This window comes from Sinohyriopsis cumingii, chromosome 8 (assembly GCF_028554795.1).
Source record: "Sinohyriopsis cumingii isolate HCF-2022 chromosome 8, ASM2855479v2, whole genome shotgun sequence".
NCBI lineage: Eukaryota > Metazoa > Mollusca > Bivalvia > Unionida > Unionidae > Sinohyriopsis > Sinohyriopsis cumingii.
The window spans coordinates 86,221,758-86,293,846 of NC_142968.1; the positions used below are offsets into that span (position 1 = coordinate 86,221,758).

General features: G+C 36.9%; 1 protein-coding gene across 2 annotated transcripts; it reads left to right on the forward strand.

Moving 5' to 3' along the window:
• The first annotated feature begins 6,905 nt into the window (after positions 1 to 6,905).
• On the forward strand, positions 6,906 to 28,287 carry LOC149794064 (uncharacterized). 2 transcript variants are annotated; one of them, XR_016422945.1, is made up of 5 exons: positions 6,906 to 7,006; positions 14,187 to 14,269; positions 21,619 to 21,775; positions 23,698 to 26,277; positions 26,355 to 28,287. XR_016422945.1 is itself a non-coding variant. In XM_089968006.1 (4 exons), exons 2-4 carry the CDS (start codon positions 14,204 to 14,206, stop codon positions 25,119 to 25,121), a joined length of 1,647 nt encoding a protein of 548 aa, XP_089824132.1. In that variant the 5' UTR covers positions 6,906 to 7,006; positions 14,187 to 14,203; the 3' UTR covers positions 25,122 to 28,287. The 2 variants fall into 2 exon arrangements, 1 of the variants encoding a protein (XP_089824132.1); XM_089968006.1 differs by having other exon boundaries at positions 23,698 to 28,287.
• The last annotated feature ends 43,802 nt before the right edge of the window (positions 28,288 to 72,089 follow it).

Below are 72,089 nucleotides of genomic sequence, written 5' to 3' on the forward strand. Positions count from 1 at the left end.
GGATCACAGACACAAATAATGAACGGCAGTGTTTGTACGTTTGGATGCATACCAAAATTAAACTTGCTTGCAAGAAATAGACACAGTATGATGAAAAATCATCCTCAGAAAAGCTCGTCGCTTAAATGGTCGCAAACTAAAGTGCACGTGTGTGTATGTGTTGGTTATTTAAATTACACATTCGCCGATTTCCTCTGTATGTTTAACTGATTTATTTCACACTTTTAAAATAAATAATTTCCAGTGTTACAGAAAGTACAAACTCCATAATTACATATATGACAGACAATCCTGAACTAAATAACCAAAATGAGTATAGTCTTATGGGGAAAAAACAAACATGATAAGATAGTAAGACTTCATGTGTTTACTAGAACTCTTTTATGCATGTATTCTCACACGTACGCAAATCTAGGTTTTACGTCGTCTCTTCATTGACTGGTTCTTTGGACTTTGCTTTATTTCTTGAATTATTGCCTTTCCGACAATGATGTTATTGAATCTTTTAACTATATTCAGTTGATTTCTGCTTATCTCTAATTCAACGTTGAGATTTTCCCAAAAGAATTTTGGAAACATTACATTTTTTGGAGAGAAAAAAAAACATATTAATGGATGTAATAAAATACTTTTCAACTGCACGAAATACATGAATAATTGTACCTTAAAGGAGACCAGAAACCAATGGAAATATAGAATAATAATAAAAGTACTATAGCAGAAAACCTTATTCTGAAGTATCATCTGCGACCGTAATGCCAATATTAAAATATTGGCCTATCTTCTAGAAGCTGAATTTCCGTGACCTCGTATGCAAAATTTCCGTGCCTATTCGGTTACTTTCGGGATGTGACGTCATAGTAGCGACTCCAGCAGCCCAAGTGGGAGTTGCCAGAGTAAAAGACAATACCGTTTTGCGTTGCTTACGGGTGTAATAGAACATTAAGAAAAGCCTGTGGACAACATTTTTTTTCTTTTCCGAAAGATAAAGGCATAATGAAAGAATGGATACATTATTACAAACGAGTCGATTTCAAAGCAACACCATACAGCACTCTGTGCTCGTTACATTTCTCAAAGGACTGTTATGAGAGGGATTCTGAAAAAATGGCAGCTCAAAGATACGCAAATGCTAGGCCTAGACTAAAAGTTGGCGCTGTTCCAGACATATCGTTGAATAATAAAAGTGTTAAACTTGCGAGTTACGAAAATAGGCAGAAGGCCGAGTAAGTGACCACAAAATGCAACAATCAATTCACAGATCTTTTATCTACGCCAGCAGTGCTAAAAATAAATCTGATAGCCCGACACCCTGGGCCCCTCTGGTTTTAGTTTCGGCCCATCCTGTATTCAAAGTGAGGTGCCCGTCAGGCTTGTCGAAACAAAAATTGTTTGCCTGAGGAAACTTTGATCGCGCTGGTGAAATTAGTAAATGTATTTTCAAGATGTTGACATACATGCCTTAACACGGCACAATCTAAATCAAATCACTACTGTCCAAGGTGAAATTTAGATTTGATTTTAATCAAATGGAGGCTTTGCCAAAAATAATATTCTAAACCTGTCGTGTTTCGAGAAAACACAATTTTCAGTAATCTTATAAAAATTACAAATTTAAAAAAAAGTAATTGTATACATGTAGTATGTATAAACGGTAATCTGAAATGATTGGAACTGATATAAAACTATTCCTTGGGCAGTTTAAATAGCAGCGATTAAAAGAAAAGAGGTCAAAGTTTCACATTAAATGGCTGACAATAGAAACTGGGGGGGGGGGGGGACTATTGACCCAACGCTCAACCCCTTGCCCCAATGTGCGAGCGCCCATGGGACGTACCTTTTCTCCATGTGATACGCCTCATTATTCCCCCAGGACAAGCCCATTTTGCATATTCTGGTCAGCTCTGGCTAAACTGCAAAATAGCTAAAGTTTTGATTTAAGTACGCAAACAATAAAGCCGGTGTGACTAATGAATATAACTCCTTATCCTTGCATTGATCTTGTGAAAAGGACTGCCCTTCGGACATACTTCAAAGAAACCATGTTCGACAGTGTGTGTATGTTTAAGCACCAGCAATTGATTGCCAAAATAAACGATGCCTATTTTGTTGTTACTTACGATGCCATGGACTTCAGGTTTAAGGCTTAATGCATGTAACACTGTTTGCTGAACAATATACTGCATGGTATATTTTGTTTTATTTCTTGTAATTTAATCATGGTAATTAAACTTTACATATACGGTAGAGGAATGTCAGGTGTTAACTGGCCGAGTTTCTTTGGCGGAAATGGAGATGCGATTTTGTTTGCAGAGAAAATTTCACAGTGATCATTCATTTAAGCTAATTGGTGACAATTTTGTTCTTTTAATTTTTTTATACTATAGTACTGTTGTAGTTGTTTAAAAACATCTGAAATTTACTTGAATAATGTTTAATTTTCACGTTCTATTTACTAAAGAAGAAAAAAAGAAAAATACTGTTGTGTGATATTAATTATTTTGTCCAGTACCGGATTTAGAGGTGTGTGCGTGTGATTTGAATTTTTAACGTAGCTTTAACAATTTTTCAGGCATATCACTACGATGTCTGCAGTGTGGCAGTTTAGATTGTGGATTGCATACGTTATATCTATTTATAAATGGTTTGGGGTTGGGGTTTTTTTCTTCTGACAAATGAAAATTGACAGACATAATGTAATAATCGGGACTTCGCTGCGAAAAATTTAGAGATATTACGAGATCGGGATGTAGATGAGGAAATACCCCCAAATCGGGAGGTTTTTCTCCCGGCTTGAGAGTTGACAGGTATGAACTGGCCGGGCTTGTGGAATTTCAGTCAGGGCTTGAGTTTATTTAAGTCACCAGCCCGGGGCCTGTGCCTACAAAATTTCTTTTAGTACTGACAAGTACAGTACATAAACTATTATATCAGACTGCAGATTCAAGTTTTGAATGTGCAACCCAAATGTGGTCTCCTTCCGTCTGCCTCGCTCGCCAATGTTTATGTTTGTATTCGAGGACTGGCTAGTATTGCGTCACGGTACCACGTGATCTGTCGTCTCATTAAAACTCGGAAAAACTCGGCAATTTACGGAATCGTGGTATCTTCCATGCAATAAAATCACTACCCGCTTACGATATTTAATTTATAAACATGACAGTCGAATTAAAATCTGTAGAGAATTACATACGTAGAAGGAAAATTTTGATTTCTAGTCTCCTTTAAACAACATGGCATTAGCAATACTTGTAATGTGTTGAATTTTGAGTATGCATTGTACATTAAAACTGTATTACAGTCAAGAAAGCTATGTTTTATGTGAAGTGCTACTTCGGCCTTTTCCCATGTCAGTTGTTAACTTTCGTGGGAGAAAGAGGGGCTAGCATATGTGGCTGATTTGGAATTGACCCGGGCATCGCAATGCCGTCCTGGGAAAGTCAACATTAAGATGCCGACCATATCCGCTTAATGGGAATGTCATATCGAACTGTCATTTAACAAAAGGAAGTTGGTATGTGTCGTATTTCTCAGATTCACTAAACTGTCAAAATCTGACGCAATTAATAATTGTCTTGGGGAACAATTAGGAACGGTTGATTACGACTGGTCAGTTTAACTTAAGGCGTACAGCCTGGAAGAAAGATTGAATTTAAAATAACGACTTTGGGTAAATTGCCTCAGTCCAATATTTTCTTTCAAGAGGAGCAAGACTCGTCTAACTCCGGGGAAAACTAAGAGTAGTTCTTTTCTAGTTAAGACAAGTAAGGGGAACCAGGTAGCTGTCATTGAAGCAAAGACGGGAGTTAGAGGTAGGACGCACATTTTCGTGCAAAGAACAGCATTAAGTTACGCAATTTTCATTTTTCATGCAATTTATTATTTTGTTTGTTTTGCTTTATGCTAATGTATTGATATGCTAGAGTTGTTTAAGCAATTTTTATTTCTTTAGTTTTATAGTTACTAGTTCATTGATAGAATTAACTGACTGCATGCGATCCAAATATTCATAAGTGTACGATCTCATAGGGTTATATGAATTGGTTTCCTTTGCTAGGACGATACTGATTATCGTGAGTTAACGATAATTGTATATTTATATCTGATTTTTTTTAATGCTTATAGAATCTTGTAGATCAGGGATTGTCGTGAGATAGAAGTTAGTGAATCTTATGTAATAGTAATCGATAGCATGTATCTTACCGAGTGTAATTTACTAGGTTGATGTCTAAGGAGTCTTGTGGTAACGTATGAAGAGAGATACTGAAATATTTGTTATATGCACCGCTCACGTGTTAATTTAAGGTCACTTGCTGTGAAACGAGGGTGATGACCTATCAAATTAGATCAGACTTAGATGTACATTACAGGGGTCGTTGTAGCTAGAGATAACGATTGTACCTTACTCAAAATGCAGTCTACATTTGTAAGGACCATTTACCGTTAAGGTCACGTCATGTCAGAATTTATGCAGTGGTTATATGGCTATTTTATGCTTTCTGAGTAACGAAAGTGAGATAATTTTATGAACAAAGGTGATACAAATAGAGACTGAGTGGTACTCTTGTCATTCAGAAAAACATCTCTCTGGAACTAGTCCGAAACAGTCCGAAAGACGGAAGTCTGGATGGGATAGAAGGATCAAGTTAAGATGAAACGTATACACGTGAAGGTGGGAAGATGGTGGATACACGGAGACAAAGACAGGAAGAGATGCTAGGTGATGCAGTCAGGCATGGACATTATGCTGGTTTCACCACTCTCGTTATCATGATGAAATGAATCAATAATAGATCACAGTTACTGAAATTATGTAACATAAATTTGTTTGAATTCAATCTGACACTATTAGCTTATGTCATTTATTAAATTGTTATTCTCTTGTCTAAAGGGGGCTCGTATTGTCTTATTTCTTCTCAATAGTTAAGCTCATTTCTCTGTTGATATTCTCTCTATCCACTCACACCGGGCAATAAAATCGAGGAAGGTCATCCTCTAGATAACGATAGCCGCCGAATCTAAATAACCACCACACTTTACCAAGAAGAAACGTCTTACAATACTAACTGATACTTTTCGTAATGCCATTCTTTTCTTTACATGTGTCCGACCTCCAACGATAAATGAAATGTTAACTTTGGAATGTGCTATGCTGTCTCCATGTTGATACACGTATGCCACCTATGGGAATGGTAATGTTAACTTGTGAAAGGTGGAATTTTTATACCCCCATTTTGGTTTTGATCCTCTATGGGAAATGCAATGTTGCAATATCGAGTGTGACCATATAGGTTCCTACGTGTATTCTTTACGAAAATCAAAAGTGTAGGGTTTTCTAAATCCCTCCCCCAACGGCTATGATAATCTTAAATTTTTGTGGTACTATTCTGCTAAACAAAGCTACTATTCAGCACCTATTTTTATATAACATCCAAACACACGCCTACTATCCCCAATCCAAAAGCCACTTTTAAATTAGTATCCAGAACGCTGTGCTTAGTGACCAACAGGCATACCCAGTTATCCGGTGGCCTAATGGTTAGAGCGTCCGTCTCAGATGCGAGAGGTCGTGGGTTCGATCCCCTGCAGAGTTATACCAAAGACGTACAAACATGGTATTAACCGTTACCTCGCATGGCGCTCAGCATTAAGAGGTTAGTGTTAGGACTGGTTGGCCTGGTGTCAGGATAATGTGACTGTGTGGGGCATCATGCTACATGTCTGCGGCATGACGCCCCAATGCTAGACATAACTCTAAATTGCCACAATGCAGACATTGTAGCGATATGACTGAAAAATTGTTAAAAGCTACGTTAAAAATCCAAGTCATACACACACAGTCATCTACAATCCAGCAACTCAAACTATACCATCTAACCATTAAACCCACTTTGACAATCCACAGTAAATAATGCTTATGGTTTTCTTTGCCTCTTGCATTTAATTACAATAAAACTAGAATATATGCATCATCATTTTGTTTATGATCAGTGCATGTTTAAAACATTTTGAGTACAATCTCAAACTGGTGCTCAAAACCAAAAGACATAATTTTAATATACGGGGGATACCAACATGGCTGAAAATATCTTTTTAATAGATGAAGAAGAAAAAAAGTTAGGAATATCCGTAATGTTCTATTATTCCAACGTTATTGCAGCCAAACTTGCAGAATGATAAAAGCTTGGGATTTGAAGATTGGGCTTGAGTTTTGTGCCCCACAAGTTTTAAGAATATAGAGTCAGAGATGTTGTAGGAATATATGGCTTGCTACGCTTGGGCCTACATGTACATCTACTGTGAAGTCTAACAGTTCTTAAAATCTTAAAACGAGCAAACGAAGAAACAATTTATCAGAACAGCGAATCGATAACAAAATAATCAGTGTAGATGAGCACAGCCAACAAACACCTATGACATGAGAAACGGCCAACAAAATCTAGAGTATTTGTTTCAAGCCTGCGTTAGCAGCCATTTTGAACTAAAATTAAAAGTATTTAAAATATTCACAAATCCTCTTTTTGGGTAGTCATGTAAATGACTTGGCATATATATTAGTAGCTAAAATTTCAGAAACTTCGTCAAACTTAATTTTAGATAAATTAGTGATAACACTATAGTTCTTAAAAACAACTTTTCTCGTCTGGTATGATAGAAAAGAAACAGATTCTCTCGAATGGAGTTTGTATGCAAATATATCCATTTTATACTTAAAGCACATGGATTTGAAATAGTTACATGTGTGCGACTGGTCGCCTGTGTCTAAGACTGGGGAGCACATTTCTCAATAAATGTAAGGATGTATTTTTGAACTTTAAAAGATACTAATTACTTTATAAACAACAATTGCAGGGCAAGGGGAGTAACTCGAAATCTAATAGAAGCTCTTTACAAAAGAGGTACCAGTTAATGTTAGCGATCGAAGGCTTGTACATGGCAGCAAGGAATATAAATATAACAAGGAATATACGAAAGTGTTGAAACATCAATTTGAGCAGCTTGCAAAGTTAGTTATTGACAGATTCAAAAGTTTTTGTATAGATGAGCCATACGTATATTGGCCTTTACTAAAATGGATATAACAGTATAATGTTTGCAAATCTATTGTGCTTCAAGTTCAGGTGACATTGGGAACGTTTTATGATCATTTAAAAAAAAAAAAATTGAAAAGAAATATGAACACTGTAGCCTGTGGTTAATGAAGTTAGTACTGTAAATGTGCCTAGTAGTGGGTGGACAGATACGTCTGTTATTACGGAAACAAATCGGGAAGGTTGAGAATTGATTACTATGTAGACAAACCCAATCATCTTCAGTAACAATTCCTAATCGTCAACGTGTCCCAGTTAGACTCAGAATCCCTGATTCGTTTAAATGGGTTTCTTTCCAGTTCTGAATTTTAATCCAGGATGAAGTATTTTAAACATTTAAAACGATAATGTAAAGTATAAAAGCCAGGACACTTTTCCAAAAATTGGGAATAACAGGTCCACTCTTGCATCTATTTTCAGTAATCACTTGGAAACCAGTAGTTGTGATATCCGAGGAGGGATTTCTCTTGCACTCCGCTTTCAGTGATAGAGCATTTAAGTTAGGAGTTCGCCCAGCTAATTGCTGATAAATACTGGATTTATTTAATAATGACTTTCTCGTGTAGCATAAAATCAAGTACAAGTCTAGAATGCTGTGATATTTGTGAACATAATTTCACATGTAGACTTAACACATGCCTACTTTTGACATTTACCAAAGAACTGCATGTGTATTCATTTATTTCAAATGTTAATTGTATTAAAAATCAATTTTTATATTTATGTTTTGTAAAATATACAAATGTATTTAGAACAAATATTACTGGCTACAGCCATTTGCAGTTTATGAATCTAAAATTAGATACCTTGCAGTAGCAAAATAAGTTTTTTGACTCCTAAGCTTTTGACCTTTTCACAAGGCCTTCATTTAGAGGAATGACGTCCGGACAGGAGTCACATGATCAATTAAATGTTGATCATGTGACAAAATCCTTCTGTACAACAGCAGGAGTTCCAATCTGGAACTGTGGTTCATCACTGGTTTACCTCCATGATTTCAATATCTACCCTAATTTTTCTCCTTATAATCTTATTCTCTCTAGTGAGTAGTCTGAAATTATCCAAAACAAGGTATACCCTGATTCATTGCAATGTTCAACAACTGCTGTCATAAATTCTCTGTTGGTGTAAAAGTGTTCATTTACTCTTGTTTCATGGCTTCTAGCTCTCTCCCAAATATTGTCCTTTCCACAATTATCACACTGGAGCTTCTAGATGATTGTACACTTCTCATTCAAAGGAGTGTGGTCTTTGGGAGGTACCAAGATTGAACGGACGGTGTTATAGAGTTTGTGGAAAATATTAGCTCCATGCTTTTGGAAGATTTTCTGTTTAGAATTTTAGAGAGTCCACCACTATTTGGCAAAGGCACAGTTTCACATCTTTTTCCCTTTATTCTTCAGCTTATTTCCCTTTTCTGTTTATGTTTTATGAAAGACAAACATCCAGTTTTTTTAACCAATGACCCTTGAAACTTTCTTAATATGATTGACCTCCATATGGTCTTCATCATTACTAAGAATGCTGTTCACCCAATGCAACATAGCTCTAGCCATTGACCTCTTATGTTCAAGATGATGGTTGGAGTTGAAGTTCAGATACTGGTCTGTGTAAGTAGGTACGGTAAATCATAACTTTTCTTCCTTCATCATCTATAATGTAAACACAAGTATCGAAAAATGGATTTTAGTCCAGATGTAATCAAAAAACTTACTTTGCTACAGAAAGGTATCTATTTTTAGTTTCATAGATATCTATGTTCGTGCCTGTATACTTAGTATTTCCCCCATCTTATAATAAATACTTGTTAGAATTTCTGTCAAAACCTTGTTATAGAATTGCACTAACAGTTTTCCTTACATTGATTTGACACCAATGGCTGTTGACTCTTTAATGTATATTATAGCAAGGACTTATTTATTATGATTACACACACACGCACATACACACACACTTGTGCTGATGGTGTTATCAGAGATTTCCATCAACCTGATTGGCTTCAAATCCCTTATATATCAGTCCTCTTCCTTTACATAAGTGTTTCAACCCCCTAGGGTCTCCCATATGCACAATATTTTGATTGGTTTCTTTATCCTTTTTTGTATGCATGTAATAAAAATATGGTTGTTGTTGTTGTTGTGGGGTTTAACGCCATTTTTTAGCACACGATAGGCTATAAATGGCGGCCAGTATCAGTGGTGGAGGAAGAACCAGGGAAAACCCCGGAAAGAACCACTGACCCACAAGAAGCTACTGGCAAGCTTTCACACATACCCACATTGGCTGAATCCAAGGCTATGGTACATAAGAGGCTTTTGCCCAAACACTTACACCTTTGTTTAATTCTTTGTACACTCTGGTTTAGTGAGTCATACATTTGCCTTTTATTTAATAATGTCCAATGAGTTTTCTTTTAATAGTACAAATTAAACTTACCATTAGGCCTAAGTGAATCGATTGCTATTAATGAACCAGTCTTCAGTTAAACTTTTTTAATCAGTGGTATTCTATACCCAATTAGTTAGATGTGGATTACTTTCAGTTATCTTTGAGCACCCAAAGTGCTCCTGAGTTGACTTACTTGACAAAGCTTTTGTAAAACATCCAGCAACTAGCTTACTTAGATGCATGAGAAATCCTGGTTGTTACTTCAGAATGAGGCTGATAAGGTAAGATCAGAGTTCAAAGTTCCAAGAAAAGACAGTGGCGGTCAGATTGGTAGAGAAATTTCCATGGCTAAGAAAGAGCGAAAATTATGTCAGATGTTGTAAATGGTATTTGTTCTTGGAGTGTGTTAAGATGAACTCTTTCGTTAATAGAAGTACTAATTTGAAGTTTTCACCTGATATGAGATGAAAGCTGACAGGGAGATTGTCCTGGGAGGAAAATGCAATGTTAATGATTGTGATTGAAACAAAATTGGATTAGGATGCAGACAAAGACCAAGCAGCACATCACAAACAAGGAAAATATATCTCTCTGTGCAATACCAAAATAAAGCCTATATTGTTTGTTATCTTACTCAAACCTAAAAGTAATTATTTCTATTTGTTGGATTGCATGAATTATATATTGGAACTTACATGTATTTTAATTATTACACAGGGGCTGGGACTGCATTATTTGTTTGGTCATTCCCAGGATCTGCCTAGTGGGCCTGCCATTTTTTGTAGACAGGAGATCTTGACTCGATTTTGAAAATCAAATGAAATTTGTATTATGCACAGTAGCCACATTTTCTAAACACACACACAGACACACACATAAACATAAAAAAGTAAAGTCATTCTTTTAACTCTTAAAATATGAAAACTTTTTTTATTCCAATTTGAGAATTTTATAGTGATGATGTCAGATTTTAAACAATTAGTGATAAAGAAAAGAAACAATTTAACTGCTTGTTTGTTTGCAAAACTGCAAGCTTCATGTGACAATAGCTGATGATATGAGCAGCATAGTAAAACCAAACATGCATGGTGTAATAGGAAAATGTATCATTATGATTACCATGATTACAGTTATGTTTATTATTAATATTATTATTATTAATATTATTAATAAAAAGGGAAAATTCTAAGTAAAGCTGGAGATTCTTGTGTTATTAACATTGTAAACAGTAAAACTGATTTGATTAAAGTTAAAGTGTGCGAAAGGTAAAGAGTAAGTATGACCTCACTCAAAATAAAGTTATGTAGTAGACTTATGCATCAGTATGAATGATCCCAAATAAAATCAGCATTGATGTCTGGATTGCTAGATGATCAAATTATTGTGATAAATTTCATACTGTTCAGCAAGATAATTGATCTAGTAAAGTAAAGTTGCCAATTTTCACCTGTGCAGTGGATTCGAGTGCATGTAGGCATGTGAGAGCTTTGTAAATACACATATTCACCATAAAACTAATACATGGCAGTGTAAAATCCAGATGGAAACCTTTTAAATAATTTCTGAAAACTTTTAGAATGTACAACCATGAATACAAAATTGAGAATTCTAGAACAATGCAAAACTTGTAATTTCTATTCTGAATGGTAACAAAATCACTTAGGATGTAAGTTTCTTTCATTATACTGTCAAGACCAAACTTGTTTTGCACAATATATTTGTATGTAATGGAGCCAATGTCAGTGGGAGGAAATTTGTTTTGACACCGCTCAGCAAATTATTAACTTACTCTGTAATTACTGAGATGCTATTTTGTAATGTTCTTTATTACCCCCAAGCTGACAGTTAACATACTTTTATAGTTTGCCTATTGCATCATAATTAGAAATAAAGGTTCACTGGTGCAATTAATGGGTACATGCATTGGAAGTAGAGGGAGAGAAATGGGAAAGAAGAATACAAAATTAATGTAAATAGAATCAGTCATTGGAATAATGTAAATTGTTGTTGTTGTGGGGTTTAACGCCATTTTTCAGCACACAATATGCTATACATGGCGGCCAGTATTAATGGTGGAGGAAGAACCCGGAAAATACCACCAACCCACGAGAAGCTGTTGGCAAGCTTTCTCACATACCCACATTGGCCGAATCCAATACTCGAAACCCAATGCAGACAGAGGTGAGATGGCAATGATCAGCAACAGATAGCGCTTTAGACCGCTCGGCCACTCTGGGGCCCCCATGTAAATTGTGAGCTTCCAATAATAGATTCCTTGACTTCCATTTTGATCCCTTCTGTGGTTACTCGTTTGTCGGAGCATTAGCCTTGTAATCCAATGGTCAGGTCAGCAACCTCAACTTTAGTTCCTTGGCTTCATATAGCCAATAATGTATTCATTTAACACTGAACTTAACCGACCTGAAGATCAGGTTTTGAAAGTGATCAGGTCCCTTATGAACAGGAAAAATGTGGTAGTGATCAGCATCCATCATGAAAGTCTTGTCAAAACTACTACTGATTTGATGGTCATATCATTATAGGATTTTCACTAAAAGACTTATGGCGTACAGCTGGTCCTAAGTAAAAGAGGTGCCAATCAAATGTTAAATATTTGTTGTTTAAAGACATGACAAATGAAATTTTAAATTTTACTTATATTGATCAAAAACTTCAACTTGAAACTGATTTTAGTATATGTCTTATCTTTTACATCCTTACCAAAAGGTGTGGTATAATATGTAATTATGTCCATCCATCTGCCTATCTGTTATCAATTTCTTTTCTGCACAATATATGGAGTTAGCACAGTCTATTGCTATAAAGCTGGGGCCCCGAGTGGCCGAGTGGTCTAAAGCGTTCTTCGTTACGGATCACTGCCATCTCACCGCTGTCTGCGTGGGTTCGAGTCTCGGATTCGGCTAATGTGGGTATGTGAGAAAGCTTGCCAGTAGCTTCTCGTGGGTCGGTGGTTCTTTCCCGGGTTTTCCCGGGTTCTTCCTCCACCATTAATACTGGCCGCCATGTATAGCCAATCGCGTGCTGAAAAATGGCGTTAAACCCAACAACAACAACAACAAAGCTATAAAACTTTATGGATGGCTTGCACTTATGAAGATACCTGTTGATTTCAAGGTCAAAGGTTACATCACTGACCAAAAGAAGACAATTTTATTTGCACATTTACTTCAATTGTCCACCATCAGTTGGTTGTTTCATTTGTTTTTAAAACATGAATCACTGGGTTTACAGTTTAAAGAGTGAATAAAGAATTAAAATTAATTTTAATGTTTTAGTAATTAAAACCATACTGACAACTGATTCTGAATGCTTAAATATTTGAATTATCATAATTCATTAAGTGTATATAGACCAATTATCTGTTCATGGATCAAATGGACTGCATGTATAAAAGGATTAAAAGTCTGTGGATGCCTGTAAACAGTATCATTTCAATTTGAAACTGAATGTAATTTGCATCTAATTAAATCCAGTGATTCATGTTTTAAAAATAAATGAAACAACCAACTGATGGTGGATAATTCAAGTAAATGTCTTTGAATATAAAACCTCATGTTATGGGATCTTGATAACTGAATGCATGATGAGCCAGATACAGGTAGATCTAAACAGTTTACATGACCCAGGAGCTCAATCCCAGGGAATATATGATGGACTTCAGGGTCAATATCTTTTTTATAAATAAATTTGTCTTTTCCATGCCAAATAAGTGAGTGTGTGTGTGTGTGTGTGTGTGTGTGGATCACATTTAGTTCCAATTTTTGTGACACAGGGGCTATTATGTCCCCATAACCTAGGAAATTAAGTTCTTACCTCTAGGGAAAGCTGTTTGGGCATTAACTAAGCAAGTACCAATTTGACATGTGTCAACTCTTGGTCTTCGATCACATATAATAATTCAAGGATATTGGGACATACGTCTCAGGAGTTATTTGAACTTTATGTCACAATCCCACAACAGCAATCAAAATTCTTAAACTGTTGGCACAACCTTCACTCATTAAGCTACCATGGACTTAAACATCATATGTGTTGATGTAACCATACAGTAGGAGCTTACAGACATTACACATATATATATACAGACTCTATCAGCTTATACCAGTCTGATTAAAATCAGATCTCCGCTGCCCTACATGAAGACGTGACAATGACTGCTTAAGGATTTTGTCCTGGTGACCATTGAATTGGTCAATGGAAATGCAGCTTCAAAACTCTGAAAATGAATCAAATCATTTGGTATAAATTCATGCTTTCCATCCACACTGATTGGGTGATAAAATCAGTGATTATGGTAATAACATAGCTTACCAGAACATGGCCCTTGGTGGTTGCTGTCAGATCTTCATGTATAACACTGGGGAGTTGATTTTAACCAGATTGCAGCTTATCCTAGCATTTCCTAACAAGATTGGATATAATTAATTATAGTATTCTTCCAGTTAATTACTCCTTTAATTCGATCAAGTAAATACAGTATATCATTGAAAATTGCAGGGAGCACAGTGAAAAGAATTGGGTTTCACCAGCTTGCCTGTGGTGTTACAATAAACACTCTTGTTTGACATCCTAGTTAGTAGAACTAAGAATTTGGCAGCCAATGAAAGACCAACAACAGAAAAATGATCTTTCAATTTAATGCATGGCTTTGAATTTGTAATGTTCTGTGTTTGTTTTCCCTTGCAGGTGAAGCGCACATAAAAATGGAGAATAGCCCAGAGATGATACAGGCATTAAAAATAGTGCTCAAATGTGAAATTCAGTCTCTTGTAAGTTTCTTTTGTCCTATTTTTTCTAAATGTATAATTATGGAATCATACTGAAGTAACTTAAATATTGAAATATTTAAAAAGTTTCATTTGATAGGCCTTGTTTTGTATGCACTGCAAACCACGTTTCAGTCTTGTCCATTTATCAGTGCGTGTGTGTGTGTGTGTGTGTGTGTGTGTGTGTGCCTTCATCCATCAGTTGGTCCTTCTTGAGTTTTACTGACACTAATTGAGAGAGGCTGTTCATGTTTGGTAGTTGGTATCAAGAGGTTGATTAGGCAACAATAAATATATGGATAATGGATATAGCTTTGGAGGATCAGGGATGCATACAATAAAGTTATGGGTCATGGTTGCAGCCTGGGGAGGATCAGGGTTGCAGACAATAAAGATATGAGTAATGGATGCATCCTGGGGGGGATCAGGGATGCAGATAATAAAGATAAGGGTCATGGTTGCAGCCTGGGGAGAATCGGGGATGCAGACAATATAGATGTGAGTAATGGATGCATCCTGGGGAGGATCAGGGATGCAGACATTAAATCTATTTGTAATGGATATAGCCTGGGAAGGACCAGGGTTTCAGACAATAAAGATATGGGAAATGGATACAGCCTGGGGAGTGTCAGGGATGTAGATATTAAATATATGGGTAATGGATATAGCCTGGGGAGGATCAGGGTTTTAGACAATGAAGATATGCAAAATGGATACAGCCAGGGGAGGATCAGGGATGCAGACAAATAAATATGTGGGTAAAGAATACAGTCTGGGGAGGGTCAGGGATGCAGACAAATAAATCTGGGTAAAGGTTACAGCCTGGGGAGAATCAAGGTTGCAGAGTTCTATCTACAGATGGCTTTATGTGAGTCATTTGACTCATCAAGGCAAAAAACAGTGTCAGAATCCAAACCTATGAGTCTTATTCAAGCCAATGATCAGTTTTTAGCAGTTTTTAAAAATAATTATATTATTTAAATGCACAACAAAAATATTGGTTATGTAATGTAACTAAAGCCAAAAAGGTGTTTCTCTTGCCAGAAGCATCTGAACATTCTGTTTATTAAAAATTTTGTTGATGGTTTCATGTCATCAGAATTAATCTGCACATATATGAAAAGGTGTTTATTTTTGGCTATGTCAGTGCTTTCATCTGCCACTGCTATCACAAGTGGCGAATTTTGCAGGTCACATATAAGACTATCCTCAACAACGTTTGATAGACTCTCCAGTCACTCTGAACGGGTAGTAGCCAAGTTATACTGATTGGCAGAATTCTTCAAAATGACAATGGCATCAATTTCTTTGGCTGTTAAGTGGTGTATTAAATTAAGAAGACATTTGTATTTTATAAAAGGGATGTCTTCTACACTCAGCCAATGTATACACTTAAGTAGACGTTTCACTGCTATGTCTTGTTTGGAAAAATGTTCTTGTAAAACTGCATTCAAATCTTCCTGGTGTTATGGACCTTCAACCATCAGTTTGTGTTCTGGCAACCCAGCATGCTTTGCCAGTGTGCTGTTCTGAAAGGTGGTTTTTTTTTGCACATTTGGTCATCTTATGTTACTTGTTTAGGCTTAATAAACAGCAACACAAAAAGAGTGAAAACAACAAGCTTTGAAAAATTATAATAAATAATTGATTTCCCTGGAAAAATAATGTAAAATGAAAATAAATAATGTACAGTTTCAAGAATCAAATCCAAAAATAATCCAAGAATAAAATTTTAGAAGTCCTAATAATAAAATGTTCTAATGAATTCAAGTTTGGGTCCCGACGAAGAATCCAGGATGGAAGGCAATGTTGCTGTGTAGAAACACAATAATTAATCCTCCGGTCTTGGAAATCCAAATAAATATTTTAAGAAATGTCTTTGTTTAATAATTCTGTATGAGCACAAAATAATTCCAGAGAAATCAATTAATCTTTTAGAATCCAAAAAATTAAAATAAAACTCAAATTCAAAACTAGTCACAACAGAAGAAAACTTGACATCAAGTGTTTCAAAGCCCCAAAAAGTCTCAGATCTCTTTCTAAACATCACTGTTAATAATAAGTATTTTACAATTTTGGAAATGCCTAATTCAGAAAAAGAGGATCACGTGATCATGTTACATCTAAAAATCACGTAGCCCCTGAACCAATCATTTTTCTCCGAGAATAAACATTGTTTACTTGACCCTCAATCAAGGACAAGAACTAAGTCAAAAATAGAAACTACATGTATTTCTATTATTACGTATTTATGGAAAGATTCAGGTAAAACTGAATTTTCTGGAAATATCAAATTCCTAGTAAACAAAATTACATTAAATTGACATGTAAAGAAAGTAAAAAAGATTCTAAAACCCACAAACAATCAGATCAAATCAAACCCAAATTAAATTGAATATAAATTAAATCAAATATATGTAACAGTCATAGAGGTATTTTTTAGCCTCTGTACATATATGGCAAAATATAAAGGCATATTCACTAAACATAGCCACCGTGTTTTCAACTGTTACTGCACAAATTTTTGATGATGAAGTCTCCACTGGTTCAATTACAATACTATTATCATCAGTCAGTCATAAACGCTGTCCCAAAAATAATTCTGTTTCGGATCAATTTTAAATTTTTGTCTTGGGCACCATTTTCAGTTGAATGCTGATGGTATCTTGGAACAATGCAAGGCATACAATTGAGTGAATGAAAATTATTACATCATTGCATGACAAAGATGAGCATTAAATAACAGTTTCTCGTGAGAATCACTTTAAAATCACATGTTTATTTTCCCCGTTTTTTGGGTTGGGTGATTATACAGTTGTAACATCCTGTTGACATGTCACATAAGGTTAGATCCAGGCTCCACACTCAATTGTAACCCTATGTATTATGATAACATTAGCATAAGAAATAGATGTGTGCTTGTTTTCCCTGTTTGGGAGAGTTGTAATCTATCCATTAAAGTAGTTAGACCAAATTTTTGTTGATCAGCAATACGTAACATTGGGGTGCATCAATTTACATACCGGCAACAATTTTTGTGCATCAGATTGGAAAAGTCTGTGTATTGAATGCATGGGTAGATAAAACACTGAAGATATGGAAATTGAATACAGCCTGGGGAGTATCATTGATGCAGACAGTAAAGATATGGGTAATGGATACAGCCTGGGGAGTATCAGTGATGCAGACAATAAAAAATATGGGTAATGGATACAGCCTTGGGAGGGTCAGGATGCAGACAATAAATCTGGGGGGAATGGATGCAGCAGAGTAGTCAGATATTCCTCATACTCTTGCTACCTCATTTCAGATATTTGAACAGTTACTTTACTGTAATACAGTGTTTGTTATGGTTATTGTTTTTGTGCGTTTAGTATTTTGGTGTTACATGTTTGGTACAGTGATGCCCAATGTCCATATAAATGTTGTTTTGCTGTATGTGTGGTGAGTGAGTAGTATGTGAGCTGCTTGCACTGCATGTGCCTAACATGCAACCACCAATTTCTATTAACAAGTTCCCTGTTCCATTGTTCACTTCTCCAAAGACTTTCCAGGATTCAACTTCAACATTTCTGGGTGCAATATGTAACTCAATACTTTGTAAATGGTATCAAAGAAAGTAACTATTGTACATCAGAATACTACATGGCGTTGGTTAGTTTTTAGGAGTTACATTGTGATAGCTTTATAATGATTCCACGCCTTGTCATTTATTGATTTGTCTATGTGTGATAGATTTGTTTACTTTTAATTATTTATATATTTCATATGTACATGTTTTAGGACTTCTGTTGATCACAATGTGTGATTAAATCCCAAGAACCCACGGAGGCATAACTTTGTTATTTCTCCCATATACTTTCCACAGGTATTACATTAGTATCTAGATATCTAAAACGGGGTAAGAAAGGTCAGAGAAACTCTGACTAGAGGAAGGAGATATTGGGGATGGTACTGTATATGTGTAGATATTGACAGTGGCTTTCATCTCTGGTATATGTTTTATAATATTATCTTTTGTAAAGTTAATTTTGATAATCTCATACATTTTGCATCTAGTTAAATATAAAAGCTCATAAACTTTGTTAGATTTGTGTCGCAGAACTGTAACTGAGTGGGTTTCTGGATGAAATGAACAAGCCAAACACAATGTAAGAAAGATGGAAATTTATGAATGAGTTAATAATGATAAATATATGATGTAAAAAAAAATACAATTGAAAATAAACAAAACAAATATTGAATAAAATGAAGTGCAGATCCAAGAACCCTCATGGGCTGCACTTACCCCTTAAACAGTATGCTGTTCAACAAGAACAAAATTATAAAGATTCAAAATAGTCTTTGAAACAACTTAAGAGTCAAAACAATCTGACACACCTAAAGATTCAAAATAATCTTTGAAACAACTAAAGATTCAAAATAATCTTTGACACACCTAAAGATTCAAAACAATCTTTGAAACAACTAAAGATTCACAATAATCTTTGACACAACTAAAGATTCAAAACAATCTTATCATGACTAAGATTCACAATAATCTTATCACGACTAAGATTCACAATAATCTTATCACGACTAAGATTCACAATAATGTTATCACAACAGACAGCGTTGTTCTGGAAGCTCCAGATGACTCCAAGAAACTTCAGACGGCTTCGTACAGCTTCGGACCGCTCTAGTTATATTCACTATAACATTTCATATACATTCACAGCTACAGACAGTCAGCTACCATAATAGTCAGCTACTATAACAGTCAGCTACGAACACAGTCAGAATCATCTTCCAATACAGAAACAGCTTCCAACACAGACGCAGCTGCCAACACAGACACAGCTGCCCACACAGACGCACAGACACAGCTACAGATTCACATACGCAGACGCACAGACGCAGCTATAATAAAACCAAATGGGACATAATAGTTTATGCACAATTTCTATATATATGATATTACTTTAAATATCTGCGGCGTAATAAACATTATTACGCTATAACACAGTACAAACCGAATAAGCTTCGCCTATCAAATAAATAGAATGCAAATTTAACACTTACCCCTATGGCTGGAGAATAAAGGAGAGTGTATACTCCTTGACGTGATCCAAAAAATGACCAGTGTGGTTTTTCGGGATTCATCTTACTTAAATCCATAGGAGAGTGAGTACAAGTCGGGGTAGAATACCCATGCACCTCATGTTAATCATGATACCCGACACAAGTAATCTGTGGCTAGGTACATGATATACAGTCACTTACCTGGAAAAACATATTCATCCTATATAACGTTGTACACATGTACAACAAGAAATAGTCTAATTGTTTTAAGACAAAACAAAGTTATTTCTTTGCCTTATTCTGTGACAATTTGATTCATAGATTTTACTCCCTTCATTTTTTTCCACGAGTAATTTTTTTATGCACCAAAGTTTTCAGATGGTTGTTGTTGGGAATTTCAATTTTAATAGCAGTATCAAATTACTTGCTATTATTACATTGCTTTTGTTTTTTAATTATTCCTGTCACTAGTTTCCAGTCCAAGGCAAATATCTTCATCATCTTAATAGACTTTGCGTGCATCAACTATTAATCATATCCTTTGTTTTTTTATTGATATTTTCTCCCCAACTCTTGTATTTGTTTTGGTTATCTGTGTCTATTTTCATTAAATTTGATGGTTTTAAGTACTTTGTGAAGTGAAGTGATGTGATGCTTCTCCACTTTTTCCCTCACTTATTAACTGGTGGAAGTTATTAGTAACTTGTGGAAGGGTAAATATTACCTATATTATACTTGTTCTGGTAAATTACTTATTCTTTGTATTTCCTTTAACTTTTCAATATATCCCAAGGTGTTTGTAAATGCAATAATGAAAAGGTCACTTAGAGTTTTCACCCAACCTGCCTGGCATGCACTTTTTGTGTATGCATGGATGGATGGCCTGTTCGTTGCATTTGATCTGATGATGCATGCAACTAGTGGAAAGTTGCTGCACTAATATAGACAGGAAATGACCCACTTCTTCCTCATTATCACAGGAAGACTCCCTCCATTTCCAGGAGGGGTCTAACCCCAGTTCCACAAGGGTGGGATGATTGACACTTGGAAGTTGTCAACTTGTATTAGTGAGGGATCTTTGGCCCTTGCTGTTAGAGGAAAACTGCTATCAAGCAATAGCATGTCCCACATTCTTTATGCTAGGAAAGTGCTCTCCATGCTCAAGGGGTCTTGATCTTAAGACTCATGTTTGCTGGAGTACTTTCCTGTTGAGTGTGTTGATTTCCATCCTGTGAGATGGAAGTATTTTGAGTGAACTGTTTAAGAAACTGTACCAGTTAAGATTGTAAGTACTGATCTCCTGGCATCTATCACCAGTCATGAAATACCAGGCATCTGTCACTAAGGTTCATAGGGGTGTCCTATTGAAAACCTACAGATGCATTGATGGTGCACTTTTTCCTTGATCTTTGAATATTTATTGTTTTAACTTTTGAGAACATCAGTGCTCTATTGCACTAAATCTCTGACAAGATGGTGACAGTATTTTGAGAAAAATTCACAACTACACTAAAGTGAAAGTGAAACAAATTTGTACATATGTTGACACTTAATGAGTGTATTGCATTTCAGGAGGAATTGTTTTATATTTTTATGTTGACTAAAATGATCATTAAGTTTATTATAAATAGTTTGCTGGTTTGCATGCAAATAATACTTGCTACATGGATGTAGGAGGTTGCAGTTTCGAATCCAGTACGAGTCATACCAAAGGCTTATAAAAATGGTATTTGAACTGCCTCAGCATTAAGAGGTTAGTGTTAGGACTGGTTGGCCTGGTGTCAGGATAGTGTTACTGGGTGGGACATGATGTTACATGTCTGGAGCAAGATGTCCCAGTGCTTGATATCACTATAAACTGTCACACCGCAGACATCATAGTGATAAGACTAAAACTGTTGAAGCTATGTTAAAAATCCAAATAACACAAACACACACACAAAATCCAAATCGCATACACACACACACACACACACCAAAATGATAACGTCAAATGTGTCTTTACTTTTGTATCAGAAGAAAGGCAAGTTCTTTGGGTTTATTTTTCTTTTGTAGTTAACTCTGGCTGATTTGTCCATTAACAATCATCAGTTACCAATTGAGTGAAATTATTGATAATAAAGCAATTTGCCTGGAGTAAGTAAATCCCTTCTGACAATGCTTTGTTGTTTTTAAGGATGATAATCCAATTCAGGCACTTATAGAAAGACAAAAAAAAACCCAAGAAAATGGAACTATAAAATAGTGATGAAACGTTTAGATGCACATAACTATCTGTTGTTTGTTTTTAGCTTCAGAGGCTTGCTGACACTGGAGAAGAGTCAGTCGTGGTGACAGCCAGTGCAATAGATGCCAGCACAAGTCATCTATGCTCTACAAAGGGAGAAGGTTTCATTGAATTGTCCAATATAAATGAGATTAAGAAGCAATTCTTGTTTTTCTGTTCTGGTATGTTTTAGTTACAGCATTTACATTTTACACATACTGTGATAGAACAGTTTTAAATCCCGCTGTTCCTTACACCCTATAGAATATGTAACTCTTAAAGTTTAATCTTCCAAAATGGTGGCTTAACTGAGCTTTTTGTACAGATGGGAATAAGAGGATTCTGGTATGTATTGACGGGGATGTTGTGATATGATATGCATCACAATATTGGGGTCTCAATACCATACATAGAGGAATGGAAATGTTAATGAAAAGGAAGTTAATTTTGAAAAGATCAGTGTTAAATCTTGACTTTTTGTATCTTCTAATATAAGATGTTTAAAAAATGGTCCTTATTAGCTTTATATTTTTGAGATTTCTAACTTCATTCTGAAAATTAATGGTTTTTATAAATAAATTTTGAACTTTCCTTTTATGCAATTTTACTCTAATGTCTTTGGAGCTTTGGCATGTACCTTGAGACTTTCCATGTCTGCCTTGTCTCTATACAGCTCTGTCAATAAGGATCAACAGTTTGATTTCATTGTTGTTTTCTATTATTGACCTAACCTCAGTAGGTGGGGTACAAAACTTTATTAAATTTACTTGCTTACCCACTTGTTAAGCTCCACGAGTTGAAAAATGTAATTTAGGTCAACTTTACTGTTCAAGCTTCCATTTTTCTGTAAATTACTTTAAAGAATTTAAACAATTTTAAGTTCTTTTAATAATGGCCTGCTTTAGAAACTCTTCAGTCTCCATGGCAATTATACCATCCATCAAAAAATTTGTTTCCCAAATTATACAGATAATTGGATTTTAACCAAATGTGTTATGCAGCTATTGCAGTGATAACACCGTCACTTGATTTCCAGTATTTGTTGATGTCATTTATAGGAATTATGGTCCCTGATTGTTTATTATACAAATTTTGGTTTCTGCAGTATAACTTTACCAAGAATTGCTGGATTTCAACAAGATTAGAACTTAGTTTTTATTAATTAAACTCTGAACTTCTTTGGTTTCTAGCATTCCATGTCAATCATGTAGACAATTGATGTTCCCTTGATGCCCTACTCTGATTTGCACAGCATAATTTTAGAAGGGATTGTTGGACATCAGCCTACTTTATTGTATATCTTGAATGAGTTGGGATTTCCAGTGTTCCATGTCATTTGGAGGAGTTATGACCCCTGGCACTCTGTTCTCTACAACATAACTATACAAAGGATTGTTGCTTTCAACTAAATGTGATACTGATATGCAGCTCTTTGCTGAGATGTCAAATTAGTCTTGACTTTCAACATTCAACTTCATTTAGAGTTATTAAATTTTGTTTTTTTGCAACATAAATTTACCAAATGATTGTTGGATTTCAACCAAATTAGATGTATTTTATTTCCATAGTTCTACATTTTTAGTTGGAGGAGTTATGGACCCTGAATGCTCCTCCTTCAGGACTGGTAGCCATGGCATTACTTTAAAACAAGTTGTTGAATTTCAGACACATTCAATTCACAGCTCTGTATTAATGGAAATACCAAGGATTCTGATTTCTGGGTCTTTATATTGTTATTTACAGTGGTTACGGAATCTGATTACCAAGGCTTTTTAACTTTGTTTTTTGCAAAATAGATTGAATTGTTGAATATCAGTTGAATTTGGAGTGTGGCTTTATATATGTGTTGATGAAATGTTAGCTGAATTGTTATTTTCAGATAACTTTTTATATTTAGCTGCAGCAAGGAGTTTATGGATCCTGATCACTCACTTTTCTAATAAATAAATTTAAAAAATATATGATGCAACTTCCACAACAACAATTACATCTACACCCAACACCATCAATATACCACTTATGCTGCTGCTATTACTACAGTTTCTTCTACTGTAATTATCGCCAATACTACTACTTACACTGCTTCTACTTTTGGTCATTTCAGGATTCCATGAAGGATCACAGTTGACTCAGGCTAGTAGACGGACAGAATTCCAGCAGTCAAGTTTTCCACAACACAGAAAAAAGAAGTTTTTTCCACATTCAGCTTCCCTCCAGGGCTTATCAGGTTCATTGTCTACCTGGCAAAGTTGCACCAGTGTGCCAGATGTTTCAATGAAAAACACTGTCAAGGTCCCAAAGCAAAGACAAATGTCACATGATATGGATTTGTTTCAGAGAGACAAAGGTAAAGATATAGACTCGGCACCACATATGAGTCATATGAGCATGTACATGTCCCCTGATGGAACTGTTGAATATAGTACAGAAGATTCTCCAGTGGAGATACAAGAGGATTTTCCAGTTGAGAGGCAGGCAGATATTATCAGGAATATGAAGCATTTGGAACAAGCGGGGAACAGGCAGGATAGAGAGAGAAAGGGGTCACTAAAAACATCAGTTATTGATTTATCTGAGGATGATTGCATGTCTGATATGGAGGTTTTAAAACAAAAAACAGTTATTGAGGCACAAAAGACTAGTAAACCATCTAAATCTTACAGTGAAGAGACTCATGTATTTAATAAACCTGTTGGGAACTATGGATATGATGAATCTCTCAATGCTTACAAAATCAGTGAACAATTTTCCAAGTATCACAAACAGGAAGAGCTGCAGTGCAAGGTTAAGGACATGGTAAGCACAGACAATCAAGATCAAAATCAGATGGAATGTAACCAGTCCAGGGATTTAAGTCCTGACCTAAAGAACAAATTTGAAATCAAGGAGGAGCCAGTGGATGGGCCACTTAGTGAGTTTGATGTCAAATTTGACAGGCCAAGCTATCCAGAAAAGGAGTCTATGCACTCATCTAAGAAAGACAGAAGTAAATATATGCGACCTGATGTGGGTGAGCAAAGTGGAGATGGTAGTTTCTCTGCTAGTGATGAAGGGGTATCTCAGATTGCAGCAACAATGCCGACTCAGGATGCAGAGTCTACTGAAGCCAGTGACGCTTCTTTTGAAGAGAAAGGACATCAGGATTTCTCTTCTGGTTTCTCTGATTTGGCTAATAGTGACTGGGGCCAAAATCAAACTGTTGGATCTCATACCTTTGAAACAGCTTTTGTGGAAATTGGCCACATGGCTAAATGTCTGATTTGTGAAAAGGTACTTTACAATAAAAACAATCGCAAGTTTCACTGGAGGTCCCATGTAGGTGATAAACGCTATAAGTGTGACATTTGTGGAAAAGCTTTCACACACCCATCAAATATGCGATCTCACCGAAGAACACACACTGGAGAAAAACCATTCGGATGTGAATTTTGTGAAAAACGATATGGGCGCCGAGATCATCTTGTGGCACACAAGTTAAAGTATCACATAGAGCATGCCAATGTGGAGCTGGCTGATGTTAATACTTGACATTGCGTTGTTGTTAGTTTTGACAACAAAACAAAAAAAATGCACACAAGTATCACAATGTAATCAAATACAAATGTCAATACTTGATGTCACTTTTACTTGGCCATACTGTCATTAATGTAAATAGCCAGCCAATTTACTGGACACCATATTTTTTAAAAATTTTGTAATAATTCTCAGTAGTACATAAAGTTTATAGCCACTGAGTACATTAACACTTATATAAAAAGAAAAAATCATGTTTGAACATTAACTAATGAATGTCTTTCTGATCCTCAAAATCTTTATATACAGTAGATGACCATCAAACCTTGAAACTGCTTTGACTAGCCTAATTTTAGCCCAACTTCCTTTGGCCGCTTCCTTGCTCTTTTATCATTCTACTATCTGCGAGGAACAGACATGGCAGGTAACTAATTCTAAAGATTTTTCCTTTTTTTGCAGTGATCATAATTTTCTTGGTTTTTAAAAACAATTGCTTATTGTGAAGTATTCTTTTCATTTTCAAATACTGGGTACTGTAGTATTTTTATAATTACCTTTCTGTCTTTAATCAGTACAATCACTGATTGTGTTTTGTATATGAAACAATTAGAGTATAATATAAAATTACGGACCAAGGCTGTCATAGTACATTAAAAAATTGCTGAGGCAAAATATTAAAGGTACCCCAAAACATATGGCAAAATGGTAGTTTGCAGAGAGGGTGAAAATTATTTAATACATTGTGCATTAGGAATCTAACTAAAAGGCATTTATGTACATGAACAAAGAGAAGAATGAATCATTGAGCTGCAGGCTGGTTTTCTTTATTTGTAAAAGAAAACACCAAAACAATCTTTTGTACATATTCTTTATCTGCAAGCAATGATGTAATGCAGCATAGTTTGCCTAGATCACTTCCAACTGGCATTTTCATTTTAACACTTGGATAAATGATGGTACTTAAGGTTTTTTTTTTAAGTGGATTGTATATTTATTTCTACTTTATTTATATACAACAAAGAAAAATTAGGTTCATTTTATAAGTACAGAAATTCCTGATCACTTTCTTTTCTGAAATACATTGAGCTATGCAATTACCCTGATGCAGAGGTGGCTGAAGTGACAGACTTGAAGTAACACACAAAGAGAGATTTGTCTGTTTATCTGTTGGGCAAGTAACATTAGAGACAGATATGACTTTATATGTTGGGCAAGTGACACATAGAGACAGATTTGACTGTTTGTTAGGCAAGTAACACAGAGACAGATTTGACTGTTTATCTGTTGGGCAAGTAACATAGAGACAGATTTGACTGTTTATCTGTTAGGCCAATAATACCTAGAGACAGTTTTGACTGTTTTATCTGTTGGGCAAGTAAGACATAGAGACTGATTTGACTGTTCATCTGTTGGGCTTGTAACACAGACAGATTTGACTGTTTATCTGTTAGGCAAGTAACACAGAGACAGATTTGACTGTTTATATGTTGAGCAAGTAGAACACAGAGATTGAACTGTTTATCTGTCAGGCATGTAACACATAAAGACAGATTTGACTGTTTATCTGTTAGGCAAGTACGACTTGTATGACCATAGATTTATTGCTTTTCATTTCTATAACTACTCAAGTAAGGCATGTGGGTAACATATCTGGGTATGTTCTGATGTAAATACATGTATATATTCAAAAAGAAAAATTTATGAACTCTTTTAAAACGTTTAAGCCGCTGTTTGAACCACATTCTAAAGTCTTTCTGACAGAATGCACTTCAGTGAGTAAAGCTTCCTTGTAGCCAAACGTGGTAAAAATCAATGTCACGTAAATTTTGTCTTAAATGAAGATCATAAGGCACCACTTCAGGTTCTGTGATCTTTAATTTCAACTGGCATTGCCATGGAGAAATGTATCCATATCCCATTGGCATTCTTGTGTTTCTTTATTAGTCAGTTCACACAGATAAATATAACACAAATGAAATAATACTACTTTAATGAAATTTGCATTCTTATTATCTGATTTTGTTCTTTGTTACGTGTTTATAGAATGAACTATAGAATTTGACTTGATGCTTGCTTGTACAAAGAAATATAGACCTGTCTTCAAGTTCCAATATTATTATTTTTGTCAGCATTGTTGTTGTGATAATAAACACTGGTTGATGACGAGTTTGATTTCCAGGCATATTATAGATGTGAGTTGTATTTACTTCTCATAATTGTTCACAAAGCTCATTCCTCCGGTAGACATTGCTAAATACTGGTACATGAACTGATGTAGGTGGACACAGTTTCCAAGATTTTCTCCAATGAATATAATAACTGCTCGCCCTAATGTTATGAAATGAAATGTGCTACCTCTCTTATCTGGTCCTCCTGGAAAGATCCAGAAATTTACTTCTTCCCCCTTTTATATATATCATATAGACAATGGGAAGAAACTTTTCTATATTATCTTCCCTTGCCACAACTATTTGTGCATCCTGTATAGTGGATGTTGTTCACCTGAAGCATTTTTTGCTGATGATATCAATATTACATTGCATTGCCTCATGTTATCCATGAAAATTTTTAAATAACTCCTCACATCCACCTGGAGTGTCAGTATAATATTGATAATTAAGGCCATGTCATGGCATTGGTAGCTTTATTTTTATATATTTCTTGATAACATGTTTCTCAAAGTTTGTTGTAAATGTCTGACCTTGTAGTCACACAGTGTATCACTGATACTCATTGTTTTAAATATTTTTCTTGCAGACATTGCTTTGACTTAAACTTTGTTTTAGTTACACATTGTAAATATTTGTATACTTTTTAGAACTTTACATAAAGAACAAAGTAAAGATATAGGACAATAGTTTGACACAGCTGTTTCCGGAGCTTCTTTTGTACACAGGCATGATATTTGCTAAATTCCAATAATTTGCAAACACTGAAGTTTGTATAGAGATATTAGATATACTTGTTAATTGATTCTGCACTTTTTGGATGTAATTTCATATGCATTAAGTCATTGCATATTTTTGAGGGGTCCTGACCTATTTAAACATAATCTGTGGTTATAATAATAATATCGAGAGGATAAAATCAGGCTGGTAGTACTGGTTCTGTAATTTGAGGTAATTAATTGGTTTTTGTGGCTGATAATTCACAAATGAAATCAATAAAAGCTTTTACTTTTTCTGTGTCCTTAGTTATTACTATGTACTTTAGAATCCTTGATACACAAGATTTCTTTTTTTGCTATCCATTGCATTTCTCAAGTTTTTACCATTCTTCTTGATTACCACTGAAGATCTGATTTGTTCCAACAGTATGTTATAATGATTACATTAAGACTTCTTAATTTCAATAATAACAAAGTTTTTCATTCACCTGAAAAGAAACCTATGTCTGAGAACGCTCATATGATTATTAATTGCACTTTATCGTTATCATATCCAAGATGGATCCTTATTGCAGATAGTAACATTTTTGTGTGGTATGTGTTTCGTCACTGCCTCTTGATTTATTTTTATTAAATTCTCAGCACTGACATTGAGATTGTTTGCATTAATTACCTTGTTCCAAGATATGGACAGACGTATTTGTTTTCTTCAGGAGCCACTATCTTTGCATTTTTAATGATAAGTCGTATACTTACCTGTATCCCATCTTTGCTAGCCAAAGTTCCAATATGTTAAACCAGTCTACACCTTGGTGGATCAAGCAGATATTTGAGTGCTTTGTCCTAGCGACATCAATCGGATTTCATGAGTTGCCTCCCTTAGTATATAAAGCCAACTAGCCAATAGCTAGTTACAATGATGCATTGCATTTCGGCCAAAAATGATGAAGGCATTTATCTTTAAAAGAATACTTTGTAAGTTTAAAATTGAAAGTGTGACTACATGCCAGAGAGAAGCCATTACAGGTGTATTTGAGTAAAAGGGATTTGTATATACATGAACTGGTAGTGGAAAATCACTTATTGATGAGTCCATTCAAGTTGTGTGCTCCCCTTGTCTCAATCATGTAGGGACAGTGTTCAAATTTGAACAAATTAATTTGATTGCATGTGGTGGCTTGCTGCTGTATCCAGTGAAATCGGGTCACCTGTGTCGCAGAATTGTAACAGAGTGGGTTTTTGGACTAAATGAACAAGCCAAACACAATGTGGGAAAGATGGAAATTTATGAATGAATTAATAATGATAAATATATGATTTAAAAATACAATTGAAAATAAACAAAACAAATATTAAATAAAATGAAGTACAGATCCAAGAACCCTCATGGACTGCACATACCCCTTAAACAGTATTTTGCTCAACAAGATATTCACAAAATCTCGACCAAATTATAAAGATTCAAAAATAATCTTACACAAGATTCAAAATACTCTTGACACCACTATGGTTCAAAATAATCTTGATACAACTTAAGATTCAAAATAATCTTTGATACACCTAAAGATTCAAAATAATCTTTGATACAACATAAGATTCAAAATAATCTTTGACACAACTTAAGATTCACAATAATCTTATCATGACTAAGATTCACAATAATCTTATCATGACTAAGATTCACAATAATCTTATCACAACATACAGCGTTGTTCTGGAAGCTCCAGATGACTCCAAGAAACTTTAGACGGCTTCGTACAGCTTCGGACCGCTCTAGTTATATTCACAATAACATTTCATATACATTCACGGCTACAAACACGGTCAGCTACCATAACAGTCAGCTACTATAACAGTCAGCTACGAACACAGTCAGAATCATCTTCAAACACAGTCAGACACAGCTTCCAACACAGACACAGCTGCCAACACAGACACAGACAGCTATAATAAAACCAAATGGGACATAATAGTTTCTGTATAATTTCTAGATATATGATAATACTTTAAAAATCTGCGTTGTAATAAACACATTATTACGTGATAACACATTACAAACCGAATAAGCTTCGCCTATCAAAAAAAAAGAATGTAAATTTAACACTTACCCCTATGGCTGGAGAATAAAGGAGAGTGTATACTCCTTGACGTGATCCAAAAACGACCAGTGTGGTTTTTCGTGATTCGTCTTATTTAAATCCATAGGAGAGTGAGTACAAGTCGGGGTAGAATACCCGTGCATATCATGTTAGTCATGATACCTGACACAAGTAATCTGTGGCTAGGTACATGTTAATACAGTTGATTACCTGGAAAAACACATTCACCCTATATAACGTTGTACGCATGTACAACGAGAAATAGTCCAATTGTTTTTAAGACAAAACCAAGTTATTTCTTTGCCTAATTCTGTGACAACCCGAAGCACAAATGTTTGCTTGATCCACCAAGGTGTAGATACGATTAACATATCGGAACCCTGGCTAGCGAAGATGCCTTTTCCTGCAACAGGATCTTACTCATCGTTTGATCTGACAATCTGCAGTCACTCTCATTCACTTCTCTTGGAAACCTGGTGACAATCTCAGTGGTAGTGACTGCTTTCAAATATACATATATTTAAGAAGAAATGTTCCAAATTTGAGGACTGGGGCAGAGATGGAACTTAAACAAGGCTGACTGGACAATTTTTCAGTCCCTCAAATCCAGCAGTTGATCATTTCAGCAGTATAGTGGATCTTATACTCTTATTTATAAAGATAGTCCAGGATGTTTCTGGAGGATACTATAATAACATACGTTGGTGACTTCTACACGTCAACAAACCATGATTTTATAATGTTTGCAATAGCACAGAAAAATACCCTTTTTGGATCACTACTATTAATTTTTTTTACAAATTCCAGAAACTCTAAGTAATTTTAGTCCTGTTAATAACAATCTTCTGTTTCATAAATACTGCCAATAATTAAAGTCAAACTTTCAGATTGAAGCGTCTACTTCATTTTTTAGTTCTATAAGTAGCACAAAGGAATATGGTATACATATTCAAACAACTACAGCTGCTACCATTAAAGTTGATGATTCAATGTAACAATGAGTTGTTGTTGTTGTTGTAGGGTTTAACACCATTTTTCAGCACAAGATAGGCTATACATGGCAGCCAGTATAAATGGTGGAGGAAGAACCTGGAAAACTCCAGAAAGAACCACTGACCCACGAGAAGCTAATGGCAAGCTTTCTCACATAACCACATTAGCTGAATCCGAAACTCATACTCACACAGACAGAGGTAAGATGGCAGTGATCCATAACGGTTAGTGCTTTAGACCACTCGGCCACTCTGGGCCCCCTGTAACAATGAGAGTGATGAGGACCCACATTCCAAAAGAAGAAATGTTTTGTGGAAAAACTGTCTGTATAGATGGTATTGGTTTCATTAAGGAGATGGAAAACAAAGAAATAGTACAAGGTAAAACAGGCACAATTTAGCTACACATTTCCAACTTATGGAAAATGGCTTTAAGCAAGTTGATACAAGAGAGAGATGGATGTCTCAAGATAATTAACTACATTATTAATGATCTCATTCATTCTCACATATACTCGTAGCTGTAATTTTCAGCTCTGTTATTTGAGAAAATACATCATGACAAAAACTATTATGAACTCGGGAACTGTTGTAAATGAATTCACATTTATTTCAATTTATATTTTGCATTGAGAGAGAGTGTGTCTAATCAAAGATGTAGTAATGATTTACATGTTAACAAATCAACTTTTAGATAATGCTTTTTCAAGATATTAAAGGGTATATAAGAAACACAGATTTGTATATTGGTAACACTCAGATTGTAAGAGAAATATGATATCAGGATGCCCACTAGCTTGATACATAGAGAGGGCAGCAGTGGTTATCAAGGAAGTTTTTGAATTTGTAAGTGGTCTAGTGATGGGTATGCATTAAATATGTAGCCCAAAACTTGTTTGTTTGCTCTACCTGCTAATATACCCAATGTAGCTGCCACCATGACAACAGCTACAACAAAACCGTGAAATTATTTAGTTTTACACAAAAATCACAACCTGTAAACTGGTAAAAGCTGTATATTTCTAATAATAATAATAATTTTCATAAGCCATGTGCATTATTTGCAGCTTTCCTTTTGCATTCACTATTTGTATGTACTTAACAACCACTCTTTCTATAGTCATGAAAATTTAATTAATTTTTTTAATTTTTAAGAAAAATCAGAAGACTAAAAGAGTATTATACTAATATTGTGGGTGGAAAACAATGTTTCACATAGTTTCATTTGATTATAGTTGTAAGGAAAATATAATTTGTATTAAAATTAAAATAAAAGTCTTGTCATTATAGTTATTGTGTGTAGTTGTTATATAATAATAATAATAATAATAATAATGAGGACTTTGTATATCGCCTAATCTTTAGAAGCTCAAAGCGCTTTACAACATTAGATAACACCTATAAGATAAAAAACATATAATAATATTATTAGAAAAACAAACACCATGAAATTAGAAAAAACATTAAAATATTAAAAAACATGCTGAGAATATTTCAGGTAGCAAACATTATTAGATCTTTAAGTTTGTTCTTGCAGTCGAAATAAGTGAGTTTGAGAGCCCTCTTGAATGTGATCACTGTGTCTTTGTGTCTAAGTTCAGTGGGCAATTCATTCCACGTTGCTGGGCCTTGGTATGCAAAAGAACGCTGTCCATATGACTTTTTGTTTTCATAGTGGGAATAATGAGTATACGATTGTCAGAAGAGGAGCGTAAGTATCTTGCTGGTGTGTACACATGGGTGAGATCGGATAGGTATGTTGGACTAGAGTCCGACAGTGAAACATAGCACAGAGAACAAATTTTGTGTTTGATTCTGGATCAAATGGATAGCCAGTGTAGGGTAAGAGCAGCGGGGAGGTGTGCTGTGATCGTGGTAAATCTCTATACAGATGCTGATACAGATACACCCACTGTGTGTGTGTGTGTGTGTGTGTGTGTGTGTGAGAGAGAGAGAGTGGGTGTATCATTAAGTTTGATGTAAATTTGTTTTGTGTTTCTCATGTCTTCCAAAGCTGTTTCTTTAGAAGGTCTACTTTGTCATTCAAAAAATATTGATTATATTTAAAATCTCTTGATACAAATCATTGATAATCATAATGTTAACCCTTTACCCCATACAAGCACCTTTGGATGCCTCTACTCCATTCGCATGGAAGCACCGTATGACGCTTTTACTCCATTCGCATGGAAGCGCCTTTTGACGCTATTACTCCATTCACATGGAAGCGCCTTTTGACACCCTATCTACACATCATCCATTTTCTATTGGTTTTACTAGCACCACCTCCAGGGAAAACATTATACTGATAACTATAGGCATCGTGGGAAATTTCGATCAAGTTAGATCACATGGTTGCTATTCAACATAATGTCGTAATCGGCAAGCTAAAAATAGTAACACGGTTAGATTCACCTAATTCAAAAAGATAGAGTCAACGGATTTCGTTCGGCCATTTCTTGAAAGTTCTGATGATGAAAATTTCAACTTCGAAGGCTTCAGTGAGGCAGATATTGGTTCTGATATTGATTTCGATAATGTGGATTGTGATACTTCGTCAGATTCCGACGATTCGTGTGATATTGCCACGGATTTTGAGCCTTTTGATGTAGAGGTCGAGGGAAGCCATATTTGGTCACATAATTTCAATGACGTGATGGTAAATGAATTCGTGCACGCATCAGGACCAATACTGCCACAGGTAATTGATGTTAATATAGCTTCAGCTTTTGATTTTTTCAGCCAATTGTTCACGCCTGAAATGATTGCAGATATTTCAAATCACACCAATAACTATGCATGTTTTAAAATGGGGCAGTTGAGGGCAGATGACACGCGGTGGGTTGAAACCACTCCTGCAGAAATTACAGCCTATCTCGGCATCAATGTCTTAATGGGAATTAATTACTTGCTGGATATATCTATGTACTGATCGGCAGACAATTTAATTGGCAATGTAGGAATTCAGAATGTTTTAACATGCAACCGGTCAAAAGTTGAACCAGTATTTTCATGTGTCTGCTAGAGAAAATGAACCCGCTAGAGATGCCCCAAACTTTGACCAGCTATACAAAGTACTGCCAATCATACAAGTTAGCGAAAAATTCCCTCAGTATTACAATTTATCCAGAGAGGTATCTGTGGATGAAGCTATGGTAAAGTTCTCTGGCCATCTCTCTTTTTGCCAATACATGCCTGCAAAACCCATAAAGAGGGGAATCAAAATTTGGATGCTCTGTGATGCTAATACTGCCTATATGTCACGATCTGATGTTTATCTTGGTAAGCAAGGTAACAACAACAACCCTGAACATGAACTTGCTTACAATGTAGTAACTAAGCTGACAGACAAACTGCATGGCCGTAACCACCATGTATATTTTGATAATTTTTTTTACAAGCATCAATTTGTTGGAAGATCTACAAGCAAATGGCTTGTATGCATGTGGGACAGTCAGGTTAAACAGTAAAGGTTTTCCTAAATCTTTTAAGAAATCAGAGGCAATTAAGAAAAGTGGGGATTGTAAAATCTTGCAGAAGGAGGGGACAAATTTAACTGCATCAGTCTGGAGAGACATGAAAAATGTTTACCATCTCTCCACCGTGAGTGACCCAACATTACAAATGCAGGCTCAAAGGCGTGTTGGCCCCAACATTTTGGATGTCCCTCAACCACACGCAGTTTACAACTATAACAAATACATGGGAGGGGTAGACCTTCATGACCAGCTCTGGATGAAGTATGATGTGGGTAGAAACTCAAAGAGATGGTGGAAATACCTGTTTTGGTTTTTACTGAATAGTGCCATTGTAAACACCTTCATCTTGTATCGCTGTGCCTCCAAACGCCAAACCAAAGAGCGCTACTCCCATCTTGACTTCAGATTAGAGCTAGTGAGGGATTTGATGGGGGGGTACAGCAAGCGTAAAAGATCTGGGTTGGAAATTGATCATCCCGGGCTGGTAGAAGTTGAAAACATCATGGGTCACATTAATGTACGCATCTCTGGACCTAAAAGACACTGTCGCTATCACCTGAAGCACTTACAAGTGAGGTGAGAAACTGTGTATGGATGCTCAGGATGTGGTGTGCATCTGTGCAGGGAAGGGTGCCACACCAGATTTCACAATTTGTGAATTTTGTATTTTAAATATATGTAATTAAATTTGTTTTGTTCAAGTATTTTATAGTTTGTTGATATTCACACTGTATGACCACATACCTTTTATGAAATAACTTTCAGTTTATTCAAGAAATAATTGATGCATTACACTTGGTGGATATTTAGTTTATTAAATATTTTTTGGGAAATATGAAGCTGAATAGGGCTTTATTGCTCTTTTATACTTCAACTGATATGTTATAGTCATAAAAGTTCATTTATTTAATTTACCCTTTACACAATAGTGATAAATACAGTTTAGATCTATATCTACTTTATATTTTTTATTTTCATTCTCCTGTTATATGTTGGTCATTTAAATTTTTAATTATATATTTCTAATTAATTGTCTTCCTGTTACCTATTGTTATTTGTTCATAAATTTTAATTCTATTTGTCTTGTTATATTTCTATTTGTTTGCATTTTTGTTCTAGTTCAATTGGTTTATATATAATCTATTTGTATTTTCATTCTTGTTATATTTAAATAGTAATTTACTATAGTTAAGTTCATTAATGGTCAGTTTAAAATTAATAAATAAAATACTATAAAATAATTATAAATTATAATATACAAGTTAAAGCTCTGTTACCAAATCATATGATGATCCTTAATTTGTGTGAATTGTCAACACCAGATGCCTTCCATTTCATGCATAAGTTGTGCATTGCTATGTTCTATACTCTTTAAGTTATTCTAAACTCTTTAAGTTAAAGAAATATGATAAACTTTAGTATTAGTATTGCATATTGTGTTTATATATATAAATATATATAAGAATATTGTACATTAGTTATTAACATAAAGTAACAAAACAAATGCAATTTAAAGGGCAAAGAAAATTCCATGTAAAGAAAATAAAGTTTCACACAACTCTTCTTAGCTCACTATCTGGTGTATTGAAAGCATATTACAATTTTTTTAAAATAATATTTATACTGCAATAAAGATCACCTTTTCCTCTAAAAGTTTTCCATACATGACAAATATATACAAGAAGAGGAAAACTATTAAAAGTTTGATTGAAATAAGCTTATACTACTCTGTCTCATATTTTCCAGTCTGTCCTATTGGTATGGGACCATATAGGTAACAGCTATTCTATTTATAGCACACTGCTCTGGGTAACTTTGCTACATGTGTATCAAAGGCCTAAAAAGCCAGATGCTGTATGAGGTAAAGTGTCAAGTAAGTTTAAAAAAATTAAAACGACTTTTATCCCCATAAATCTTTTAAAAAGGTGGAGTTAATGTTGTCTGTCTATCCATTAGTAACAGTCTCCCTCCTACACCATTAAAGATACAGACTTTAAACTTTGTGATTTGATTGCTGGTAATCTTTAGATATAAATAATGATTTTAAAATTTTGCCTTTTGGGATGGGATCTGTTTCAATAGATTGTTGCTTTTGTTTCAAAATTAAAAGATTTTAAGTCTCCTAGGTAGAGACCTGAAAGTTGATTTGTGTGAACTTCAAGGTCGGTGTTATAACATTAGAGATACTATATTTGAACTTTCAAAAAGGACGGCAATGCGGAGAGTGGGTGTATCTTTATCATCATCTGTATAGAAATTTAGCAATTTTCTGTGTATGTGTGTGTGAGAGAGAGTGGGTGTATCTGTATCAGCATCTGTATAGAGATCTAGCAATTCTCTGTGTGTGTGTGTGTGTGAGAGAGAGAGAGAGAGAGAGAGTGGGTGTATCTGTATCAGCATCTGTATATAGAGATTTAACAATTTTCTGTGTATGTGTGTGTGAGTGGGTGTATCCATATTAGCATCTGTATAGAGATTTAGGAATTCTCTGTATGTGTGTGTGAGAGTGGGTGTATCTGTATCAGCATCTGTATAGAGATTTAGCAATTCTGTGTGTGTGTGTGTGTGTGAGTGAGAGAGAGACAGTGGGTGTATTTGTATCATCATCTGTAGAGATTTAGCAATTTTCTGTGCATGTGTGTGTGAGAGAGAGAGAGAGAGATAGAGTGGGTGTATCTGTATCAGCATCTTTATAGAGATTTAGCAATTCTGTGTGTGTGTGTGTGTGTGTGTGTGAGAGAGAGAGAGAGAGAGAGAAAGAGAGAGTGGGTGTATATGTATCAGCATCTGTATAGAGATTTAGCAATTCTGTGTGTGTGTGTGAGAGTGGGTGTATCCGTATCAGCATCTGTATAGATTTACCAATTCTGTGTGTGTGAGAGAGAGAGAGAGGGTGTATCCGTATCAGCATCTGTATAGAGATTTAGCAATTCTGTGTGTGTGAGAGAGAGAGAGAGAGTGGGTGTATCTGTATCAGTATCTGTATAGAGATTTAGCAATTCTTTGTGTGTGTGTGTGTGTGTGTGTGATAGTGGGTGTATCCGTATCAGCATCTGTATAGAGATTTACCAATTCTGTGTGTGTGTGTGTGTGTGTGAGAGAGAGTGGGTGTATCCATATCAACATCTGTATAGAGATTTAGCAATTCTGTATGTGTGTGTGTGAGAGTGGGTGTATCCATATCATCATCTGTATAGAGATTTAGCAATTTTGTGTGTGTGTGTATGTGAGAGAGAGAGAGAGTGGTTGTATCTGTATCAGCATCTGTGTAGAGATTTACCAATTCTCTGTGTGTGTGTGTGAGAGAGAGAGAGAGTGGGTGTATCCATATCAGCATCTGTATAGAGATTTAGCAATTCTGTGTGTGTGTGTGTGAGAGAGAGAGTGGGTGTATCTGTATTAGCATCTGTATAGAGATTTTGCAATTCTGTGTGTGTGAGAGAGAGTGAGTGGGTGTATCTATCAGCATCTGTATAGAGATTTAGCAATTCTCTGTGTGTGAGTGTGTGTGTGTGTGTGTTTTACTGAGTGCCAAGCGAGGCAGCATCTAGTACCATTTTTGTAAATCTTTGGTAGGAATCAGTCAGGGTTCGAACCTGTGACCTCCCGCATCTAAGGCAGACACTAACCACTAAGCCAACAGAGCGGTCATTAGGGACTGTAAAGGAGGACATGAGCAGCAGAGAGAGCGAACAGACCCAAGAATTCCGACAAAAAAAAAAATCAAAAAAAAAATAAAATCATCTCGTAGAAAGGTCCAGATTTTTACAAATAAACGTTTCCTTGAGATGATTTTATTTTTGTTGAAACCAACCCCATCAATAAAACCTTAGTTCGAAAAGGTAGCTGAAAAATAAAGTACTCTACGTGTTTATTTAGTTTTTTGTTTAATTTCCACGGACAACCAACGTTGGTAGGCGCCCTCTCTGCTGCTATTAATTTTAAAAATCAGAAACGTTAAAAGATTTTATCAAGACCCACACGATATCTTGTTCTTGGATCATGTAAATTTATTGTTATAAATCCATGCAGAGTAGCTTGCGCTCGTGAAAAGAAATTTCTGAATTTATTATAATCCATGTCACCACCACACCAAGTTTGATGAATATTTCTAAGTGTGTGTGTGTCTACACCATTAAACACAACTAAAATATTGCAGTTGTCTCTGATCACTTTTGGTATTTGTATATACCGTTGAGTAACATAGATCACATCTGTATTTTTATGTCTGCCGCGAGAAAATATTCTGGCTGGATTTGATTGTTTATCTAGCATCACATCGTCGTATACAACAAAATTATTAATAAATCCATCTAAAACATCTACGGATGGTGCTTCATCAATATCGGTTATAAACTCTATAACATCATTACCTTCGTCCAGTAATCTTGCGTTTTCATTGAAATCTTTAAGTACATCATAACATCGTTGATCATCAGCGGATGGTGCTACTAAATACAATTTATCCCATTTCAACCATAACATTATCAGATTAAGTAATAACTGCGTCTTACCCGATCCAGATGGTCCTATGATAATCATTCTGATGGAATTGGGTAGCGTAGGATGATGCTTAACAGGTTCTCGTTTTCTTGTCGCTGAGAAATCAATTATATCCATATATTTTATAACATGAATTTATATTGTTTACGCTGTAAAGTTAAAACTCCAACTACTAATTTAGCTACAGTTACGACAAAAAATAAAAAAATAGTGTATGGTGGAAAATGTTCTGTGCGCGGTAGAAAAAAATTTTCATTTTTACCTATTAAGCGCGGTGGTGATATTGCTAATTTGATGTCAAAGTTTCCAGGTGCCCCATGGGCTAAATACAGCGGAGAAAAACATCTACCAGGATATAATTATTGCGGTCCTGGTACCAGACTTGATATCAGACTTGATAATCAAGATCAGCCAAAACCAGGCGAGGAACCAGTAAACGCTATTGATCGAGCTTGTCACGCTCATGATGTAGCTTATAAAAGTAAAAATCTACAAGATAGGCATATTACAGATGTGAAATAAATTCATGCGTTTGATTCTATAAAAAATAAAAATATCAAAGAAAAATTAGCTAATTGGTTGGTAAGATCTGCGATGAAAGGTAAACTCATATTAGGGGCTGGTAATATATAATGGAATCAATTTATTATTCACCAAGAGGATACTGGAGAGGCAGAGCAGCAATTGGTAAACTTGCTGATGCAGCAGCGGTTAAACATTCTACTGCTAAAGCGTGGTTATCCAAACAAGCAATATGGCAAATTTATCTACCACCACCGAAACGAATTCAGTATGCGTATTTCGATGTTAGTGTTCCTAATGAAGTTCATCAAGCAGATATTCTGTTTTTACCATATGATACTGTATGTAGAAAAACATACAAGTACACGTTAACTGTTGTTGATGTTGCAAGTAGGTATAAAGAGGCAGAGCCGCTATCAACGAAAACATCATCTGAAGTAGCCGATGCGTTTGAACGAATTTATCAACGAGGTGGTCTGCGATGGCCACAATTATTACAAGTTGTTCCTGGTAAGGAATTTCTTGGTCCAGTATCATCGTTGATGAAACAACATAATACCAAAATACGACGAGGGCATACTGCAATTCATCGTGATCAGGCAATTGTTGAGCGATTTAATCGAACACTTGCTGAGTGGTTATTTGGATATCAATACGCTAAGGAATTTATTCAAGATAAAAGATCTCGTGAATGGGTTGCAAGATTACCAAGCGTGATAGCTGCATTAAATAATGAGATTATACGAACAACCAACATGAAACCCATTAAAGCAATTACAAAAATAAATATACCAACACAATGAAAAGGTACTGAAAAACAAAAAATATTGGGTGATGTTACAGTTAGATATTTATATGAACCGGGTGAACTTGAAGATGGTAAAGCGAGAGCGACTGATCCTATTTGGAGTGTTACCACACGCACAATATCCACCGTGACAAGATCCTCAGGTAGACCTGCAATCTATAGATTAGATTCGGCTGCTCCTCAACGTGGATTTACACGTGAACAATTACAAATAATTCTCGAGGATACACAACTACCACCGCGATCACTTAACTAGCGCCTCTACGCCGATTACACTCGAGACAGGTCAACATGGTATTTTCTCGTGTGTGACCGTGACTATTATCTTTTCTGTCTACGGTAAATCGTCTTGAATCATTATTCGAATACCGCCATAACATTATACAATTGCAACTTGCACAATGATTATTCTGCTTCTGTTTTAACTCAGTAATAAATTCAACATCAAGATCAAAGTCGCGTTTATTTTTTTTTATCAGATTGTTTGTATCCGATTAATTTTTTCTTATTATATCATCAATGATCATGTTAAATTTATCAACGATTTCAAGAATTATAATTCTCTGTAATTGAGATATTTTTCTGACCCTCGATACCGCTAAATAAACTAAATTTGACCACTCGATGCGATCGTCCACAATCCAAACTTGTGTATCAGAAATAGTTAATCCCCGAGACGAGTGGATCATCATAGCGTATCCCAACACCCATGGAGATTTGTCAGCGTGTAATGCATCTTCGACTACACTGATATCAACAGCGACAATATCATTTAATACGAGATTCTGTTTTTCAGTCTTTCCTGGAATATCAACATTAATATTCTGTTTTCGTGTATCTGATGGTCTATAACACAACGGTACGGGTAATTCTGAGTATTTTTCTTTATGTAGTTGAAATAACTGCTGTTGTAAAGCGTCTCTGATTATTTTTCTGCTTGCTACTATCAAATCGGTGGGTCTCCATAAATTTAAAAAATCACTCATTGAGGTCTCTGAGATCACTCTGCGTATTATTTCACACTGAATTTTGTTTGATTGTAATCTGATTAATTTTTTAAACTCCTTTAAATTTTCATCGAGAGCTCTATGATCATCATCTATTTCTTCGTAATAATCAACAAAATTTTTTAACCAATCATGTGGAGATGGTCCAACAAAAGGCGGCGGTTGACCATGATCGCCACACATTATTATAGCGGTATTTTTCGTCAGCAACCAATCAAGAAACATTTTTAATGTATCCAATGACACCGTACATATCTCGTCCCAAATAATTCTTTTAGGTATACATTTTTCTCCCATTCATTCATGAGTCCATGTATCCCCGCGCCACCGAAAGAAACTATGATACGTGCACGATTGTACTTGCCGTTGTTTCATCTCGCGTGCAAGTCTATGTGTGGGTGTCAGCACGATCATATCTGAATTTCTAAAAATATTAATTGCTCGAGTCGTTTTGCCGCATCCACCAGGTCCATTGAGATATATTGTCTTATATCTAGTTATTGGATCATTCCGGCAGCGCTTTCGACATTTCTGATATTTTATTACCCTTACAATAAAAATCTCTCATTGGAACATCTGCTGATTCTGTATAATTGTGTAATATTTCCTTTTTTATTCTCCATGAACCCCATCGTTCATCATTACTGAATTCCATAACAGATTCTAAATATTTACTCGAAATATAAAACGAATCTGTTGCGACTCTGACTGCGGCCTCAGGAAATCTATTAATCATCGACAATAAATTTAAAGAAACATAAGCCAACATAGAAGATCTTAGATGAGTATACTGTGGGGAGACATCATTTATGTAACTAACGATCGTACCCAATTTTGTTCCGTCGGATAAATAAACACTTTCTCAATTACAAATATATTTCTTGCTGTTGTATCAGCGATTATAAAATCGTACTCGGCATCATCTAGAATTAATCGTGCGTGATGTCTTTTATCATCATATGCACCACCTTGAGTAAATTTACCTACAATTTTTCTACCGAGATCTTTTGCGGTTTTGAGTTTAATCTCGAGAATTTTAGGAGCTTCTTTGATAATGTCATCTTCGGAAACATCAGGACATTTTTCCTTAAATTCCTTAATAACTTCATCGAGATTGATATAATCTGGCATGGGCAACCAAACTTCGGTCTGCACGTGATATGATATAATTGCCTCACTAACCACCAACGATGTCAGTATCGCACAATCTAGCATATATCGTAATAAAACTAATGGCACCCAACGTTTTTCACAAAAATGTCTGCCAAACCAAACATAACAAATCTTGTGAAGATTTTCGTTAAGCTCGAATGATTCAACACAAGCAAATCCAGTCAGATCAAAATCAGGTAATGGTCCATTAATTGCCACTCGCGTCATCTCGTTTGTAGGGTGACCAAATCTTTTAAAGTACACAGAACAATATCCGCATCCTAGAAAACTTCCTGGATAACATGCAACCATATCAACCGAAATAACATCATTGTAATTATATTTGGTATTCCATAATCCACCATGTCCATATTCGATGCAACTTGCGCGTACGTCCTCAATTAAATCAAATCATGTTGGTTTCCATGAATTTCTTTCTCTAGCGAAATGAGCCGCAACAGATGGAACGGTAAAGCAATTAGTCAGTAATTTGTCAGTACTTTCCGCGTGTTTGCACTCTAAAAACTTCTCCGCAAGATTTTTCATCTCGTCATGGAGAGATTCTGTTCGATATATTTCACCGTTTGGTCTAACAAACTGATCAAATCCACCTTCCTCATTACTTTTAAATAACCATACCGATACAGGATCATTTTTACTTATTTCGTTAATAAAATCAAACATATTCATATCTGGGGGGTAAAATCTAACAGTTCGATCACGTGGAAATATTGTTACTGCGCTAGTCCATGCATGCGCGTTATGATCAATGATATTTATTGAAGCTCCTTTCGATTTATATTTAGATTCGTACAGTATTTCTCCCGTTATTGTCGCTACGATTATCGGAAATTTTAATATTTTTCCTAATTCAGCAACATCTTTTATTGTAGCACCAGTATCCTTAACTGAATCAGCCCATGAGTTTATTTTTTCACGCCTTAAATCAGTTAATCCATTTCCACGCATCGCGTTTGTAAAGTGCTCTATTACTCGTTCGGCTACACAATTTAACCTTGAAAATTTCATGGGTGCCAGTTTATCAACGTTGGGTTTTTTATTTATCTCATAGATTCCATAAATAACTGCTGTTACAGGGTACGCTCGCTCATAATATGGTTTGTCAATACCCGTCAACAAACCCGGTCTGGAATTTTTACTTAAAATGGCAATTTTATTACTACCAAGGACAGGATCATATTTGTCACGGATAATCCAACTACCTAATTCTGTTAATACAATAAATTTTACTCTGAAGAAATATTTTTGATTGCCCTCGTATACAGTGATGTAGTTAATGATAGTTGCCGCTCGCTTGTCATTCATTGTGGCATCCTTGACAGTATTGCGTATAATCTTGAACGTTGACCATACATGAGATGCACCATCTGTGTAAAATTCTTTCTTGGCGTCGTGAATTTTCGAGATCAAACTTTTATTTTTCGGATCAACCAGATCTCGTACTGGTAAGTTAGGAGATAATCTGTCGAGGTTGAATTTATATTTAGAAGGCCTAGTTTGGGATAATCTCTCAAACTCGTTCATATAATTAAAACAAATATTTAAATAAAAAATATTATATATGCAATGTCTCAATGCAGATGGTTGATGATTGGTTCAGTAAATCGATGCAATAAATCCTGCAGAAAGGAATTTTGTTGGATGCACTTACAAAGTATATGATGAGGAAGTCTAGGACCAATACCATGTCTGCGGTGTGGTATTGGGGTGCAAGGAAAAACAGAATTATGTGAAAAGTGCGGAGGAAAACGGTTCAGAGAACTTAAAAGATATTATGACCTAAAAAAATAATAATAGTGAAAATGCTATAAAATCCGTGGAGGATTATATATCAAGATTTCAGACAAACAATGATTTAAACAAATAATATTATTGTATAAATGGAGCAAAATATATTTGTCCCACATCCCACAATAACAAACTATGAATCAAATATTAATGGTGTTATCAGACACTGTAGGTTGAAGAGACCGGTTGGTGTTGTTTCTAATAGTGGCTATCTAAGGTTCAACGCTGGAGGAAAGAAACCCTATCTATGTCATCGTTTCGCATTCGAATGTCACAAGGGGTTGATCAAAGATGGTCTTGTCATCGATCATATTGACGGGGATCCTCAGAACAATAGTTTATCCAACCTTCGAGTTGTCACACAAAGCGAGAACTCTGCACATGGTAATACTGGAAGATGTAAAACAATCGGAAAGAGGGCAGTAAAGTCTACAACATAGAAACTGGCGAAGAAATTATATTTCAATCAATGGGCGCGGCTGCGAAATACTTTAATATTAATCCACGTTCGGTACAATTTATTGCAGAAAATATAACCAGATCTACTTTCTCAAAAAAATATAAGCAGAAAATCACCTTCCAATATTGTTAACTATTATCACTACCTCGAATTTATATCACAGCATTTCATTCATTATATATATTGTGTTAAACATTTATATATTATATAATGAACCATGAAAATATCAAAGACGTTATTTCTGCTATCAAAAAACTAGAAGAAAACAGAATTAATATATCTGATGAACTAAATCCTGAAAAAATAATATCTGATTTTGAAACGTTAGAAGAACTTAAAAATGAAAATAAGTACGTTCTATCATTTCAATATAAGTTCATAAAGCGGATTCAGGCAGCTATGTTTCAGTCACTGGCCATGGTGAACGATGATCAAGTAAATGAATTTATTCCTCTTTCCATCGCAGTAGAAAAGGTCAGATCAGGATTATCCAGCGAGTACGAAACGAAAAAAACAATCAGTACCTGCATAAGATACTTAAGATAAATTATGTCAACAAGTAACGACCAAAGCAAACCTGTCTGAATTATTATATATTTATTCTGAAATATTTTATTTCTGAGATTATATTTTTTCTGAAATATTTTATTTTTTCTGAGATTATATTTTTTCTGAAATATTTTATTTTTTCTGAGATTATATTTATTCTGAAATATTTTATTTTTTCTGAGATTATATTTATTCTGAAATATGTTATTTATTCTGAAATATTTTATTTTTTTCTGAAATATTATATTTTTTCTGAAATATTTTATTTTTTTCTGAAATATTTTATTTTTTCTGAAATATTTTATTCATTCTGAAGTTGATGGGTTAGTTGGTACTCAGAATCATGTAAATCAATCAATTTTGTAATTTTGATGGGCTAGTTGGTACTCAGAATTATTATTTATTTATTTTTTCTGAAATTGATGGATTAGTTGGTACTCAGATTTATTTATTTTATTTTCTGAATTTCAGTGATTTTGTCTATTAGATCATCGGGTAAAGTTCCCTGACAGTTCTCTAATTGATTTTAACTGAGTAAAATACCAAAACCAGTAAAAATTACAAAAAAATCAGTAAAATTAGCTCAAATATCAGTAAAATTAGCTCAAAAAATACGTAATTTTTTACTGATTTACTGGTTTTTACTGGTTTTGGTATTTTATTCAGTTAAAATCAATTAGAGAATCAAGCAACTTTACCCGACGATCTAATAGACAAAATCACCCAAAATGGGTAAAATACCCCTCAAAAACACAAAATTTGTTGATTTTTCACTGAAATTCAGAAAAAATAAAATATTTCTGATAAAATAAAATATTTCTGATACAATAAAATAAAATAAAATATTTCTGATAAAATAAAATATAAAATAAAATATTTCTGATAAAATAAAATATTTCTGATAAAATAAAACAAAATAAAATATTTCTGATAAAATAAAATATTTCTGATAAAATAAAATAAAATAAAATAAAATATTTCTGATAAAATAAAATAAAATAAAATAAAATCTTTCTGTTCCACCCCTTATTTTATTTATTCTGGAATATTATTTTTTTAAGTTGATCGACTTTAATACAGGAGTGTGCATAATTTAGAATCTGATCTCTGCTACAAATGATCTCGATAATATGTTTTTGACGGAGTTCATCTAACTGTTCTTGTGTTAATAAGAAATCCTCGTTTCTGTATTCATCAATAACTAAATTAACGTTAAATTGCTCCATGTTTTGTGAAAACGCTGTTCTGATGGCGTTTTCAAGTACTTCTTTGTCATGTATAAAAACCCTCACATGTTGGTACATTATATAATATTTACTTGATTAATTATGATTTCACATACAGATTTATCACAAGCTCTTCTCCACGTATGTCCATTAAGCGATTAAGGTGATCTGTGAGCTTAAAATTTATTTGTATCAACATATTATTGTGACACCACAGATACACAGGATTAGTTGGTTCTTGCACGATTAAACTTCCAGGGGAAACTTGTGGTGTAAATGTATATAAAATATATCCTTGTTGAGCCTGATTTGATCTTCCGAGATCTATTTGATAGCTACCATCGACTACATCACAAACCAGATTGGCCACGATCGTGCTGGTTATATTAACGATTCCCGGAGATACATGTCTGCCGCCGCCATGTGGATCATTATTATATCTTAAAACAGTTGGAGGTGGTGCTAGTTTTCTCCACGCATCGAGTATTTTAGGAAAATTTTCGTTGATAATTCTGTCTATTTTATCCTTTTTATATTTTGGTACTATAAAATCGAGATTACCCGGTCCTTCATACTCTTTTTCTGATATTGTATAATGATTAAGAAATGGTCTTCTTGGACGGGCGAAGGAAATAGCATGTTCAAGTGCTGCTTCAACAAAAATATCATTAATATAATTAAGATCTGATCCTACTTGATTTAGATGCTGTATTGACTCAATAATTTGTTGTTTTCTATCCTCAGAATAATATTGCGATAACGATGAAAACAGATTTTGTATTTTGTCAATTGATTGTTGAATCTCAAAATTAATGGAATTAGAATACAATCTAAAAACATTCATGTAGGTTATATCATCACTGAAATTATAAACCCGATATGCATCACCGGCTCTATTCCATGGAAATTTTTCTCTATATTCTGGAGCTGTTATAAACTTGGCATTGTCCACGAGAAATTCATTTAACTTCGGTTCTGGTGGTCCTTCATACACCGGGGGAACATCAGTCCAACCTAGTACAGATCTTATCATGGATTGATAGATATCAACGACGTAATCGGGAGAATGTATCTCAACCGTCGAGGATAGCGTCAGCTCATGAACATTAATCGATATTTTTGCTTCTTTTCCGGTTATTGATTTTATTCTACATTGAAATTCCTCATTGATTTGTTCGATCTCATAACTACCAGTGGGTATTCCAACATCTATCCAGTCAGGAGTACCATCTGGTTTGTTCTTGTTAGCAAATATAAGCGAATTATTTGCTGGTGTACCATTAAATGATTTTGATCTGATATTTGGCCAGCTGTAATATACCCGTAATTGCGCTAGTGCTATTTCTTTTACTGGAATTGCAGTAGGAAAGTTAATACTATATTCAGGATTAGTTGAACTTACCGAGATCATCGTTATCTTTGGCGGAGTTGTATTAGTCACGATCTGCTGGAGTAATTCTATCATTATTAGAACTTGTATCTTTAATACCGATGCCTTCGTCATATATTTTAGTCATCACTGAAAACTCGAAATCAGATATAATTCCATCACTGAGACTCGCTGATAACAACGAAGACAATTTTGAGTATGCTACCGTCGCTGTGTGTAATTTTATTATGTAATCGGATAATTTTTCATTCGTGCAAGTACATATTTTTTTTGCGATGATATTAAGCACACCTGCAATCGTTGTTGCTGCTGAAATACAAATAGTTACGAGTACTGGTGCCATCATTGTCACCGCTGATAATATAACACTGGTTCCAGCAACAACAGCGGATACTGAATAAACAATCACATCAACGATAACTAGTCGTCGTCGATATTCTTTTACTTTTACTGTATATTGTTCGACTCGATCTTTCAACACTGCCTGCCATTCATGCGCTTGATTGTACCTGTATTGTGCACCGTCCATATATTTTTATGCAGTAACCAATTGAGGTGTTTCAGCTACAAATTCCAAACACCACCAGTAAGACATTGAGGTTAATGTCTTATCAGCTGCTTCCAGCATAAATTCCTCTTCGGTTCCGCTATTTAATATAACAGATACAACCCCGGAAAACTTATCGGTTGAATGACGCCATGGATATTTTGTGAAAATCTCAAATTTTGCAGCACTGAACACAGACAGCCTGTACACGCCAGTGACTGTTGCAGTATATTTGATAGTTTTATTTTGCTGCGAACACGTTGCAAATCCCGATGATACCGTGTATACGATGTTTGTGATATGTCCGGGAGTTATTCCGGCTGGAATTTTAATCAAACTGGTTTTATTAACGATCTCAGGAATCCCCGCTATGATGTCTTGCTGTGTTCGTTTGATCGTGTCTAGGTTAGTTTTGATATCAACGAGTTTTATGTCAGCGACCAACGGATTACCAAAAAATTCTTCTGCGGTTTCATTAATTTTTCTAAAATTTCTGCGAAGATTTGTGAATGCGTTTACATGAACGTCATACTCGGCCCGCAGCGTGGATAGTTTACCATCTACGGTGTCGACATATTTTTTTGTTGATGCGTCTTCGTCGGATGTTGGATCTCTTAAAACTACTATCTTATTCCCGTTCATGCTTAGTTCATCCGTCATTGTGTCGCCGGTATTTTTCACGCGATTAGCGACGCTTCTTGCAATTTCATTTCTGATGGTTGCAAACGACATACTTGAATCTCTGATTTTGCCGCTGTCAGTAAACACGGGAATATTATCCGTAACTGCACAGAGTACTCGTCGAACTATATCATTCCATCTGATGTTGCTCGTTTTTAGTTTACCATATCGATCTTGAAAAATAACCTCATCTGGATCAACTCCAGCAAGATTCATGATATCAGCAAGTTCATCTTTAGTTGCGTACTTCGACAGATCAACGTCGGATTTTTTCTCAATGCGTGAAGATCTTCTTCCGTACATATCAACCATTATAATAAGACCTGTTGTTTAAAACGCTTTACGCGCAACGAATCGGTTGCTTGTATAATCATGCACGACTTTATGTGGCGGTTTGGATGATTTTGATATAGCGTTAAGTACATTAATTACTTCACGGCCACATATTGGCGGATCTGTCATTGTTTGTGTGGGTAGTGTTGAATACCAAACTTTACAACCAGAGGTTCTTGCGTGAAGTGGTGCGACATACTTGATAAATTCAACAGGTGGAGCTAACCCGTATGAATCAAGATAAACAATTCCACGTGGATCAACCGCATATGATACCCAATGAGTACCGGGTCCTGAAGTCGAGTCTAAATTAATAATACCTGTTTCGAGTTTGTTTGGTCGGTCCGGCAATTGATCTCGCATAAAAACACCTCTGAAGTTTTTTATTTTTAATTTTTTAGCAGCATCAAGTAAATCAAAATTTGATGCTGGAACATCTAACGTGGAAGCCTCAGACCTCTTCCCCAGCGAGATCCGGGTAATCTTAGACCGCGTCCCTTTTTTTTGCTATATCGTCCACCAGTAATCTTATCAAAAACTTTTTTACCTGCCGCTCCAGCAGCACCTAACGCAGCAGCTTTTGCTAACGCCGGTGCAGCAGCTGCGGCTATCGCAGATAACGCAGCAGCTTTTGCTGCAAGTAGTGCTGGTATTGCAGCTAATAGTGGGAAAAATCCACCTATTTTAATCATGTCCTTGATGGCACTCGGAGAAAGATGAAATTGAACTCCGGTTTTTGATTCTAGGGCTTTATTGAAATGTTTAATCTGATTATTTGTCAACGATAATTTGTTTGGACCACCACCAATCTGATCTCGTTTTAGTGATATTTTAGTTTTACATTTATTGGCGGTTTTTGATTGAAGCTTTTTTACCTGACCAGGAGTCAGAGTAACATTAACATGACCATACAACATTTTTATATAAAATATATTTTTCTGAATAATTAGAGATTTTCCACTGGTGCATCAACGACTCTCATCCGACCACTACCACCTTCAAGTAACATGGCTTTATCGCTAAGTATGACCGCGATTGCTCTGTAAGGACCATAAACAACTGGTGGACCAGCCGCGATTTGTGGCAGGGCATTAACACGAGCTCGAAAGTGTATATCAACGACAGACTGTTTGGACAAATCAAGATGTTCCAATGAAAAATAATAAATCGGATATAATGTTGTAAAATCTATTTGTGATATTTGCAGCCCAGTATCGATGTTTTGTCCCATGAATGACATTAAACGATGATATGCACGCGCTACGTGATTTTGACCAAAATTTAACAATATATCTTCAGCTGGTTCTTGATGTCCATTTATCCGTAAGGAAACTTCATTAACTTCAAGTTTGTCAAATATCATATGTGAACGTTCTTGATTACTTATCCTAGCAATATCTTGTAGCGCAATTAAAATGTCGCGGTGCAGAAACACTTTGCCGTGATGCTATATGCCATGTAAATAAACCAACAACAGAACTTTGAATAGCATCTGTGGTTACTGTTAACCATGATAACAATGATTTACCGCCTTGATCCATAAAAGAGAGTAATTTTTGTTCCTCAGTAATTGATGGAGTCATTACTGGCATCCACAATGAAAGTTTCGTTATATTTACTTTACCAGCATCAGCAACACCAGCACCTCGCCAGATTGCATCATTATCATCACCTTTTCTTACGAGCACAACTGTGTGCTTAGCTCCAAAGATGACCTTTCTAACATTTCTGCAAAATCCAAAGATGTGAGATAATGGAATTGCACATGAAAAATTTCTATTATCTCCTAACAATGCTGCTCGACGTGTTGCAAACCCTAGGTTGTAAGTTGCATTAACACTTTTTATAATTTCAAAATCAGCACCTGGTCTACCTTCACGATTTGGGTTGGCAGCTTCTGCCTGATTAGCAACTGCAGTATCCCGTGGTGTGAGTAACTTAATATATTGATCATGGTTGTCGTTGTCGGTGATATCTTTAGCGAACATCATTGTTGGACCAGCCGATCTTGTAAAGTCGTCAGAATATCTCGCTAGACCAATTATTGTTGTAGCAACATCGACATCCTTCTGAATTGATTCAATATTTTTTCCGTCAATCATATATGTGGTGCTATCAAACAACGCCATAATCCCGTTGTTGACAAAACCAACACGCAGATTGGCACCATATGGCGTATCATCCCCCTTTACAAGTTCACCTTCTACTTCAATAAACGCCACAGCGGGCAAGAAATATCTACTTGTATCCTGAACCTGTAATTCGATTCTCCCCCGCTGATTTGGTTGTCTTGCGTCATAGGAATAAAACTGATAATCACGTACTGATTCATACTTAAGGACAGGTGCCTCCATATCAAATGCTGTGCCTGATTCGCGCTTGAACATTTTATTATAATTACCATTTTTCCAAATGGTGATCTAAATTATTGTCGACGAAGACCGCTTCCTGCTATTAAATTTGATGTTATATTTCTTTCTGCTTCTTCAGATAATTTGCTAGTTTTTGATTTGCAGCCTGATTTATTATTTTACTGACATCTGCTGGCATCACCTCAGTACTTGGTAATTTTACTGGTGGTTGTTGTTTTCGTCGCAATAATCGTGATAGTCTTTCTTTGATTGCCGAAAATGCCTTACCAGCAACATTGACAATTGCTCCAGGAGCTTTATCACGAACAATATCAATAGCTTTCATCGATAATTGTTTTGCAACAGGTGCTACTTTTGGAGCTATCCTTGTGAATAATCCCTGAATAACATCACCAAGTCCATCTCCGTAAGTAGCTCTGTAGATTGGTAATCGTGAGTTCACCGCTCTGACCTGTACAGGCTTGCGATGATTATTATGTATGATCATCTTATTTTATTTACTATTTATCTAACAACTAGTCATCAACAAGTTCATCGATAAGTTCTCGGTAAACTCCAATATCCATGATGCCACCTTGAAATAATCGTCAACAAATATAAGATGCTTCATTAATTATTTCTGGTGAATTATTTCCAGCTCGTTTTCCTCCTACGAGAACCTCTAACCGTGACACATCATTAATAATATTATCAGGACAAAAAAAATTATTTCCCAGACCACTACCAGTAGCACCTGGTGCATCGTGAAATTCTTCTTCTGGAGATTGCGGTCGAGGAGGTTGTTGTTTTTTCTGTTGCGGAGGAGGTTGTATTTGTTGTTGTTGCTGTGGTGGAGTTTGTTTTTTCTGTTGCTGCGGTGGTGGAGTTTGTTTTTTCTGTTGCTGCAGTGGCGGAGGAGGTTGTATTTTGTTGTTGGTAAATTCGTACATAAAATCTATCTATTGCGTCTATTAACGCAATATATCTAAGATCATCGTTTTTAGCCTGATCAGCATCATAACGTATACGAAATATCCATCTTCGCCAGTTATCACGACTTACAGCATCTTTAGCATACTCGGATTTTAAAAGTTTTCCTCGCTGATGATAAGATATTTCAGTAAATTCAGCTAATTTATTTATATCATCAGTTTTCCTTATTTTAATAATACTTTCTTCAGTAAATTTATCGTTTATATTAACCCTTTCCTTGGTTTGTTCTGTTTCTGTTTCTGGTACACGATCTTTCATCTCACCTATTTCAGCATGAATTTTACCAATACCTTCAAGTATTTCTTCACCAACGGTTGGAGGCTGAGCCGCAGCTATATCAACTGAAAGATCTCGTAAAATCTTCTTTGTCTGCTTAGTTCTTCTTGCTATTTTTTTCAGTTTGTTCTGCTGTTTGTTTTGATAGCGGAAGAAGATCTTCTTTGATGGTAGTTGTAACTTTTTCAGTAGCTGCAGTGACGGGTTTAAACAGTTTTTTAGTGTCCTCTTCGTATTCAACTTGTGCTTCCTGCTGCGCTTGTAGATTTTTTCTGAATGAATCTCGCACGGGAAGAAATTTTTTAATTGCTTCTAATTGTTCTCGTGCTATTCTTGCAGTATGAGATTCTGGATGTATCATTATTTTGATATAACAATTTTTTAATTAATAGCAGCAGAGAGGGCGCCTACCAATGTTGGTCGTCCGTGGAAATTAAACAAAAAATAAATAAACACGTAGAGTACTTTATTTTTCAGCTACCTTTTCGAACTAAGGTTTTATTGATGGAGTTGGTTTCAACAAAAATAAAAACCTCCCAGGAAACGCTTATTTGTAAAAATCTGGACCTTTCTACGAAATGATTTTATTTTTTTGTTTATTTTTTTTTTTTTGTCGGAATTCTTGGGTATGTTCGCCCTCTCTGCTGCTACATGCATGGGAAATAGCCAGTCTGTTGCTAGTTCATTGAACTTCTCAGTTTACTGGTAGATCAGATTTGGACATTTGCCTCAAAGGAGGGTCCTTCTGTAGTAGTATTGTGGCTTTATGAGCATCCCGCAGGGTCTCCACCTGTACATTTGGTTCAGGGGTATTGTTCAGACCAGAAGACACTTCATGTCTTTGGTCTATGATGCCAAGTAGGGAATCTTAGTACAGTATGAAATGTGTTAATTGTAGACCTTTCTAAAACACTAGAAGTTAAATGCCCTGCCATCAGTTTGGATTATCTTATTGCTGACCTTATCAGGTACTTTGAGCTACAGAGACCAAATACCTAGATGGAATATATTATGTGTCTTGTGGTCTTACCCAACCCCCTTGAACCAATGGGTGATGCTTCTTATGAGTACTTTTCCTGAAGACTGTTACTTCAAAGAGCGAGTTTCATACCATGTCCTTAGAGTTGGTGTGTCTACTGTTCAAAAGCACATATGAGTTGGTGTCTCTCCTTTGCCAATCATGTTTTTTTTAGCAAAAGGCCAGCTTTCGTTGGTAGGTTCACCTACTATAAAGATTATTATTGTAGGCTGTATTTGTGCTGGTAATGACTTATTTGGTCACTTCTTAAAGGAGAAGTAAGTGTGGGAAATATATAATCCTTCCCTTTAAGGGTTTTGCTGATATTTCTGCATCCATTCTTTCTATTCTGATTTTACTGAAGGTCAAGAGAGCATTTCAGTCCCTTACCTGGAACTTTAATTCATTCATGAAGATTAAATCCCATGAGGTTCTAGCCGTTGCTACCTCATGGGACTATCTTTCTTGTTTCTCTATGAAGGAGGTTATAAAGGCCACCTTTAGGCAGTTGCACGTTTTGGCAGGCACTATCTTCTTCCTCTACCTCCATCCATTGGTAACCAGGGTGATGGCATATATTCTCAAAGGTTCAATGTCATGGCACAGTAAAGTTGCCTGAACAGATACCAATATATAGTAGTGGACATTCCTGCAATAAGGTGAGTATTTCCTTGTTTGTACCATTTCCTTAGATCATCAGCCTCCCACCAAACTAGCAATAACAAATATTCAATAGTGACAGGTAATGTATTGCTCAAACCCCAACCCCCCTGCATATTGCTCCTGATGAGGTTTTCACTAAAAGCCTTTCTATGACATCTAACTGATCCTAAATAAAAATGGTGCCTACCCGGTATTTGAGGTCTAATATGGCAACCAGGACAGCCATCTTGAAAATGTTATGACTTCTTCATAGAGGACAGTCATATAGTCATGGAGTTTCATACACAGATCTCTTATAGTGCCTAATTGGTCCTAAATCTAAATTATGCCACTCAGATATCCATTATGGCACCATTTTGGCCAGCTTGAAAATCTTATAACTGCTTTTCTTGAATGGTCATATCTGCATGGGATTTTCACTGAAAGTCTTCTTACGATATAAAGTCAAAATGTAAATTAAATGGTGCCAATATAGATGCAACAATAGTTATCTGGAAAATCTTATGGTAGCTACTTCTGCTAGAAAGCTATTCATATCAACATTGTGCTTTCACCAGAAGCCTTTCAAAGATGTATATGGTCTGAAAGAGAAATTGTGTGCATCTGATATCTAATATGGACACTAGAGCTGGGTACCACAAAACCTTTTATACCATTTGGTCATCTTTAATATCTGATTACTACTTCTCCTGAACCAATGATCACGTGGACTATGGTATACCGTAATCATATTAGTTTCAACATTTTGATTTTCTGCGTCCAATGCCTGTGATATTTTTTAATTTCCAATTTTCATACCACTGAAAAAGTTTCTTTCTGATTTGCAACAAAATAACGCCATCTTATATCCACTGCCTTATTTTTTTATAATTATCTTAAGGTAGAAGAAAATAAAATATATCACATACATACACACCCAAAAAAGTATCAGCCTCCCCCTCCCCAATTCAATGGTCTGTATCTTACAGCAGACGAATTTGTAATGTCCATGTTAATTGTTGTATACGTTGTCTTCTTAAAACTGTAACTACTAGACGTGAATGGCTGAGATCACAATATATTTACTGTTGAGATGGCCGATTACGTGCGGAATAAGTTTAGATTGTACTATATTCCAATGGCACATGGCAATTACAGTTTGTGGACAATTTAGAAGCGAAACAAAAAGCAATAGTAAAATTAGTTGTGATGGTGGATGGAAATTTAGTGTGTAATTTACTTGAAGTAGTTTCTTAATATACGATTTCGCTAATTTCGGACTTATTTACACTGAAATTTAAAGACCCCCCCCCCCTTTTCCACATGAAATGTTTACTTGAGCTTTGTTTATGTCGGACCATTTTTACCGGTTTACCTATGTGAACGTCATTCTCTCAATTATACTGTGATAGTTGTACGTGGTAAAAATGGATAAAGATAATTTACATGTGATCTATGTCCATCCCTTTTGATAATGTAAATTAGAATGTTATCAATGCTGTAACTTCCCATGCATGGTAGTTTAATGTGAATGAAATAACAATTTGCATCTTGAAATGATATGATTACTCTCTTAGACGCAATGTGCGGAGCACATTGGGTTTAAGAGGTGGGGGAGGGGAATGTGATGGTGGATGGAAATTTAGTGTGTAATTTACTTGAAGTAGTTTTTTAATGTACGATTTCGCTAATTTCGGACTTATTTACACTGAAATTTAAAGTTACCCCCCCCCCCTTTTCTACATGAAGTGTTTACTTGAGCTCTGTTTATGTCAGACCATTTTTACCGGTCATCCAGCGTCGGGTCGGGCGAAATCGCAGTTTGCGGTTGTTGAAGGTAGTACAGTCGCCATTGCTTGGCGTTAGACCAGTCCTGTGTGGTTACAGAGTTACTATATCGGGACGATACGATCGTCTGGTTTGTTCTGGGTGTACAAGAAGGTAAGAAATTAAGCTTGGCCCCATTAATTGCACGATTTATCAGATTATTTCATACTTTCCTAACTTCCTTCCTAAATTTAGTCTCCATCCACCTAAAACACATCCTTAATTTGTAACTGCTTATTTAACTAATTATTCACTTTAAATAAACCTTATTATTTTCATTCGAATTTCATCTTTGCTTCTTGATTTCAGTAAGTAATAACTTCACTTTAATAAAATGAGGTATCTTTCTTTCTCTTCTCTCTGTCGTTCAACTTTTAGAACTTTCTGTCTTACTTTCCCTCTCTCTCCGATAACTAAATTATATCACCGAATACCCTTTTATTAGAAACGAACCTGGGTTAGAATAAATGAAATAAGTGGGGACTATTTCAAGGCTTCACTCCGTCTGTTCGTCCACTAACTTCGCTGGTGTGCACCAGCCCACCCATCCACCCTTTCCCATCAAGCGGAGAAAGCCCTATTTAGATTTCGTAAAGAATTGCCCCCGTTACAATTTTGGTGCCGTGACCAGGATATTCGGTGAAATTTGCAACTACTGTATTGCTGACGTGTTTACACCCAAACCAGCACAAATTATGGTTGAAAGTAGACCAGCTGTGTCTGAAAGAGCGGAGATTTATTCTCCTGATGAGGAATTTTATGACACAAGTATGGAAATTGTGGACGATGGTGTCCAGACACCCACACGTACCAAGTGTTTAGATACACCTACTGGCAAACAATTCGTTATCAGGTCAAGGCTGCATGTAGATTCTCAGCGACACAAAGTCAAGGTCGAATCGCCCCACAGGCGTAAGGCAACAAATCATCATGACGAAATACCTTTGCGCGTTCCAGATAGTGAATTAAAGATGAGGAAATATGAAATGTACTCACCGACAGAGGATAAGAATGGCATCCGTGCCAGTAATCCATCTGAATCCATTGCAACTTTCACACATCCCAACCGTGATGCATGTGTAGGCACACCAACCAGTGGATCATCGATCCAAAATTCAATCGCACACAAATGCATACATAAAAACACTATTAAAAGTGATGATCTGTATCATCAGGACACACACAAGGAAAATAAACACGGTTATTTTGTGGACCAATTCGCATAAAAGCAGAATGTGCACAATCCTCCATGCGGTAACACTGCTTCTTGGTCCACTATTGAAACGTCGCTTCCTCTCCCAAAAACAGAAAAACTGGAGTCCCATTTCCTTCGTGCCGACAGAAACAATTCGCACGAAAAGAATCTCTCCAAAACTCGAAATGGTGCATGGGATGACAGTATATTGTGCAATATTTCCCGTTGTTCAAATGGTTATTGCACAAATGAGTCCGCGCGTTCAACTTCGTCTTGCTCTTGGTTGGTAGATAGCGGTCACGTGACGTGAGAAGCCGAGGAATCCCGAGTCGCGTGTAACGGTGTGCCCAGTTCAAGGTCAAGTGGGCGTTGCGTAAACTCGGTAATACACAATTCGAATTGTATTGCGTACGATCGTTCTGGCGGTTACTTCAGTCACAAGGATTCAAACAAAGCGAATGAATTCGGGCAAAATAAATACACCGAAGGTGCCGAACGATTTAGGAAAGAAAAAGAACCTGACAAATTCGATGGCAAAAACGTGGAATGGCAAGATTATATTCTACATTTTGAGCAAGTTGCTTATTGGAATAATTGGAATAAAAGTGAAAGAGCTCAACAACTTGCAATGAGTTTAAGAGGAGTAGCAGAACGGTTACTAGGTGATTTAGACTGAACTAAAATAGGGGACTATGACTTTCTTAAAGCTGCTTTAGAACAAAGATTCAGTCCAATAGAAAGGGAAACTGCTTATAGATGCGAGTTTAGAAATAGACGAAGACAAAAATCTGAGTCAGCTGCAGACTATGGTCATGCGTTGAGGCGACTAGCCTGTCGCGCATTTCCGACGATTCCCGTTTCGGCTAGTGAAGACATATATATATATATATATATATATATATATATATATATATATATATATATATATATATGGCCTAGGGAGTCAGGAAATAAGAAAGCATGTTCAATTTGGGCATCCCAAAACTCTAGATGATGCAATGGCCAGCGCCACTGAGTATGAGGCCTTTGAAGGGACTTGGCCAAATTTACAGAAACCTATAAATAAGAAGATCCCCGTTAGAGCTCTTAGGTCTAAACAGGACCTGCCCAAAAGCAATACCGAGACAGGTAACCAGGAAGAAAGTAAAGACAGTGACACGCGTTCGAATATTGATAACCTTAAAAGAGCAGTTAAAGCTCTCCAAGAATCTGTGGACACTGTAGCGAAACTGTCGACAGAAAATACAAGACAGATAAATATGGTAATAGTGAATATGCAAAAGAAGGATAGGAATACTACCTATCGAGGAAATCATCAGACTACCAGAGCAAATCAGACTGAGTGTTATACTTGTCATGGATTGGGTCACATGAGTAGGGACTGCCCCACGAAAAAGAACCCGAACAGACCTAATAGTATGTTAGATAATCAGGTGAAGCCGGAACAATCGGCTAAGAATGGTGTAGAGTTAAACTAGAACGGGCTGATCTTGAGGCCGAAAGTTTGGCCCACTGTTATGAACGCAATAAGAAGAGTAATAAAGACTCTGAAAGGACAACTTTAAGATTAACTGCTATTGCTAAAACCTGTTGGTTTGTGTCTGTCGATGTGTATCAGATGTCTGTGAAATTTTGAGTAGATACTGGGTCCGCTGTAACACTTATTTCTAAACAAGTTTTTGAAAGACTTGTGTCGGGAAAACCTGATTTAAAACCAGCATGCTCTCAACTAACCGCTGCAGACGGAGGTTTATTAAGCATTTATGGGCAAACAGTCTTCAGATTTAAGATAGGTGGTAAAGCTTTTGAAAGCAACACCATAGTTGCTGATCTAGACGAGTTACCTGGAATAATTGGTTTGGATTTTCTAGAAAAAAATAATGCCAACTTAAATTTGAAGAAGGGCATTCTGAAAATTAGAAAGCTGAAAATCAGATTGGAAAGGGAAAATAGTTTTTCCTGTGCTAGAATACATGTCACGGACTCGATCGCTATCCCTCCAAAATCAAATATGTTTGTTAAAGGAAACGTACAGGGAGAATGGGAAATAACCAGAGAAGGCATTGTCGAACCTCTCAAACAATTTTCAGAAGAAACTGGTTTGATTTTGCCGAAGCCTTTAGTAAAACCCGAGAATTCGGAAGTGGTTTTTTCCGTAGTGAATTTTACCTTTGAACCGATCACACTGAAGAAATGAGTACCGATAGCTCAAATACATCCTGTGCAGAGTGTTTGCTGTGGGACTTTTTCAAAACTCGAGACACCTTGCAATTCAAATATACCAGTACCAAGTCATCTTAAACCTTTGGTAGACGGAGTATCTGAAAAGGTTTCAGTCGAACAAAAGAGATCGTTGCAGAAACTCATAGCCGAGTACGCCGATGTCTTTGTAGGACCTGATGGTATGTTATGCAGAACCGATAAAGTAAAACATGTAATAGACAGTGGTGACAGTAAACCTATAAAATTGCCTCCTCGTAGATTACCATTATCTCAGAAAGAAGTTGTGGAAAAAGAGATTGACCGCATGCTTGCTGAAGATGTAATAGAACCAAGTGATAGCCCTTGGGCTGCGCCTATCGTTTTGGTAACTAAGAAAGATGGAACGCATCGATTTTGCGTAGATTACAGGAAACCGAACGCTGTAACTAGTAAAGACGCGTATCCGCTTCCTAGAATGGACGATTCCCTAGACGCACTCTCTGGGGCGAAATGGTTTTCCACGTTAGATCTTGCTAGTGGATACTGGCAGGTAGCGTTAGATGAAAACGATAGATAGAAAACAGCATTTGCTAGTTACAAAGGACTATTTCAGTTTAAGGCGTTTCCGTTTGGTCTATCTAACTCGCCCGCTTCTTTCGTGCGTTTGGTCCAAGTCGTGCTACACGGAATGACTTTCGAGCAGTGTTTAGCTTATCTAGATGACATTATCGTGATTGGTAGTACTTTTGAGTAAGCTCTGGAAAATTTGAAATTAGTCTTCGAGCGCTTCCGTGAGGCCAACTTAAAATTTAAACCATCAAAATGTACAGTAGTGAATAGGGTCACCCTAGCGGCAATGGGAATTAGCATTACAGACCCCCCCCCCCCCGGGTCACTCTAGCGACAATGGAAATTTAACATGGGGAAAAATCGTGGGTCTGTCTAGCGACAAGGGAAATTAACATGAGGAAAATTGTTGGGTCACTCTAGCGACAAGGGGAATTTAACATGGAACTATAGTGTGGGTCTGTCTAGCGACAAAGGAAATTAACATGACGAATAGAGTTTGGGCTTGTCTAGGGACAAGGGGAATTAAACATGGGATTTTTTTTTTTTTTTTTTTTTTAAATTTTTTAAAAAGGGTAGGCAATCGAAAGTCATTCTCTTTTCGAGAAATGTGGGTGGCCCTGAAAAGGGCCTTTGGGTTTTTTTCTTCTTCTAACTCCTTAACTTCTTCCACCATCCTCTTATTTTTTCCATCATTCCTTTCTTCTTCTTTTCTGTTTCCGGCATCCAGTCCGGGTGACCCATGGCTCGGAACTTCTCTTGGATTTTTATCCAGTTAGCGTTTAGTTTCTCTAGTTCTTCCTTTTTCTTTCTATTTTCTTCTTCTTTTCTTTCCTTTGACCACTTTTCTTTGATCTTCTTGACCTCTTCGGTCAGCACATTCCTCATTACTTCTTCCGCTTTCTTAAGCTTGTCTAAGCCCCACTTCACAAAAGACCAATCTGTCCATTCTACAATGTCTTCTGAAAAACACCTTACACTCGTCACATAAACTATGGCTTCTTTCAACTTGCCCACTTTCATATACGGTGGGTTAATTAAACCTCTGATTCTCTTCTCCTCATCCTCTATCATTTCTTTTACAATATCGATGGCTAAGTGGAGGCTGGTTACTTGTCTTGAGACGAAGTCTTTTGTCACTGCATGCCTCCATTCCTGTTCAAGCCTTTCTGCTACATTCAATCCATCCACCATCCAATACCAACTTCCCATAAGGTTGTTATACAAAGCTGAAGCTGCTGGCATCTTATTGTTTGCTTATTCCGTAGAATGGAAAACATCCCCCTAAGACATAAAACTGATATTACCTAGATCATGACCAAACAACGCGCGGACGTGAAGGAAAACATCCCCCTACTTTCTCATTTCATATAATAAAACCCAAACTATACTCTCCACATACGCTAAGAAACATTAAACTAACCCATAATCTACTATTCACACAAACTTACGTGAGTAGTTACAAACACAAACACACAAACACATACACTCACATTATGAAAAAAGAGTCAGTGTTTATATTCACACTACTCTACCTACACACATTGGCAAATTGATTGTTATTTCTTTTCTAGAGTATTGGGTAGCCCTGAAAAGGGCTGTTATTTTTGGAACTTCATGGACACCTGGTTAATGATGACACCTTCCAGGCCTGGCGCCACATACACATCTTGTTCCCCAGTTGCTTTTTACTTTTTTGGGGGAGAGAGCAGAGGGAGGATAAATAGCTTCAGAATCCCAATTTTCTGTCTCTGGGATTCTGAAATTTCTTATCTCCTTTTCCTCCTCTTCTTTGTTTCTTCTCTCCTCCTCCTCTTCTTTGTATCTTCTCTCCTCCTCTTCTTTGTTTCTTCTCTCATCCTCTTTCATCCTTCCCTCTTCCACAATGGCTTCCGCGGCCAGTTCGTTCAACAGGCGCCTGGCATATTCCAGATGCACATGAAGTTCCAACAGTTTCGCTAGTCTGGTGTTCATTCTGGTGTTGATCAATCAACAAGGGTAGCTGGACTGCCGAACGAGTTTCAATTTATACTAAAAGTGCGGACGTGAAGGAAAACATCCCCCTAAAAACATAAAATTGATCGTTCGTTCGTTAGTTGGATTATAGTGGTTTTCGTTCTTTTGAACATGTACCACTTTTTTATTCACGCACTGCGTGATTTTTAATTACTCCTGGGGGAAGGAAAAGGAGCCTCATCCCCCAGGCTTTTATGTACTCAAAGAGTACTTTTTAATTTAGCCACTCAGGTGTAGGACTAACTAGTCCTTAACAACCTGACTGAAAGGCTAATAGACATGAGTGGTAATAGTCACACCACACACTCGTGTTTCTTAGTTGGATTGAAATGCCCCAGGTGTCAAACCAATCAGTATGTGACTCCCGCCACGATTGGTCGGCAGCGATGACGTCACATTAGGACACCCGGTCTTGTGGCATTGACGAAGTGGCCCGCTTTTTTGGTATCATCAATTGCCTTTCCCAGTCCCATATTCCGGTAGACAGAGCCTTCCTTTTTTCCACTCTGTTTAGGTGGTGCAGGTTCATCAGCTTCATCGCCGCTGGATGATGATACTTCTAGGGCCGCTGCCAGCGTGGAAGTTTCAAATTCTTCAGTGTCGTCTGCCAACATTGCCTGGATTTGGCTGAGTATGTTAGTAGAAATAGCTGTGGGAGCTTGATTTAAAAGTTCAGCCAGATGTTGTTTAAGAGACAAGGAGACAGTTAGGAGTATTTTTTTTTCTTTTTCTTTTTTTTTTATTCATGAATTCCTTATTTATTTTGATTCCCTATCTTATTGGTTTGGAATGAAAACTTGTTTTATGGTTGTTTGTATGTTATTATGGAGTCCTGTTTTAATTAATTCCTATTTTCCTATTTTAATTTTTTGTGGCCTTAATTGGTTTTTATTATTCGGGGTATGAACGGCTGTGTCAGTTTGTGAACCTACGAGACCTAGCAGGCCGTCATAATTCCCAAACAGTGATTTTGTAATATTCGTCCTTAACTGGTTTTTATTATTCGGGCTATGAACGGCTGTGTCAGTCTGTGAACCCACGAGACCGAGCCGGCCGTCATAATTCCCAAACAGTGATTTGTTATATTTTTAACTGGTCTTTCATTTACTTTCTTAGATTTTTTTGAGTAGATTGGATTCGTGTATAAAACTTATGATATTTTTGAATGTTAGATTAATATTGGGGTTTGTGTTCATCAAGAATTCTGGGTATGTTGTAGGGGATCCAATTTTATGCTGTTTAACTTTAAACTTAGCCCTTTCTTTTTCAAGTGTATGGCAGTTGTTAAAAATATGCTCTATGTCTTCTGGGACCCTGCAGTGGTAGCAGTTAGGGTAATGTGGTTGTGGTCCTATGTACTGTCCAAAGCTGTTAGCCAGCTTGGTTTTGCCCGTGAGTATTCTATTTATGAATTTTTGTTCACTGCCTTTTGTTTTGGGTGGTTTCCTATTTCTACATACTTCTTTAATGATGGTTTTTAGTTTCCTGCCTTGAGTGCTTGTGTTCCATAATTCCTGCCATTTATTATCATTGAGGGTTTTAGATATGCTATTGAGTTCGCATATGCTATAATCTAGGTTGATGTGAGTGGTTTCGTTTAGTTTTTGTTTAGCTGTTATATCTGCCATATCGTTACCTGGTATGTTAATATGGGATGGTATCCACATAAATTCTACTTGTAAGTTATTATTGTTCAGTATTTTTAACAATAAATTGGTTTGCCTAAGATAGTTTTCTCTTGATTTGGTGTTGTTATTAAGTATTGAGTTTATGACGCTTAGCGAGTCACTTATTATTACCGCTTGGGGAATTTTGTTCTCTTTGATCCATTTGAGTGCTTTAAGTATGGCGCAGAATTCAGCTGTGTATATAGAGCAGAGGTTAGGCAGTCTTCGTCCTACTTTAATGTTAAGTTCGGGGATTACGTAAGCTGCTGCTGTTCTGGGTGGTTCTGTAATTTTGGATCCATCAGTGTAAATCTTAATGTAGTTGCAATATTTTGAGTTGATTTCTTCTGTACAGATTGTGTTTAGTTTGAGTTCCTGTTCGTTTTTATTGCCATATTTCGTAATGAGGGTGTTAACTGTGGGGTTGATATTTATCCATGGTTCTTTGTCATAGTGATTTGCAATTTCTGCTTGGAGTTTGTCTATAGGAAGTTGTTCAACTAATTGATGGACTAATTTCCCTGCTGGTATGTTTTGTGATAATTTAGTTCTAAAAGGTATGTTGCATTTATTTATAGCTAGCCGGGTGGGGTGTGTGTCGGGGTGTGTTGTTAGCCTGGCTGCATATCTGAGGGTGAGTTCTTGTCTTCTAAGGTGGAGCGGCAGTTCTCCAGTTAAGATTTGAAGTTCCACTAGTGATGTGGATGGTAGAGAACGAGGATCAAAATGAGTCACTAAATGTTCTAAGGAATAGCCCAGGCTGCGATGATGCAGAAAATACACGCAATATTGTCCACACACCAAGGAATCTGTGCCTTGTAATTTCACATTATTGAATCGGGTGGTCTGAGCATTTCTTCTCATAAAGTCGATGATATCGTCTTCCAAAGGGGGCAATCCGTACGAATCGAAATATTCCACACATCCTTCTTGAGGAAAGTAGACGGCTACCCAGTGGGTTCCTGGGAGATGACTGTCGTCCGTGTTGATCACGTAAGCCAGATGGTCTTGAGGTTTGCGATGAGGGAGTTCATCTTTAGCACAGACGACAGGATTCCAAGAAGCCGTATACGAACTGTGGTTCAAAAGGTAATAAAGTTCCCAGGTATCCATGTTTTGTGTGGTTTTTTTTTTCTTCACAGGTAATAATAAGTCGTCAATTCGATCCTGACTTTTTGCTTGAAAATGTCTGACAAATAACCGTTTCTTCGTTTCGTCTCCTCACTCTGATTCAGGAGAGCTTCGATGCGATCGATCTCTTGAGTGGTTAATGGTGGACAAGAATGTTCACGCAAGTCTTTATACCACTGATGCAACACGTCTTCGTCCGAGATGAGACTCCAAGCATCGTCCAGATACTCGTCCAATTTTTCTTCTTGACTCAGCATCAGGCATTTATCGTGTTGAATTTGACTGGGATGATCGTTTTGACATCAATAGCAATCTTTCTTGATCAATTCCGTCATTTTTTCGACCAAGTGTTTGGCAAAACAGGAGACTAAATGGGCTTCTTGTTCTGGCCATTTTGACTTCATCATGATCACTTCTTCTTTTTCCATGGTCTTCTCACATTCCATCTCCAAAGTTTCTCCACTAGGTAAAGAGGGATAAGTCTTCCATAGCTTCTAATAGTCTAGAATGACTTCTCTCAAACTGTTGATTTCTATGGTATTATCGAATTCTGCATACAGGATGACGTTCACTGTCTCGTCCAGTGGCTTTGCAAACTGAAGTTCCACACGAATCTGGCCAGATTTTATAGGGTGGAAATGTCCCTCGTCGCTACCTTGGTCTGGAGTGAAATCGAAAGCCCACAAAGCGTAGCCTCCTGCATAATCCTCGTATGTAATGCCGTGACTGGTGTTGGTTCCTAACTGTCCCGTGGCTTCGTACAGCGACAAGTACGACCTCAAGTAATTCTTCTTGTCAAAGTTAGGTTCGAAAGGTCGGGTACACAAGGTCTTGCCATCGCGACTGACCTCGATCTTGGACACGTAAAAGTGTTGAAAGTAGAAAGCATTTTTAGCGATAGCTCCGTTGAAGGCTGTATTCTCGACCATACCAACGATTAAACGTTTGGGTAACTGTCCTTGGAACAGATGATCTTCGATCATGGATCTCTGTCCCCTAGGAATGGTGAAGGTTTTCACTTCCACACGTCGGATCGGATACTTGGCGGTCGTTCTGCTCAACGTCTGACTGATGTCGTTTCCCACTTTAGGTAACACTTCCACACGGCGTACGTAGAGTCTGGCTTCTTGGATTTTGGTTTTGTAATTATCGTCACTATCAGCTATTAAATGGAAAGCGGTACTGCTGCGATTCAGTCTCAGGCGGACATACACCCGGTTCAGCAAATACTTTTCTTGCAACCACATGTTCAAATGTAAACGATCCATCAGTTCTAAACTGTGTCCGTCTTTGATTCTGTCTCTTCGTTCTACAAATCCCGCATTGTGGTCTTTGGCTGTATCAGTTTTGAATGTTTCAAATTCGCCTGCATCGTCAGCTTCCCATACCATACAGGCATTGAGATGAGTGTTCTTGGCGTCTATTCCGTACGTCAAGAGATTTTCCAGGTACGCTCGATAAGGGTAAGTATCCATGCTGCTACTGACTAGTTTGTTATTCAAGTACAAGTCCACTCCGCTAAACAATGAATGCATGAAATTGTTGACGGGAGCTACTGGCTCAGTGTCTATAGCATTTCCATCCTTATCTTGAACTTTGACTTTCAAGTACAAGTAACTGCTATTCAGATCGATGTAATCTTCGGGCTGTCTTTTGATTTCAAACTCGATGGGAGCGGAATCGGTCAATGAGGAGACGGGATGAAATTCCACCCATTGGGATTCTTGCATGGTCATCATGGTGGGTGGCATGGCAAACAGATCCAGTTCCGTCTTGGAACAGGCGCAAGACTCTCGGTGCATCATTTTTTGTCTCTTTCTCAATAATCGAAAACGTCTAAGTCTCGAACGGTTCTTCTTTTCTTTGTCTTTCTAGCTTTAGACGTGTGAAGTCTGGTGAAAGGGTGTTTTCTTCGTCGTCTCTTTCTGCCTTGTCCTTGCTGAATGCCTGGCTCGGTAGCGTGCAGGGCATTTATAGGTGTTTCTCGGCGGCCCAAAATGTCTTTGCCCGTTTGCAGAAAGACATTTTTGCCTGCGCTCATGAAGGCTTCTTTAGGGTTTTGTTTGTCGATAATGACATTTTGGAGAAATTCTTTGCCTTGCGTCAGTGCCGCATCTTTCAAGGCGTGCAATCCGCGTGTCACCATCGGTTTCAAGACTGGGGCAACCGAACGAAAGGCCGATTTTAACATATCTCCTAAACCGTGTCCTCGCTGCCGAGCAACCCCTCGATACACTGGATACATGACTTACGAGTCGTGAGAGAACCGTTTTCGAAAATGGAGTTTCACCGTGACTTTTCCTTTGGTGAATGGAATATTTTGTCCCAAATCTCCTTTTATAGCAATGTTGACCGTGTCCAAATAGGACTTGCTGACAGGCAAATAGTGAGGATGTACAAATTCGCGGTGGACGTGGTAAGTGTTTCCACCTTGCTGGTCACGGGTCGTGGTACTATCCACTTTGAAAGGAATGACACGCAGCAACGGCACAGAGGTGTGTCCCACCACGTTATACTCCACCACATCGGAGTACACGAACATCAAATTCAGTCCTTGGTTCAGTTCTACAGGGAATCGAAAAAACTTGTAAAATTCCGTATTGCTGTTGATCTTTGGTTTAAAATTTGGAGCCATTTTTGTGTCTCCACCTAAAATATCAAACAAGTCACGATTAAAACTGATGGACAACGTTTGGGTATCCTGAAATTTCATTAGTAAGCGACGAGCCACTTTATGGTACTCCAGGGTGACACTTTTTTTTATTCTGTTCAGGGCTTTGCCAAAGGCTAACTCGAACCTGGAAGCAATGGTGTCCACCAAATGTTGGCCACTAAAATAAAACACTGCCGGAATTTTCAAGGTGTAGATATTGAAGGATGAATTGTTGAATGGTCTTGTGTCCCCTGAAAACCCGATTTCATTTATGGTTTCTTGCAATTGTTGGTTCAGGATTTCGACCTCAAAAGTGTTTTGCTTTTCAGTGATGTTTTGGATTTGTGTAGGGTGAATCATTTCTACCAAAGCCACTTCCCAATGGTGATCTAACTGGATGGCCTGAGGTAATTTGGCCGTGTAACAGCACAAATTGTTGTGGGAAACACCTCCATGGAACTGTCACTGGGTAAGGTTAAGTAAAATTGGTTTTGGTGACTCATAATTCCAGAGTTCTGTGGCTGTCCGAGGGGTTACTGGACGTCAGAGGCGTGTCTCCGCCCAAAATGGGGTTCTGGTTGTGGTTGTTGTTGGAGTGGTGACTGGCACTGGCACTGGACACAAGGTTCCCGTGGTTCCCGTTCGAGGTGAATTTCAGGGAGGGATTAGGAAGCAGGTAACCGATGCAACTGCTCAATAAAATGGTCCACAATTGTTTGTCTCCTTGTTGCAAACTCAAATTGGCAATGGCTGCCCCGATGACACAATACACCACGAAGATTTGGCAGAAAAAGACGATTTGCGTTTTAGGCACACGTTCTCCACACCACACCCACAAGGGTTGTTTTTGTAAATCTTGCACAGAAGAACTAGGTGAAGAAGTGGTCGACGTAGCTGCGTCTGTGTGAAAGGGCATGATGGTCACTTCTTTTTATAGCCGATGACTTGCGAAGCGTCGATCCAAGAATCAAAACTGGGCGGATATCCTTTCCAATGTACTTTGACTTCTTTGACACGTCGTTTGCCTACTTTACGGGTTCTGCGTTCGAGAATGCTTTCGATGTCGTACACGTCGTCTTCTTTTTTGGTGACACGTTGTAACTCGGGCAAATAAAACGTTCCTTTGAGCACTTCTCCGTTCATGTCTTCCAATTTATAGACGACAGGATGACGGCCATGCACTCGTCCAGTGACACGAAACAATTCGGTCGTCCAGTTAGGTAAGTAACCTTTGTCGAAAGTGCGTTTGATTTTGCCAATGCGCACCCAATCTCCTACGGTCAACTCTCCACTTTTCTTGGGGACAGCCCTCGTCGGGGACGTACCAAACAGGCGCTCAAACATCAACACTTCGTTCTCGGGAGTCACGTCTTGCGGGGCACGTCCGATGCTTCGATGGTAAGATTGGTTGTACGCTTCCACCAGGTGCGGTAAGATGTCGATGTACTTCAGAGTGTGGTGATGCGTAAAATATTTCCACATGCGTTCTTTCAAAGTGCGTTGAAAACGTTCCACGATGCTGGCTTTGGTTTCGGGATTCTCGGTGGTAAAAAAATGAATGTCACGTTTCTTTAATTCTTTTTGGAAAGCTTGGTTCAGAAATTCGGTGCCTTTGTCCGTTTGCCATCGAAGAGGGTGACGACCGCTTTGTTTCAACACCCGTTGCAGGGCTCGCACTAACTCGCTGTTCGATTTGGAACTCAAGGGCACGACCCAGGCAAATTTGGAAAAGACGTCGATGACACAAAACAAATATTTGTAGCCACGATTGTAGCTGGCCAAATGAGAGACATCGGCTAAATCGGCTTGCCATTGATGATCGATGCCTTCCACTCGGGTGCGACTTCTGACAAACTTGCGTCGAATGGGTTTGTGTAAAGTGTAGGTAGATTGTTCTTGTAACCATCGTTGCACTTGAGGTAAACGGAGACTTTTCAATCGAGTTTTGGCAGCACGATACAATTTTTGAACTCCTGCGTAACCTGCAGGATGGGAGGGATCGTAGTAAATGCTGGCTAAGACTTTTTCCATTTTTTTGTGTTCGTATGTTAATAAGACACCCACTCTTGGAGGATGCTACTCTTTTTCTCTTGGGGTACTTTCTTGGACTGCAATGCTTTGCGTGTGCGACCGGCAATAGGTGTTGAAGAGGAGGATGTCTGAGCGGGGGATATCGGTTCTTGTTTCACTTATGTCTTCACTTCTGTCTTCACTTTCTTTTTCTCTTGTGATGAAGAAGGGGTGGCCATCATCTTTTTAATCCATCCAATTTTGGAGGTAGGTGGTGTTGTTAACTTGCGTACTTTTTCTGGTGGAGTTTGAAACCCTTCTTCTTCTTCTTCTTCTCCTTTTTCTGTCTTGGTCACTGGTAGTGGTGGTACTGGTACTGGTGATGGTGCTGAACTTTTCATCAAGGTCTTAAAATCTTTCAGAGTGAGTAGAGCTGTTTCGTCTAAAGCTTTCTGGTGAAAGAGTTGCAGTCGTTGCAAGAGTTGACCGTACTTTTGCGATTTTTCTGTTTTGGACAAATCTTGGCGATCCATCAAGGACTGCAATTCGTGTTGTAACTGGGACATCTCGCTCAAATTGGGATTGGGAGGTAAATGCGGGGTGCGTTGTTCTTGCCAACGATGGTATTCCATCTATCGTTTGTAAGGCACTAAAGCTAGTTTTCGTCCTTCCATGGGGTTGTCAGGGGTCGATTCTGAGATCTTGGGACTTCCGAGGGTCTTTTTATCTTGCTCCCACCAGTCCTCCCAACATGGTTCCCAAGACTCCTCTCAGTAAGGGGCCTAACAAGAGAGGTAAAATGCCTCCACGTTGGACCAACATCTTCTTCTTTTGACGAATGGGAATTTTCTTTTGAACCATTTGGCGAAGAACGTGACGATGTTTGCCTAAGCATTGTTTCTGGTGTTTGGACAAAGGGATCGTGCCTTTCAAGACGTTCAAACAACATTCGCACATGGTATCGATGACCTCTTTGGAGGCCGATTGAATGAGTTTTTTTCGTAGAGGTGGAGAAGCTTTGGACAGGACAGATAACATGTCCCCATGTTTGACTAAACGTGGTGGTAGTCCTTTCCTTTTCTTTCCTTGGGGTTTTCTGGAGGGTGACATCTTTGAGTCTTCAGGAGCACCAAAAACACTGATACCCCGACTTGGCCACAGGCCTTTTTTATACTGGAACGCGTCGCCACTGATTGTCTTTACGTCGTATTAGTTTGAGGACAGGCTTGACACGTCGTGCAGGGGTACGTAACGGACTAAATCGAGCCAGTTCTTGCTTGGACAAATCCAGTAAACTTTGTAACATGCCCAGTCTTTCTTGAACTTTGATTTTGGGAGAAGGTACTTTGTGAGCAGCAGCCACTGCCACTAAATTGGAGGGTCCTGCCACTGGGGAAGTTCTTTTTGGGGTCATCAACGGAGAAGTTCTTGGTGTGATCAACGTCTCCAAGTACTCTTCAGTTCTTGGTGTCATCAACGGAGAAGTGGATCAACTTGAGGCTGCCGGAGACGCAGTTACCGCCGTGGCAAGTCGTGGTTTGCGAGTGTAAGGTTGCGTCCTGGCCGAAGTGCCTCTCTTGCGACTAGTTTTCTTCTGCGGGCTTTTCTTTTTCTGGGGACTTTTTCTCTGTTCCTTTTTCTGGGGACGTCTTTTCTTTTTCCGGGGTGGTGTCTGGTAAGAGGAGGGTCCCGCCACTGGAGAAGTTATTCTTCTTGGGGACCTGGTCTTTTTCTTCTTCTTGGGGCTTCGTTGGACTTTTTTCTTGGGGAGAAGTTTGGGGGCATTAGGATCCCATCTTAAGAGAGAGCGAATGATGACCCCTCCTAGAGTACCGCTCCCTCCAAGTTTCAAGATGATTTGTTTTTTGGTTTGAGTGTCTATGCGGGGATCGGCCAGTTGGACCAAAGCGACTTTGTTTCGATCAAAAATGCGTTTGGTTTGATGAGGAATCTGAATGATTCCTTGGAGTAATTGACGTGCCGTCACCGTG

Excerpts from the sequence above, each read along its gene's own strand:
- LOC149794064 (XM_089968006.1), top strand. The coding sequence starts at position 14,204 with ATGGAGAATAGCCCAGAGATGATACAGGCATTAAAAATAGTGCTCAAA. Across the intron at positions 14,270-21,618 it reads AATGTGAAATTCAGTCTCTT|CTTCAGAGGCTTGCTGACAC; the intron begins GTAAGTTTCTTT and ends GTTTGTTTTTAG. Across the intron at positions 21,776-23,697 it reads ATTCTTGTTTTTCTGTTCTG|GATTCCATGAAGGATCACAG; the intron begins GTATGTTTTAGT and ends TGGTCATTTCAG.